The 72,089-nt window shown below is 41.3% G+C and overlaps 1 protein-coding gene across 1 annotated transcript; it reads right to left on the reverse strand.

Annotated features, from left to right (window-relative positions):
- Positions 1 to 1,712: 1,712 nt before the first annotated feature.
- On the reverse strand, positions 1,713 to 35,536 carry LOC140719081 (guanylate-binding protein 1-like). Its single transcript, XM_073033457.1, has 10 exons — positions 35,473 to 35,536; positions 24,910 to 25,121; positions 24,278 to 24,405; positions 23,577 to 23,686; positions 21,628 to 21,815; positions 13,069 to 13,314; positions 11,081 to 11,361; positions 10,485 to 10,697; positions 9,161 to 9,263; positions 1,713 to 4,922 (listed from the first exon to the last, which is right to left on the reverse strand). Exons 2-10 carry the CDS (start codon positions 25,079 to 25,081, stop codon positions 4,552 to 4,554), a joined length of 1,812 nt encoding a protein of 603 aa, XP_072889558.1. The 5' UTR covers positions 25,082 to 25,121; positions 35,473 to 35,536; the 3' UTR covers positions 1,713 to 4,551.
- Between the last annotated feature and the right edge of the window lie 36,553 nt (positions 35,537 to 72,089).

Consider the following 72,089-nt stretch of genomic DNA (forward strand, 5'->3'; position numbering starts at 1 on the left):
ACAGTATTAATGGATTTGTGGTTAAATATGCTGATATACAAAGGTAGGTGGAGGAACGGGTAGTGTTGAGGAAACAAAGAGCCTGTAGTAAGACTTCGGTAGTTTAGGGTAGTTTACAATGTTGGAAAGTGTATGGTCAAGCACTTTGGTGGAAGAAATAAACGGGCAGACTATTATTTGGATGGAGAGAGAATACAAAATGCAGAGATGCAAAGGGACTTGGGAGTCCTTCTGCAAGATACCCGAAAGGTTAACCTCCATATTGAGCTGGTGGTGATGAAGGCGAATGCAATGTTGGCATTCATTTCTAGAGGTACAGAATATAATAGCAGTGATGTGATGTTGTGGCTTTATAAGGCACTTGTGAGACAGCACTTGGAATGTTATGTGCAGTTTTGGACTCTGTATTTTAGAAAGGATATATTGACATTGGAGAGGGTTCAGAGAAGATTCACGAGAATGATTCCTGGAGTGAAAGGTTTACCGTGTGAGGAATGTTTGTAAGCTCTTGAGCTATATTTCATGGAGATCAGGAGAATGAGGGTGGATCTCATAGAATCATTCATATAGGTGGAGGAACGGGTAGTGTTGAGGAAACAAAGAGCCTGTAGTGAGACTTGGGTAGTTTAGGGGAATGGGCAAAGAAGTTGCAATATGAACATTCTGAATATTAAATGGCCTGAACTGATTAGATATGGCAAAGTTATTTCCCATGGTAGGGGATTCTAGGACAAGAGGGCACAACTTCAGGATTGAATGATTTCCTTTTAGAATTGAGATGAAGAGAAATTACTAAAACTGGAATTTGTTGCCACGAGCGGCTCTGGAGGTCAAGTCACTGGGTGTATTTAAGGCCGAGATAGATAGGCTCTTGATTAGCCAGGGCATCAAATGGTATGGGATAAAAGCAGGGGAGTGGGGATGACTGGAAGAATTGGATCAGCCCCTGATTAAATGGCGGAACAGACTCGATTGGCCGAATAACCTACTCTGTTCCTATATCTTATGGCCTAATGAAAACTTGGTTAACGGCAAGTACGCCGTTAAATGACTGGAAAATGACACTGACGATGTAATAATGGGGGTCAAAGAAATGACGGAGAAAAATGCAAATTACTTTGTGTCAGTCTTCACTGTTGCAGAAATTTGAGAGTGTCAGGGGACAGAAATAAGTGTCATTGCTATTACTAAAGAGAAGTTGCTTGAGAAGCTAAAAGGTGCATCAGTCAACTGGACCAGGTGGACGAAGCCCCAGTGTTCTGAAAGAGGTAGCTGAAGAGATTGTGGAGATATTAGTAATGATCTGATGACTAGTGGTGTTCTGCAGGGATTGATGTAAGGCCTGCTTCTTTTCAAGTTGTACTTCAATAATTTGGATGACAGAATTGATGGTTTTGTGGCCAGGTTTGCAGATGCTACAAAGAAAGGTGGAGAGCCAGTTGAAATGAGGAAGCAGGGAGTTTGCAGAAAGACTTAGGTGAGAGAAATGGGCAACGTAATGGCAGGTGGAATGTAGTGTCGGGAAGAGTATGCATCATACATTTTGGTTTGTTTCATGGTTATCTGGAGAATAAGAATCTCAGAGTTCCATACTTCATACATACTTTGATAATCAATGAGCCTTTGAATTAATAATCTCTATTCTTGCCTACAAAGATATGGCCATCATATTTTTCTACTCCTGGAATGCCCTAAATGCAATAGACAACCACTTTATGCTTCACACAAGATCTTTATTGAAGTTTCACAAATTTACCAGCATATACAAACAGCTGGTATTTAAATCAAAACTTTTATATGGTGGGATGAGGATCCATTATCTAAGTTCGTCCACACATACTGTATATATCTTGATTCTTATATTGGTTTGACTAATTGGAAAGATTGCTTATGTGTTTATAAAGAACAGTTACATTGTGGTTAAATGTAGCATCTATGTTACTTAACGAATCTATTAGCTAAAACTATTCACTCAACTTATATAAAGCAATAACCTGCTGGAGGAATTCTGTGGATCAAGCAGTATTTGTGGTAGGAAAGGAATTGTCTCATTTTGGATCAAGTCCTTGTGCTAAGGAGACATCTATCAGTTCTAATATATGATTTTGACCCAATGTCAACAATTCCTTCATCCCCACCCCCACCAACAGATGCTGCTCGACCCACTGAAGATTCCTCCGTCTCCACGTTTGTTGTTCCAGATTCCAACACTTGCAGTCTCGCGTATCTCTGCTGAATGTACATTTGTTCTCGCATTTCAGCTTCCAATTGTTCATTGCTGGTGGTCAGATTTATTGCTTGGATAATTAATGTGATCCAGTAATTACACTGATCATGGATTGATGGTGGGAATGTAATAGCCAGAGGGAGATGACATTCCCCATCAGGCTCTGAGAGGGAACTCTGCTGGTGAGAGAGAGATCCACAGAACACAGAGCAGAGTGGAGGAAGGCCACATTATCAACACAGGGTCAGTATTGAATAGAGCTGACTGCTCATTGAACCTGTAGATAAAGAGGATATGGGAGCTGGCACTCTGTGCCAGGGAGAATTTGATGATTTGTCCAAGGATAAACAGACCCGCTTATAAAAGAACCAATAATTTAGATAATTGTGGTACAGTGTGGACAGGTATATGAGAAGATTAATGTCCCTCTATAATTAGCTACCAAAAACTAAAAGTCTGGAACCTCGATGCGGGAATGCAGAAAATGGACCTCAGGATATATTTTGGCAGCGATAATTCCGGAGTCCAACAACTGCTGAAGAAATGCCCATGACCCTACTTGGTGGGAGAGAATGTCCAGGAGGAGATATAGTGTGTGAGGTGGGGGTGGGGGAGAGGTTGGTAATTGAACAGGGTGTCCATGAGCTGTGGGAGTGTGTTAAATGGATGGTGGGAGTGTGCCAGTGGGCTGTGGGTGGGGATAGTGAGTGAAGGAGTGAGTGTCCATGGACCGTGGTAAGGGATTTGATGGGTGGGGAATGTTGGTGATGGGGGAGAGTGTCTGTGGGCTGTGGGAGGGGATTTAGTGAGTAGGACCTATTACACTAAGTCATAGGGAAATGATCTCATTCACATCTCTAGGGTTCTGAGATTCACCAGATGGAATCCATACAGAGCCTGAGGTGAAATTCCCAACTATGCTTTAAACATTCCAGCGTGTGCAACTCAATATCAGGCTGGGGATTGGATGTAGAATGTGTGGGGTGGGATCCAGTTCATTGATCAGACTGGGGCAGGGCACGCGGCAGGTGATGGGGCTTAGAAGCTGTTAGGGATGTCACAGGAGAGGTGTTGTGGACACATTTCTAAACGTATACATCATTTTTATACTACTTTCTTGCTAAGTATAGACAAAGAAGAATTGGTTGATGTCATTTCTTTGGATTTTCAGAAGGCCTTTGACAAGGTGGCACACATGAGGCTGCAGAACAATCTATGAGCCCATGGTAGTACAGGAAAGATTCTAGCATGAATACAGCAGTAGCTGATTGGCTGTAGGGAAAGAGTGGAAATAAAGGGAACCTTTTCTGGTTGGTTGCCAGTACTTAGTGGTGTTCAACCAGGATCTATGTTGGGACAAATTCTTTTAACATTATGTGATTTGCATGATAGAATTGATGGCTTTGTTGCAACATTCGCAGATGATACGAGCAGTGGTGGAGGGGCAGCTAATGTTGAGTTCGTAGAGAGGCTACAGAAGAACTTAGACAGATTAGGAGAATTGGCAAAGAAGTGGCAGATGGAATATAGTGCGGGGAAGTGTATTGCTTCCACTTTAGTAGAAGAAATGAAAGGATTGTCTAGTTTCTAAATGAGAGAAAATACAACTAACTGAGGCACAAAAGGACTTGGCAGTGCTTGTACAGGATTCCTGAAAGGTTAATTTGCAGGTTGAGTCTGTGGTGAGGAAGGCAAGGGTGATGTCAGCATTCGTTTCAAGAGGACTAGAATATAAAGGCAAGGATGTAATGTTGAGGCTTTATAAAGCACTGGTGAGGCCTCACTTGGAGTATTGTGAGCAGTTTTAGGCCCCTTATCTTAGAAGTGATATACTGAAACTGGACAGGATTTAAAGGAAGTTCACAAAAATGATTCCATGTTTGATCAGCTTGTCATATGAAGAGCATTTGATGGCTCTGAGCCTGTATTCACTGGATTTAAGAAGAATGAGGGGTGACCTCATTGAAATCTATTCAGCCTTGATAGAGTGGATGTGGACAGGATGTTCTTAACGGTGGGAGAGTCTAAGTCAAGAGGAACCAGCATTGAAACAGATGTGCATCCTTTTAGAATGAAGATGAGGAGGAGTTTCTTCAACCAAACAAATGGTGAGTCGATGGAATTCATTGCCGCAGGCTACTGTGGAGCCAAAACTGTATGTACATTTAAGGCAGAGGTTGATTTGTCTGGACATAAGGGGATATGGGGAGAAGCCAGGAGAATGGGCCTGAGAGGAAAAAAATGATCAGCCATGATGAAGTGGTGGAGCAAAATCAATGGGCCAAATAGCCTAATTCTCCTCCCATTTCTTATGGCCCTAAGGTCTAATGATGACGAAACAATTGATACAAGCCTTTCAGGAGTGGAAACGCATCCAGAAACACAGTAGCATTCTCTATTATGAATTTCGAGAAACTCCATTCTGTTGTCTCTGTATATTTCTTCTTCAGGTACTCATACCTCTGCTGAGCCCTTTGTGCATCCTCCATCCTGCCCTCACCTTTGTATTTCTCCTTCTCACTCCTCATATGCTCCATGGCTTCTTTCAGCTCTTCCACATTGTACGTTTTACCCTCCTCAAACTTTTTCCTGATCTGCTCCATGATCTCGTTATTCCTGCATTCCTCATATGCCTTCCTCTTCTGTTCCAGCTTCTCCATCTCCTGTTTCAGCCTTGAGAGCTCCCCTTCCAAAGCTGACAAAAGTAGAAGAGGATGAATTGGTTAGTCCATGCAGAGAGTTGTGAAGGGTTCATTTCTCAAGATGCGTGTGACAGGACATTGAGAGGGAGATTCATTCACTGTTCAGCCTAAGACAACACACAAAATGCTGGAGGAACTCAGCAGGTTAGGCAGCATCTATGGAAATGAATAGACAGTCAACATTTCACCTGTGTTCCTATTTCAGGACTGAGGAGGAAGGGGGAAGATGCCAGAATAAAAAGGTAGGGTGAGAGGATAGATACTAGCTGGAAGGTAATAGGTGAATCCAGGTCGGTGACAAAGGTTAAGGGCTGGAGAGGAAGCAATCTGATAGGAGAGGAGAGCCGACTATAGGAGAAGGGGAAGGAGGAGGGAACTCAGGGTAGTAATAGGCAGGTGAGAAGGAGTAAAAGGTCAGAGTGGGGAATAGAGGAAGGACTGATGGGAATTTGTTTACCAGAAGGAGAAATTGATACTCATGCCATCAGATGAGAGGATTCTAAGACAGAATATAAGGTGTTCTTCCTCCACTCTATGGGTGGTCTTTTCTTTACACAAGAGGAGGGCATGGACCAACATGTCGGAATGGGAATCGGAATTAAAATTTTTGGCTACCGTTAAGTCCTGCTTGTGGCAGATGGTGAGGAGGTGCTTGACAAAATGGTCCCCCAGTTTACAATGGGACTCTTCAATGTAGAGGAGGCTGCATTGGGAACAACGGTGACAATAGACAACCCCAGCAGATTTGCAGGCGAAGTGTCTCACCTGGAGGGGCTGATTGGGGCCTGAATAGAGATGATGGAGGAGGCGTATGGGCAGGTGAACACTTAGGCTGCTTGCAGGGATAAGTGCCAGGAGGGTGATTATTTGGGAGGGGGTGGGGATGTAGGAATAAGAGCAATCCCCACAGAAAGCAGAGTATAGGAGATAAAGATACTTAGTGGTACGACCCCTTTGAAGATGATGGGAGTTGTGGAGGATGATGTGCTTGTGTATCATGGGGTGGGAGGTAAGGACAAGAGGAATTGATCACTGTTAAGGCTGTGGGAAGATTGGGTAAGTGTAGATGTTTGGCAAATGGAAGAGATAAGAATGAGGCCAGCATCAATATTGGATGGTGGGAACTCCCATTCTTTAAAGGAGGACATCCCTGTTTAACCTGTTTCTTTTTTCCAGAAAGTAATATTTTAGATATTTCTCAGATTATTCTTTATAAATATATATGCAATCAACAACACCATATTTAAGTTCTCATCTTTGTCCTCCTTCTCATCTCTCCTTCGCTCCTTGTGTCAGCCCCCAAATATACTCCTGACAGAAGAGAGAAATGTGAGCTTTGTCCATGACCTTTAGGGAGGGGAAACTCCCGTGTTCCCCACCACATCTCTCACAAGTCAGGGCAAATCTTGGAAATGGGCTGTCCTCTAACTTATTAGTGCTAGTTTTTAAACTGCCAGTACGTGGACCCTGCCCACATGTGTAATGGAATGAGCTCTGCCCACAATAGGTGGTGGTCTGAGCACAGCACCAGGTGTATTGGAGAATGGTACAGACACACCTTCATGAGCTGTGCCATTTCTAAGCCTACAAGTCAGTAGTCAGTGGTCACTTTTTGCAGGAACTAGGATGAGAGAAATCATCGTACAGGTCACATGGCAGTTCATCTTCTCACTGTCAATAGAAACCAACACCCCCAAATACCACAAGTACCTGTCCCGACCAGCCAGACACCACTCATAGCTGACACATGCATTCCTCTCTTTGCAGTGGGTCTCCCAGCCCCAAAAGCTTGTTCCATCTCCAACACAATCCTAACCCCATGATCAGTGGTGGAGGAATCCTTAGACATGTCAGTGGAATCTGGGCCTGTTGGTGACCACATGGGAGGGACCCTTTCCACATCAGGTATCAGATTGAAGGATGGCCTCATTGTTCCTGGCTCTGGAAGTCCAGCCATGTCCTCAGGTAGACAGGATCAAGTCTCCTCATCACAACTGTTACATATCCCATGAGGGTGATGTAATTATCTTCTGAGCATTATGTCATCATCTTGTGATGGGCATAATGTAATTGTCTCATGATAGCAGGGTGATGTGATGTCACGTGATGGCATGGTATTAAAAGAAAAGCCCGCCAATGTGATGAAGTTCTGATTTTTATTTTACTGTGCAACTTTGTGGTTGCCGGTAGGCTGTTTCGCAAGTCACCACCAGTTTAGTTGTTGCCCGTTTGTTTTTGTCCCTTACAGTCTAGTATCGAAGAGTGAAGATATTACCAGCTTGGTCTAATCCCAGGGGTTTGGGTAAAGTTAATTTCTTTCATCATCTTGGGAGTGTTTGTCCTTCTAAGTCTTTGCACTGGAATTTTGGCATGTATGTTTAAGTTAAGCCCCTGCAAGGTAGGGATTTGCGCAGTGACCACCCTCCTAAGGTCAGTTACTTTAAAACACTTTGTCTTCTTCGCGATTTCCTCCAGCAAGGCATCTCTCGGTTGTGATCGGCAGAATCGTCATTAATTCAAAAGAGTAGCTGTTTTGGGAAACGTCTTTCTTTTAATGACTGTATAAGTTATTGGGACTTTTGAATTTATCACTGTAAGACAGTGTTTGAATGAGAACTCGAATGATCTAAGTACGACTATTTGTTAGATATAGCCGCATATCTGATAACTTACGGTTAAATTAGTCGTATGTTTACTTTCCAATATTTTTGAGCAGAGTTTAATAAATGTCTTTTGTTTTATAAAAAAAACTCACTCAAATTCCTCTCTGTTGCTGTTGATTTATAATGCAACCCTTTGTACAGTCTCTGAACCCTGGTAAACAAATCCAGGGAAATTATTCCTCATTAAGAAATGGACAGCACTTGGCCTACCCTGGGATCTGAACATAAAACACAACCTTTATGATCTGCGTCCTCCTCATTATCAGTTTGTTGTCCCAGCAACACTGGGAGGTCCCCCAACCACTGGAGCACTCTTACTCTGCCCCATCAGAGGGGGTGGTGTCCCACAGCTTTTATCCATTCCCATCACCTACAGCCACAATCTGGGTAAATGCTGGGGTCCCATTCCTGCAGCCACTGATCCACCATGCAGCCTGTGTTTCTAATCTACACTATCCAAATACTCTGTCATCCCATTGTATTCTCCCTTGTTTTGAGATAATACACAGGGTTTTGGATAAAACTATTGCACCCTCCATTTCTATGAGAAATTCAATTTTACTCTGATTATCCTTTCCAAGATGACTTCTGACCTCAAGATTGGTACCCTCCCTCATTACCCAGGACGAGAAAAAGATAGTACATTTCCTTGTAGGTTCGGTAACACACTGTTTTAGAAAGATATCACAGTTGCATTCTATGAAGTCCTTCTCAAGATTGCCTTCCCCATCACACCTGCCAATCTATTCTGTCATGCATCAGATATTACTGCCTCTGCCACTGTAACATTATTATTTCATGTTACCACTGGGTCCTACTGCCTCTAGTCTTCTACAATCTTTCCCCACTCACTCCTGATATCCTATACTTCCCAGTATCCCACAACCCCTTCAACCCTCTGAGCCCTCTGTTCATTTGCCTCCCAACTTCCTACAATCCTTCTGACCCTCTACCCACTTCTGACCCTAACTCCACCTCCTGCCATGTCTTCAATAGGCTGTCTGATCTTCCTCTCTCTGAAGCGGAGCATTCTGATCTCAGCCAGGGCATTTCCTTCTCTTCCGCTGCTTACACCTCAAAGAGTTCAGAATTCAGAATCAGGTTTATTGTCACCGACATATGATGTGAATTTGTTATTGTGTATACTGTATATACATTTCAAACATAAATGACCAATGCACAATAAAGGGTTAATGAGTTTGTATTTATGCTCAAGTTGCAGTTACATGATATGTCAAGCTCTTGTGTTGTTTCTGCACCTAGATCTCTTTGACAAGGATTACCCACTCCTCAATGATGGCCCTTACTCCTGTCTCAAATCTACCTCCTCCTCTTCGGCACCACACTCTGGCCTCCCATTTATGTTCTTCGAGAGACCCAACACCAACCTCTTCTTCATATGAACATGTCCAAGAAGATAAACACACCTCTCCCTGATCTCACTTTGTTTCTGATGAACACTAAGGTGAATACCCAGCAAAAATGTCTTACATTTTCAGTTTTCTGACTTGGAGAGTTAAGTTTAAATCTACAGATGCGTATTTTGAGCATTTTGTTCATTTTCTCACCAGAGGCATGCTTTTGTTCCTCCATCAGCCGGCAGTCCATTTCCTGTACATGGTCCAGACGAGGTCTTTCGTCTTCCAGGAAACGTGCAAGGACAGCACATCCCTACAGAGAAGAGAAGATACAATCATTCACGTCCAACTCTTTCCCATCACACCAGTCCACAAGAGATCAGAGATCACTCTCGCCATCCAACATCTAGTGCTGGGGATTGATACACAATTAGGGAATTCCTCTTACCAATCTACAGGAAACTGGTAAAACCACAGCTGAAAACTATGTGCAATTTATATTGTGGCCTGGATGAAGGCAGAGTTTTTCCCCTAAATGACGCAAGGGTAAGTTGCATGAATGACACACAGAGATGATGCACAGTAGGGAAATATTTTCTGTGAATGGACAAGGATCAAGCAAATTGAGCACAATGTGGGATAATGCAAAATATCCATTATGGCAGAAAGATAATAGAAGCATATTATCCAAATAGGAGAATTTGTGAAGTTCTGAGATGTAGAGGGATTTAGGTGCCCTAGTGCAAGATTTGCTAAATGTTTGCAAGAAAAAGGGAGAGGTCGAGTGTGTAACAAAAATAGAAGAGCAATACTACAGCTATATCAGGTTTTGGTGAGATTACATCTAGAATATGGACAGCATAGGTCTCCTTTAACACTACACACTGGACGCAGTTCAGAGATGGGTTCCTGGACTGATACATGGAAGGACAGATTATCTCACTACAGAAGGTAGGACAGGCTGGGACTAGACTAGACATGTCTTTGGGAAAACACAGAATCAGCAAATGTACTGGATGGTTAGTCTATGAAAGATGATCGTGAAACGCAAATCTGACTTAGATAAACAGGTAGCTTGATCAACAGAGATACGAGACCAACATTTTTCCCTCAATGCAGGATTGTTTTTTTGAACTCTCCATTGAAGCACAGTTAAATTTTTTTAAGGGATCTTTTGGAAGGCTTTGAAAACCAATGTTGAAAGATAATTCTCAAGTCCATGAGTACTTTGCTCCATTACTGACTCTCATCTCATTGAATCTCCTCCCACAGCCCTAAAGACACTAACTCCATCATTAATAAATCCTACCCATTGAAATTCCTCCCATAACCCACCATAACTGGTTTTCCAATCACAGACTCAATCTACCCAGTTAATCCCATTCCAGATGTTAGAGAGTGGAAATCAAATACACTTTTGTTAGGTGAATGGAAGGAGGCAGATGTGGGAGTTTTCTGAATCCATGTAAGGCAGAGGAAAGAAAAGCTATGAGAATTGAAAAGTAAATGTCTTGCTGTAAAATATTGACCCTACCTCCATCTCGTTCTTAGTCCTTTCTTCGTACTCCTTGATAGCCTTTTCAAGATCTGTCTTCAGCTCCTGGAAACCGCCAGGTCTCAGGTAATGCTTAGATGTCAGGTTTTCCTTAACTGATGCCATTTCTTTTTCAAGATGTGCTTTACATTGGTCTTGTGACTTTTCCTTGATCTTGGCCATGAGAGACTTGTAAGTGGAACTCATCGTCTCCTGGTAGTGAGGAAAAGAAGTACAATAACCCAGGAGGCCAAGTATTTTACACTGACCAGTGTCTCTCAGTGAGAGATTTATACACTAACTATATCTCTGAGTCGTTCTGTTTCACGGAGCGGTCTGTATACTGATTGTATCTTCGATTTGCTCTCTCTCAGGGAGAGATCTGTACACTGACAAGGAGTGATCTGTATACAAACAAGAGTGTCTCTGCCACTCTAACTCAGGGAGTGATCTGCACTATCCAGTGTTTCTCAGTCCCTCACTTTCAGGATGATACCTATGCTCTCTGTCTCTCACTCTATGTCTGTATGGGTTGGGTCCAAGGACTGGAGTTCAGAGATGAGAGAGTTGGTAATCACTGAACATTAGAAGCTCACCTCCAGCTGTTTGATGTGTTTGCCACTGTTGTTGTTCATACATCTTTTGTGGAAGATATTGAATGCCTCTCCCTTCTTCTTAGTGTAATACTCTTCAAGATTGCTCATAGTAAAATTGTCCGATTCTGAGAATTTTTTCATTTCATTATCATAGAATTTCAGGGCTTCATCTACTGCTGATTGGTTTTCCACCTCCATTAATTTGGCAATACTGCTCTCCACACACGGTAGGACCCCATCCGCCATCATGCCCACGTACATCTTGACCAATTCAGCAAATCCTGTGTGGAATGTTTCTGGAGGTCAGTGCCTAGGGATCTGATCACACTTTCAATTCCCACTATCCATATCCCAATGTAACCAACACATTCTCATTCATTTTCAATGGGATCACACCCCCTCCAATTCTCTCCCATCATTCAGACTCTCAATGGGACTCCACCCCTTTCCCATTCAATCCCACAGTCCATGCTCCCACAGTTGATATTCCCAAAGAGTACACACATAATCCCATTCATTAGCAGTGGGCTTTACCTCTTCCCATTCATTTCTACCCTAAACACTCATGCTGGTGTCGCACACCATCCCACTCATTCCCATCATCTGTATTCTCAATGGGATTTCTACTTATTCAAATTCATTTCCATTGTATTCACTTCCAATGAGATCCCAACTTCTTCTCATAAATGTTCATTGTATTCGCTTCCAATGGGATCTCAGCCTGTTTCTATTCTTTCCATTTTGCACACTTCCAACGGCATCCCAACCCCTTCTCTTTCACTTCCATTTAACACGATTACAATGGTCTCTACTCCTTTGCATTCAATTCCAGTATACACAATTCCAACTGGATCCCACCACAAACAAGAGAAAATCTGCAGATGCTGAAACTTGAGCAATGCTGGAGGAATGTAGCAGGCCAGGCAGCATCTATGGAAAAGAGTACATTTGACATTTTGGGCCGAAGCACTTTGGCAGGTCTTAGAGAAGAAGCTGCGGAGTAGATTTAAAGAGTGGGGGGAGGAGAGAGAAATACAAGGTGAGCACGTCTGGGTAAGCACATGGTCAAAGTGTTGGAGAGCAGCAGGGATCACAGAAGGGGACAGTGAGAGAGGGTTTCACTAAACTCCCATCAAAGGGAAGGTTTAAACTTCTTCAGAGTAGACAACCCTGAAGAGACTTCGCAGGGTAATAATCAAATCATAAACAAGAGAAAACCTGTAGTTGCTGGAAATCTTGCTTTGTTTGTATTGCTCCAACTGGATTCAACCTGCTTTCCATTCACGCCTGTAGTACACACATCCAATCCATGTTCATGCCATCAGGTTGCAGGCTACCCAGACAGAACATAAGGTGTTGCTCATCCAACCTGAATGTGGCCTCATCGTGGGAGTAGACAAAGCCATGAACTGATATGTTGGAATGGCATTGGAAAATAGAATAGAAATGGATGGCCACCAGGAAATACTGCATTTTGTGGTGGACAGAGTGAAGGTCCTTAGCCTATTGGCATAAACATCCGATCACTTACCAACGTCATCTTCTTCACCATTCCCTTGTCTTCTTACCTGCCCAACACCTCCCTCTGGTGCTCCTCCTCCTTTACCTTCTTCCATTCTCTTCTGTCTTCTACTATCAAATTCCCCCTTCTCCAGCCCTTTATCTCTTTCACCAATCAACTTCCCAGCTCCTTTCTTCACCACCTCTCCCTCTCCCAGTTGCACCTATCACCTGATACCTTGTACTTATTCCTCTCCCCCACCCCCCCATATTCTCATTCTGATTTATCTCCTTCTTTTCCAGTCTTGATTAAGATCTTGGCATGAAACGTCGACTGTTTACTCCTTCCATACATGTTGCCTGGCCTGCTGAGCTTCTCCAACATTTTTGTATGTGTTGCTTTGGAGTTCCAGAAACAGCAGATTTTCTCATGCCAGGTTAGTGTGTTATACTGAAGAAAGGCGGTGAGATTTTGCCCAATTACTCACTCCTGCCTGTGACCAGCTGACCCCCAAGAACTCTCTTGACTTTCTTATGGCCATGGATGTAACTGATGAAGGCATTCTGCTCCTTGATGAAATCACTATCCAGAATCGTGTCCTTCATTTTCTGGAGCTGGTTGACTTTATTCGGGTGTGTGGGAAAGGGAAGTGCAAAGCAGCAACGTGAGGGAAAAAGATTGCGGATACACTTGCGGAGTTCATTATATTTCTTGTCCTGCTCACTGATTTCACCTGTAAAAAAAGAACCAGGAATTAGGCAGGAATCACCCTTACTGAGTCTGTTCTCCTATTCCCAACATGGTGACTGTTACCCACATGGCTGTGGGGAGGAATAGCGGAAGGACAGGAAGGAAAAAGACGGGATGCAGTTTGTAAGATATGATCGTGAGGGACATGATGTGTGGGAAGGCATCAAGTGCATTGCTGTTGGGAGCTGGGTGACTTGTCATGGAGGAGAAAGATGTGGCATTGGTGTCATGCAGGGCAGTTGAGGGTCATATTAATTGAGAGATGTGTGTGTGGCAGAGTGGCACCCTGCCAAACAGATGAAACTCTGATGGGAAGGAGTTGTCAGCTGGGTGGGAGTGGTGCATTATGCCATGAAAGCAGAGGATACTGTACGTTTCCATCAGGTTATTGCAAGGAATTGTGTGGTAATATGAATGTGAACAGGGTAGTGGAATACAGAGTAAGTAGGGAATGATAGTTGTGAAAAGATCGGGAGACCCTGGAGTGTGTATGCACAGATTCTCAAAGGTAACCCCCTCAAACATTGAATTCAACCCTGCTCCTTCCCTTATCTGGCCCCTTTACAAGTTCACCCTATCCCCTCGGACAGCAGAGTGAGAGGGCTTTGGCTCAATGGGCTTAAGTGGTAATGGGACGAGGCGAGGTAGGTTTAACTGTGTAATTGTGGAAAGGAGGATGTATGTGTGAAGCCAGTTTTCTGTGCTCGGTGTCAGAAGTGGGCGGTCCTGGAGTCTTCCAGCCTCTTGGACAGCCATATCTGCACCAGGTATCTCGAGCTGCAGCTCCTAGGGGACCGAGTTAGGGAACTGGAGATGCAGTTCAATGGCCTTCGCCTGGTCAGGGAGAGCGAGGAGGTGATAGAGAGGAGTTATAGGCAGGTGGTCACACCGGGGCCTGGGAGACAGCCAAGTGGGTTACATTCAGGAGAAGGAAGGGAAAGAGTCAGGTACTAGAGAATACCCCTGTGGCTGTACCCCTTGACAATAAGTACTCCTGTTTGAGTACTGTTGGAGGAGACAGCCTACCTGGAGGAAGCAACACTGGCCGTGCCTCTGGCACAGAGTCTGACCCCGTGGCTCAGAAGGGTAGGGAAAGGAAGAGTAAGGCAGTAGTGATAGGGGATTCTATAGTTAGGGGGGGGTCAGTCAGGCGATTTTGTGGATGCAGGAAAGAAACTTGGATTTCCTTTGAAATTAAGGAAAAATTTCAAATTAAGGCATGGCACTGTTGATCAGAGATAGTGTCACGGCTGCTGAAAAGGTCGACGCCATAGAAGGATTGTCTATGCAGTCTCTGTGGGTGGAAGTTAGGAACAGGAAAGGGTCAATATCTTTATTAGGTGTTTTCATTGGCCGCCCAATAGTAACAGGGATATTGAGGTGCACATAGGGAAACAGATCCTGGAAAGGTGTAATCATAACAGAGTTCTCGTGATGGGAGATTTTAATTTACCAAATATTGATTGGCATCTCACTAGAGCAAGGGGTCTAGATGGGATGGAGTTTGTTTGGTGTGTTCAGGAAGGTTTCTTGACACAATATGTAAATAATCCTACAAGAGGAGAGCCTGTACTTGATTTAGTATTGGGAAATGAACCTGGTCAGATGTCAGATCTCACAGTGGGAGACCATTTTGGAGATAGTGATCATAATTCTATCTCCTTTACAGTAGCATTGGAGAGAGATAGGAACAGACAAGTTAGAAAAGCGTTAAATTGGAGTAAGGGGAATTATGAGGCTATCGGGCAGGAATTTGGAGGCTTAAATTGGAAACAGGTGTTCTTAGGGAAATGTACGGAAGGAATGTGGCAAATATTCAGGGGATATTTGTCTGGAGTTCTGCATAAGTACGTTCCAATGAGACGGAATTTATGGTATGGTACAGGAACCATGGTGTACAAAGGTTTACATAATAAATCTAGTCAAGAAGAAAAGGAAAGCTTACAAAAGGTTCAGAGAGCATGGTAATGTTAGAGATCTAGAAGATTATAAGGCTGATAGGAAGGAGCTTAAGAAGGAAATTAGGAGAGACAGAAGGTGCCATGAGGCATTGGCGGGCAGAATTAAGGAAAACCCTCAGTCATTCTACAAGTATGTAAAGAGCGAGAGTATAAGACATGAAAGAATAGGACTTATCAAGTGTGACAGTGGAAAAGTGTGTATGGAACCGGAGGAAATAGCAGAGGTACTTAATGAATACTTCAGTATTTAGTATGGAAAAGGATCTTGGTGATTGTAGTGATAACTTGCAGCAGACTGAAAAGCTTGAGTGCATAGATATTAAGAAAGAGGGTGTGCTGGAGCTTTTGGAAAGCATCAAGTTGGAGACTACGCCTGTCTGTGAATGGAGTAACAGCAGTTTCTGTGCTGCTCCTATCTTTTTTCCTCCACCCTTCCCAGTTTAACCTTTGAATTTAAAGCTTTTAGTTGCTGATTTTTGAAGGGGAACAATATGTCTTTGAGGAATGGGAAGAACTTGTCTGAACCTAGCGATAAAGGCAACGGAAAAGGAAAGATGCAAAAGGAAAAAATCTGATGAAATGCTGTTGTGGGCTGAAGATATGGTTCGAACACTGAACTCAATTAAAGATCAACTGGAAAAGAATAGTTATGAATTGTCATTTCTGAGAAAACTTAAAGATCTGGAAACTCAAGTTATTGCACATGAAGAAGAATTGAAGGCAACTATGCAAAAATTGCTTGAAACTACAACTTGTTTGGAAAGATATCAAAATAAGACTATAGACCTGGAAGCTAGGTCTCACCGAAGGAATATACGAATAGTTTTGCTGCACTTCTCACTTTTGAGACTTTTTCATCTCTCTTAGAAGGTTAGTGGATTTCATCTCTTTTTTTTTAACTAGAGGCCGGGGTAGAGAACCTTATAAAATTTTCTTTGACAGACAGAGCAGTCTAGGCTTCGTTTTCTATCATAGGGTGCTTGCTTTTTTCTGAGCTGTGGAGGGGAGGGGGGAGTTGGAGAGAGGTGGTGTTAGAGTTAGGGGTTTTTTCCCATTGAGTGGTTCCAGACCATGCGTGTTTCTTAAGAGGTTGTATTCTTCATTGCTGCCATTTCTGATTATCCCGTCTTAGTATGTGTTCTGCGCATGTATAAAGAAGAATAAAATTATAGTATGGTATTTAAACAGATAAATGTAATAAATTGGAATGTACGTGGTTGGAACCATCCTATCAAATGAAAAAAGACTTTTAAAATCATTAATCGATTTCAGCCTAATATAATTTTTGCCCAAGAGATGCATATAGAGATGCGGGAGATAAAGACAGATTTTTTGGATTGTGGAATGGTTTGCAATTTCACTTTACCTCTCAAAGTAAAACTAAAGGGGTGTCTATTTTTATTAAATCCAATATTTTGTTCCTTCAAGAAGCTATTAAGTCAAGTTTTAATGGTAGATTTTTAATTGGTAAAGGAGTAATTTGTAATAGAAATGTTGTTTTGGTCAATTTGTATGGTCCTAACTTAGATGATCCTTGTTTTTCTTTTTTAAATGTATTTGCTCTATTGCCTGATTTAAATGAATATATATTGATAATGGGTGGGGATTTTAATTGTTGTTTAAATCCCTTGATTGACAAGAGCTCAACCAATCAGCGACTTGCAAATTACTTGCGTCATTTATTAATTCCTTTTTGACCGATTTTGGATTGCCTGAACTATGGAGATATTTACACCCTGATTTCAGAAAATATTCTTTTTACTCATATGTTTATAGAAAATATTCGAGGATCGATTATATTATAGTCAAACTTCGCCTCTTGCCTAGCGTTAAGAATTGTGAATATGATGCTATTGCTATATCTGATCATATGCCTTGGAGTTTGTCTTTCAAATTCGATTATGTCATTGTTGCCCGCCCACCTTGGCGCCTATCCCAAACATTATTGTAAAATTCTGACTTTGTTAATTTTATTGAAACCCAGATAAAAGAATGTTTTCTTTTTAATTACATAGGAGGTATGCTTAAATTAATTATATGGGATACATTTAATGCATTTTATGTGGTCAGATCATTTCTTATTCAGCTAAACTTAAAAAACAGACTGAAGTAGAATTAGATAAAATTTCAAAACAAATTAAAGATTTAAATATTTGTGCGATTTCCCCTAATATTGACTTATTTAAACAAAGGGGTGGAACTTCAATCACAATATAATATATTAATAACTCATCCTATTGAAGGTGACTTGCTTAAGCTAAAAAGTCAATTTTATGTGTTTGGATATAAAAATAACAAAATACTTGCATCTCAATTAAAAATGGCCAGAGCTAAAAGGCAAATTTTGAAAATCCGTAGGAAAGATGGCACCCTGGATTGGGAATATGAAGAAATTAATAAGAATTTTCAAGATTTTTATACTGAAATTTATAAATCTCAATTTCCAGTGGATTTTTCTAAAATGAATGCTTTTTTATGAAAAATTGTTTTTCCTCAAATTTCTGTTGAGGATCAAAAATCTCTTGATACACAAATTACTGAAGATGAAATTTATAAAGCTATTTTTTCAATGCAATCTGGTAAGGCTCCTGGACTTGATGACTATACTGTAGAATTATATAAAAAAAATCTGGAAAATTGCTTTCTCCGTATATGTTGGAAATGTTTAAGGACTCTATTGTGAAAGGTGATCTACCCACTACTTTTTATGAGGCTTCTATTTCTTTATTCCTAAAAAGGATAAAGATCCTACTGATTGTGCTCTACCTATTTTATTATTGATGTTGATGCTAAGATCCTGTAAAAGATAATGGCCAATTGGTTGGAGAATCATTTGGGTAAAATTATTTTTAAACATCAAACAGGATTTATAAAGGTCGTTATTCCTTTTCAAATGTTTGGAGATTATTTAATATTATATATTCATCTTCTTTTGAAACTCCACAATGCGTCATCTCTTTGGATGCTGAAAAAGCGTTTGATCGAGTCGAATGGAAATACTTATTTAATCTGTTAGAGAAATTTGGCCTTGGTGTTAATTTTAATAATTGGATTAGAATGATAAATAAAACTCCTATTGCTACTGTTGTTACTAATAATTGTAGATCCTTTTTTTTTAGCTTTCATGGGGAACAAGACAGGGTTGTCCATTAAGTTCATTGCAAGTTAGAAACCCTTGCTATTGCCCTTCATGAAGCTAAAGATTTTCATGGGATTCTTGTGCATGATACCATTCATAAGATTTTTCTTTATGCTGACGATTTATTGGTTTACATATCTAATATTGAGGAATCTATTCCTGCCTTGCTAAATTTATTCAATGGATTTGGAGTGTTATGAGTGATGAACAGATCTGATAGACAATGGGATGCAGAGTTACCCATCCCCCCCCTCCCTGAGAACCATGAACCATTACTGTTGCTATGCTGCTCGTGAGAGAGAGAGATGGAAAACATGCAAGAACATCTGCTACAGATAAGAGAGGGGAGATAAACTGTTGATATACTATATTATGACTTCTACAAGGATTATTTACCTTTTACTATTTTGCTTGTTAACATTCCTCAGGAGACAGCAGGAGTGGCCTGATTTGATGGACACAGTCATTCAGAGTTGATGGATAGCTGAGTAGGGATAAAAGACAGGTCTGGGGAGACACCCTTCAGACACACCAGGAGACACACCATTGGACACTAGTTGAGTGTTGGAACCCACAGGAAAGTTGGGGGCTTCGGAGACCGAACCAGGAGATCGGTCAGTAAAACTCAATGTTGCAGCAGGGCCGGTGGGGACTTGTGTGTGTGTCCACTCATGCCAGAGTGATGAGTCCGCCACAGAGGAAAGGTCTAGCTGAATGACAGAGGGGTCATAACTGAATGGCCACAACGACATGACGGATTAAGAAAGGAATAAAAGGTCTGCCTGCCGCAGCTGTTGCTGTTACATCTTGCCCTCCCCCTCCCCCTCTATTATTTGACAGAGGAGGGATTGTCTAAAATCTTCCCTAATGTTGATGGTTATTGTGATAGATGTAAAACTGCGACATCTACACTGACACACATGATTTGGTCTTCTATATTGGAACAGTTTTGGAAGCCAGTTTTTCCTACAATTTCTAAAGCACTTAGAATTAATTTACAACCTAACAAATTAACTGTGCTCTTTGGAATAATACCTCTAAATATTCGTGGTATTTCTTTGTCTGACCATGTTATTGCGTTTGTTACATTAATAGCTAGGAGGATCATTTTGTTGAAGTGGAAGGATACGTTGGCTCTCACTCTGTCATAATGGTTCTGTCAAGTGATGCTATGTCTTAGTTTGGAGAAAATTAGAAGTCGAACCTTCGAACCTATGTTTGATTTTGAGAAAAGATGGGGTTCATTTGCTCGATATTACCATTTGAGTTAATTGATAGATATTCTTTATGATCTAATTGTAAATTTTGGTATAATTTTTTTTTGCTGGTGGTTTGATGTTTATCTTTAGAAGCTTTTTGTATGACTCATGGTTCCGGGGTTGAACACCTAATGGATCTTTTTTTTTCTTCACCTTTTTCTTGCTTTAGTAGGGTTTTCTTTACTTTTTTTTGTCACCATATTTTTCAATCCTTAATATTTTTTTCTCTTTTGAGACATTGTAGGTGTTACTTACTTTGATGTACTCTTGTATTTTGGATGATGATGATGATAATAATAATAATAATAATAAATTTGAAAAGAAAGGAAAGCATCAAGTTGGATAAGTCATGGGGACCGGATAAGATGTACTCCAGGTTACTGTGGGAGGCAAGGGAGGAGATTGCTGAGCCTCTGGCAATGATCTTTGCAACATCAATAGGGTCGGTGGAGGTTGCAGAGGATTGGAGGGTTGCAGATGTTGTTCCTTTATTCAAGAAAGGGAGTAGAGATAGCCCAGGGAAGTATAGACCAGTGAGTCTTAACTCAGTGGTTGGTAAGTTGATGGAGAAGATGCTGAGAGGCAGGATTTATGAACATTTGGAGAGGTATAATATGATTAGGAGTATTCAACATGGCTTTGTCGAGGGCAAGTAATTCCTTACGAGACTGATTGATTTTTTTGAGAATGTGACTAAACAATTAATGAAGGAAGAGCAGTAGATGTAGTGTATATGTATTTCAGCAAGGCATTTGATAAGGTACCCTTTGCAAGGCTTATTGAAAAAGTAAGGAGGCATAAGATCCAAGGAGACATTGCTTTGTGGATCCAGACCCGGCTTGCCCACAGAAGGCAAAGAATGGTTGTAGATGAGTTATATTCTGCATGGAGGTCAGTCACCAGTGGAGTGCCTCAGGGTTCTGTTCTGGGACCCTTACTCTTCGTAATTTTTATAAATGACCTGGATGAGGAAGTGGAGGGATGGGTTAGTAAGTATGCTGATGACACAAAGGTTAGAGGTGTTGTGGATAGTGTGGATGGCTGTCAGAGGTTACAGTGGGACATTACATAGGATGCAAAACTGGGCTGAGAAGTGGCAGGTGGAGTTCAACCCAGATAAGTGTGAAGAGGTTCATTTTGGTACGTCAAATATGATGGCAGAATATTGTATTAATGGTAAGACTCTTGGCAGTGTGGAGGATCAGAGGGATCTTGGGGTCCGAGTCCATAGGATGCTCAAAGCAGCTGTGCAGGTTGACACTGTGGTTAAGAAGGTGTACGCTGTATTGGCCTTCATCAATTGTGGAATTGAATTTAGGAGCCGAGAGGTAATGTTGCAGCTATATAGCAACCTGGTCAGATTCCACTTGGACCACTGTGCTCAGTTCTGGGCGCCTAACTACAGGAAAGATGTGGAAGCCATAGAAAGGGTGTAAAGGATATTTACAAGGATGTTGCCTGGATTGGAGAGCATGCCTTATGACAATAGGTTGAGTGAACTCGGCCTTTTCTCCTTGTAGCGACAGAGGATGAGAGATGACCTGATAGAGGTGTATAAGTTGATGAGAGTCATTGATCGTGTGGATAGTCAGAGGCTTTTTCCCAGGGCTGAAATGGTTGCCACAAGAAGACACAGGTTTAAGATGCTGGGGTGTAGGTACAGAGGGGATGTCAGGGGTAAGTTTTTTTACTCAGAGTGGTGAGTGTGTGGAATGGGCTGCCAGCAAACGGTGGTGGAGGCAGATATGATAGGGTCTTTTAAGAGACTTTTAGATAGGTACATGAAGCTTAGTAAAATAGAGGGCTATAGGTAAGGCTAGTAATTTCTAAGGTCGGAACATGTTTGGCACAACATTGTGGGCCGAAGGGCCTGTATTGCGCTATAAATTTTCTATGTTTCAATGTTTCCTCAGAGACTGGCACTACCACATACTCACTGTTCTTCAATTTCAGACTGAACTCCAGGTACTCATTCGGAGTCACAGGTTTTCCATTGATTTCGAGATCCAGTGTGAGATCACGGATCACCCAGACAAATTCAGGGAAGAAACGGAGAAAGTTCCAACTGTCACAGCCATCGGACTGGGACTTCATCTCGATCCGCTTCGACAGTTCAGCCACAAAACTGGGAGCAACATCAAGGATAAAGGAATGAAGGGCTGGCAGGAAAATACTGAAGAATGTCAGTCACTGTACAGATCTGTCCCTTAGACAGAGTTACTGACAGACATTGATTAGTGTACAGATCTCCCCTTGAGAGAGACAGTCAGAGAGAAGTTGCACCAGTCAGAGTACAGATTTCCCCTTAAAAGATGTACTGAGAAACACTGGTCAGTGTACAGATCTCCCTCTCAGAGAGAGTGTGTCTAAGAGACACCTGTCATTGTGGAGGTGTTTACCCCAGAGCGAGGGACTTGATAAGTAAACGGCAAAGCTGCTGGTGTTTGAGAACCTTGGATGTCAAGGATTATTGTAAATCTGCTCATAACAAGAGGAGATGTCTTGATTCAGAAACAGGCAGCTGGGATCAAGTGAATCATTGAATGCATATAGAGGATGCCAGAGTAAACTCAGGGTGGAAATTTGGAGGGCAGAAGGGAGCATGAGGTGGCTTTAGCTAAGAAAATTAAGGAGAATTCTAAGTGACTTAACAAATATATTAATGAAAGAAGAGTAACATGGTGTGAATGGTCCCCTGAAAGACGAAGATGGAAATGTATTTGTGGAACAGCTGGAGATGGGCAGTTCTCAAGCATGATTTCACTGTCACAGTGGACATTGAAGAGGAGTACCAGCAAGTACAGCGAGATCTTGGGCTCAAGAATGTCAAATTCAGATAATATGTAGAATTACATTTCAGAAGGACTCATCATTGTAGGACTTTTACATTGAATATACGGGATCTAGATACTTTTGCGCAACAGAAGGACCTTGGACTATAGGAACAAGGTTCCATTAAAGGGGAGTCACAAGTGGAGAGAACGAGCATGTGAATAAAATTTTTAGCATGCTGGCCTTCAACAGTAAGTGCACTAAGTCTGAAGTGCATGGTTACACTACATTTGTACAAAGAATTAGAGTGGTCACACTTGGAGTACTGTGTACAGTTCCAGTCATGCAGTTATAGCAAAGATGTGATAAAACCAGAAAGAGAGTAAAAAAAAAAACATTTTGAAAGATGTTGCCAGGAGTCATGGAACTGAGAGGTTAGACAGTTTGTCCTTTATTCTTTGGAGCATAGAAGATTGAGGGGAGATCTCACAGCTGTAGTAACAAAATCATGAAGGACATTGCTAGAGTCAGTAGTCTTTGCTTACAAGGTTAGGGAAATGAAAACTATAGGATATATTATGGTTAGAGTGAAATGATTAATAAGAAACTGAGATATCAATTTTTTATACATAAAGGGTGATAATTATATTGAACCAGCCAGCAGAGGAAGTGGATGAGGCATGTAAATTTGACAGATTTCCAAGTGTGTGGACAGCTATGAAGATGATGAAAATTCAGAGGGATATGGAAACGTGCTGGAAAATGGGATCAGCTCGAAATCAACTTCCGTCGGAATGGACAAGCATGGCCAAAGGGTTGCCGTCCTTACTGTATAATACAATAACTCTATGATTGAGAGACAATGATCAGTGTACAGATATGTATAAACCAAAAGAAAGGGACAGAGAAATGCAAGTCTCTGCACAGATATCCCATTGAGAGAGACAGGGACTGAAATAAACTGGTTAGGTGTACAATATCTCCCCAAGAGAGTGGGATTGAAAGACATCAGTCACTGCGTAGATATTCCCAAGAGAGAAGCACTGAGAGACACTGGTCACTGTAGAAATATCACCCTGGAAGAGAATGACTAAGAGATACCAGTGAAGGATACTGTAGGTCTTGCAGGGATTTCTGGTCTATTTGATTTTTCCCATTGTAAATGAAGATGCTGCTCAGAAGGATAGCCAGTGAATAGATGGAATGATCATTGGCAGTGTCTCCCTGCAGATAGGACCGACAACCAGTTAGTGAGCGCTCTTGCTCAGAGATCAGTCTAATAGATAACCATCCCATTTGTGGACACTTATTGTGCAGTGTTTACAGAAGTTGGTGGGTGAGGCTTCCCTCCACAGCATCCTTCCTGTCAATACCACCAGTGGCAGGTGTATGGCCAAGGGAAGTCTTACAGATCGATACTCAGCCAGTGCTCACCCATACAGTGCTGGGGCGTAATGTATACTTATGCTACCTTACCATCCTTTTCATTTGGGAGGATGGGGATGGGAATTGCGTGGATGGGACAGGAAACTTGGAGTGTGTAATGGTTTTGGACCACATGCAGTTCCAATGAAAAAGATGGCAGAATTCCTCCCTGAAGCTCAGTGTGACCCTGTGATAAAATGTTAGATGATTAGTTAACAAATTCTTAAATTTTTACTTTAAATCTAGATTGTAAAGAGAATTTAAACATCCCCATTGCCTGTGGTGGGATTTGAACTCTGGTCTGCAGATCATTCCTTTGTCTGTGGGTTACTTATTTGGTAATGAAACCACTGTCCTGAGGAGGGGGATAGTTGTGAGGGAGGGACTGACCTTCTCAGGATCTCCCAGACCCTCGGTGTCCAACAACAGGAGGGCCTCATTGGGTCTCTGAGGGAGGGTTCGAAACCACATCCAGATTCCTTTGGTGTGAGACTGGACAGTTGAATCCACTGAGAATCCTGCAGAGGGAGAGAGACAGAGAGGTAAACTTTGCAAGGACACAAGTAGATCTATCACCTTTCTTAGCCCAAAGACATGGAGGTTGTGAGTACCCTATCCCTAGTTTGTGAGTGACGGATAGGGTTTGGGAGGAACTGTTGTGAACATGGGAAGTATAAGATGGGTTTGTTGCCAAATTTGTGAATATGGACAATTAATGGTTAACACATAGTTGGTTTTACAGCAAGTAACTCCGGCCATCATTAATGAAACTAGTGTGTTCTGTGCATCTGAGATATGAAGCAAACATGCAGTTTAAATTCCCTAGATATCTACAGATCAATTGACCAAAATACCGATGGGAACACCAAAGTGATACCAATGGATGTCCCCAGTACATCTCCCACTACAATTGACAGTGCAATTGTGCTCTGTGTGTTCCAGGTGTCTCGATAATTTCTGCAACAGAGACAGTAAACAGAGGTGAAAGGTTAGAGGTGGAAGTTTACAGCCACTGCTCTTACCATTCTTGTCTCCTGCAAGACAATTCATGAGGTAGGACTTCCCTGTGCGAGCAGCACCAACCACAGCAACGACAATCATTGGATCCTCGAAGGATTCCAGGACCAGCAGTGCCTCGGGGTTCAGCTTCAGCTTCCCATCTATATTATAAACCAGCTGCAAGGGTTTCTCCATCTTCTGTTTGTTGCCACTTGACTGTCCTTCTGAGATACAGCTACAAGGTCAGAGCAAGGGAATCACACACTGATTAAATCACAGTAATTGTTAATGTATAGTATACATCCCCAATACCATGTATTGTATCCCGGCCTCCAAATAGTTACTGAGGATTTATTAATTTGTTTATACTCCCTATGAAAACCTGAAATAGATTAAGGCCCATGATTCACTCTTGGGAATCTGTATTTCAACATATAAAGGCTGGATAATCTTGGGATGCTTTCTCTGGAGAGGAGGAGGAGACCTGATAGAGTTTTATAAGATTATGAGAGACATATATAAAATTGACAGATAGGTCTGTTCCACAGGGTTAAAAAAAATAGGGCATGCATTGAAGTTGAGAGGGCATAGGTTTAAAGGATATGTGGGGGTTGAGTTTGTTACTGAGTGTGGTAGATGCCTGGAATGCGCTGCTTTATTAGAGTTCCTATGGGGGGAAGGTTTGGCGCAATTCAAAGAAGATATCCATACGCAATGCCTTAGCTATGTTCAGGGTGGACAGACAAATTCCCAAAGAACTGCTACTTAGAGTGCAGAGTTCGGTTAAATTGTTGGAGGAGTCTCTCTTGGGTAGTCAATGGAGTAAGACCCTTTTTGGCACTACTCCTTCCTTTTACAACTTACATCCCACTGCTAGTTTTGTTTATACTTTGAAGATTTATTACTGTTATTATTGGCTTTATGATTTAATCACGATGGCTGGAACCCGCACTGGAATCGAATTAAAACGTGGCAAAATTGTTTCCGAACCTGAACAAACAAAGGAGCCAGAGGAAGTCTCTACTTCAGAAAGAATATTTTTTTTGATGCAAGGTATTAATATCAAGATCTGAATGATGGACACCAAGACTGATAGACTGACGAATGCTAATGAAAAGCTTGATAAAACTGTCTCTGCTGTCCAGGAATCTTTGAAGAATCTGGAATTTCAATATCAGACCATTAAAAAGGACACTAATAGAATCAGAAGAGAACTGGAGACTGTGAATCAAGTGATTAATGAACAAGAATTAAGGATATCTACTATGGAAAAGAAAACTGTTGAGCTTTCTTTGGAAATACTAAGAATTAAGAAGAAAATGACTGATCTGGAAATCAGAAGTCATAGGATGAATTTACGTATACTGGGTTTGCCTGAAACTATGGTAACTGGTGAGCCACTAAAGTTTTTCATGAATATGCTACACTCACTTTTTAGTGAGATACTTGAAACACCTCTGATGATAGACAGAGCTCACTGAATCCTCTGCCTGAAACCTTCTGTTGAATTGAAACCCCGCCCGGTGATTTTTGCATTACTTTACTACTAAAGAAGCAATTCTTCGAGATGCTAGGAAGCAGGGGAAGCTAATTTATAATGGAGTAGAGATTCACGTAGTTGAACACTTTGCCCCAGAGGTCTATGCAGAAAGAATTAAATATTGGGAAGTGATGGCTCAACTTTATAAGAAGAACTGTTGCCCCTCTTTGCGTTATCCAGCTTGTTTGAGCATTTCCACCTTTAATGCTTCTCCAAAACGATTTGACTCCCCAGAAGAGGCTTGTAACTTTATAAAGGAATTTAAGCCTGTCTCGCAAGCAATGTATGCAATCTAAACATTTAACCTTCAGCTGGAGTCGTTTGTAGCTGGATTGCTGAAAGTTTAATCTGTGTTTTATGTCTGCCCAGACATCATTTTGGCTGTTTTATTCATTTCCTTTATTATAAGAGTTTAACACTAGTCGTATCATATTATTTGGTTGGATCTATCTTTTTTGAATATATGATCAATTTTTATTAAATGAATGTATGATTTCTGCTTTTAGCTATGTTTTAACCTCTGTTAGACATAATATCAAAGTATTTGGAATTTGTTTATTTCTTTATGTATGTGTTGTGTATTTAATCAGTGGTGCTAGCGTACAACTTTTTCAAAAAGAGTCTGCCTATTGGAGACAACGGGTTAAGGAATTATAGTTTAGCATGCTGTCCACCTATGAATGTTTTCTGGCTTTGGGGAGAGGGTTTGGGGCTATTAGTTTGGGTTTTTTCGACTGAGCAGTCCTGAGAGGTTTTCCTGTCAATCATGTTATTTTTTTTTCCTCTGTGATCTAATCCATAATTTGTTCTACCCCGAGGGTGTGGTTTATGCCTGCACACCAATTTATTTTATTAAACCTTCAATTAAAGCCTCATTATGGATGTTAATAAAATAAATATAATTTCTTCAAACCTGAATGGCTTGAACCGACCTATTAAGCGTAGAAAGATATTTAAGAAATTAAAAACACTTCAAGCTGATATTATTTTTGTGCAAGAGACCCATATCTGTAGGGAGGATGAAAACAGCCTTTTTAAATTTTTGAGGGGCTCTCAGTTTCACTCTTCATCAATAACAAAAATTAGGGGGTATCTATTTTTATTAATTTTAAATCCCCTTTTGTACATCTTAATACTGTCACTGATTCAGTTGTAAGATACTTAATTGTTACTGGTCTGTTATGTGGTCAAAAGATGGCTTTGGTGTGTGTGTATGCACCTAATATAGATAGCTCTGAATTTTCTGAGAAGTTATTTTCTGTGTTGCCGAATTTAAATGAATATAAGTTAATCGTAGGTGGTGACTTAAACTGTGTCTTAATCCTTCGATTGATAGATCAACAAACAATCTGTGGCTTCCTAACAAGGCTGCAATCTGTATTAATTCTTTTTTGCTAGAATGTGGCCCGGTTGACCTTTGGAGTTTTATTCATGCTAAAGATAAGGATTTTCTTTCTTTTCAAATGTACATCATAAATATTCAAGAATTTATTATTTTTTGTTGGATAGACGACTGGTGCCTTTTGTTGCAGACTGTGCACATGACGCTATTACGTTGTGGAAACATGCACTCAAACTTAATGCTGAAATTCCCTGACAACATACGGAATGCATCTCAGCGATGATTCAATGCTACATTGCTGCCTGATTCGGCATTTGTAAGTTTTATTAAAGAGGAAACTTCTCTATTTTTTTGAATTAAGTACAACTGAGGGCATGTCAAATTTGGTCATTTGGGATGCGATGAAATCTTTTCTTAGGGGACAGTTAATCTCTTATTCAGTAGCTCTAAGAAGGAAAACTAAAGTGGAACTTTTAGTGGTTACTAACAGGATTAAAGAAATAGATAATGTTTACTCAGTAACACATAGTGAAGATCTATATATGGAAAGGGTGGAACTTTAAACACAGTATGATCTGCTTCTGACTTTTCTCATTGAGCAGCAACTTTTGAAATCTAAAAGTCAATTTTATATACATGGGGTTAAATCAGGTAGATTTTTGGTGGTCAACTTAAAGCATCTATGGCTAGAGGACAGATTTTGAAAATGCAAAGAACTGATAGAACTGAAACGTCAGATTGTCAGGAAATTAATAAGGTATTTCTGGATTTTTACTCTAACCTTTATAAATCTGATTTTCCAGGCAATACTACTTTTATGAATAGATTCTTGCAGAGATTGAATATACCTAAAATGTCTATCCAAGATATGAATACATTAGATGTGCCTTTTAAACGAGAGGAAATAGTAAGGGCTATATCCTCTTTTCATTCAGATAAAAGCTCCAGGACCGGATGGATTTACAGTAGAAATTTTTAAGACTTTTACTGAAATACTGGCACCTCATTTATGCCAAAGTTTCACTGATTCTATACCCTCTGGGACCCTTCTGAAAACTTTCTATGAGGCATCAATTTTATTAATTCCCAAAAAAGAAAAAGATTTATCTGAATGTGCCTCTTACAGACCAATCTCCTTATTAAATATGGATTCTAAAATTCTTTCTAAGATATTGGCTAACAGGCTCGAGAATATTCACAGAGATACCCGGCAGGGTTGTCCTCTTAGTACGCAGTTATTCAATTTGGCTTTAGAACCTCTTGCTATTGCCCTTTGAAACTCCAAAAATCTTAAGGGTATTAAGAGAGGAGATAAAGTGCATAAGGTTTCGTTATATGCAGATAACTTGTTAGTTTATAATTCAGATCCTAAGAAATCTATTCCTATGTTATCTATATTTTCTGAATTTAGTAGTTTTTCTGGATATAAATTAAATTTGCACAAAAGTGAGTTATTTCCTATTAATAACTACTTGGATCAAAATGATCAAATTCCTTTTAGTATTGCTAAAATAACTTTACATATCTTGGTATTAAAATTACCAAAATTTTAAGGACCTGTATAAATATAACTTTCTTCCATTGGTTGAATACATGCAACAAATACTTTCTAATTGGTCTTCTATGTCATTATCTTTAATTGGTCGAATTAATGCTATTAAAATTGCAGTGCTACCGAATTCGTATATGTATTTCAAGCAATCCCTTCCTTTGTTCCTAAATGTTTTTTTTAGACAGAATAGATTCTAAACCATTATCTTATATTTGGAATAATAAAAATCCTAGAACGAGTAAACATCGATTGCAGAAATTAAAAAAAAAAGCATGGTGGCATGGCTTTGTCAAATTTTAGAATGTATTACTGGGTAATTAATATTCGATGTATTTCATTTTGGATTCATTATGCAGACATACATGATTGTCCTTTATGGGTAGATTTGGAAAAAAAACTCGGTAAAGCGGTATTCTTTGGCCTCTTTACTGGGAGCTTCTCTTCATTTGTGCTTTCTAAGATTGGTAGTCGAGATCACAATCCTATTATTAAACATACATTAAGAATTTGGTTTCAGTTTCGTAGATTTTTTTGAGTTTAATAACTTTTTTCTTTCTCGTAAAATCCTTCTTAATTATTTGTTTAAACCATCAATTTCCGATCAGAGCTTTTTAATTTGGAAAACTAAAGGAATAATAACTTTTTTGGATTTGTTTATGGAGGATGGTTTAATGTCTTTCACTCAGTGGACAAACATGATTTATCTAATGCATGCGTTTTTAGATATTTACAAATTAGGCATTTTCTTATGTAGATTACTTCCAAATTTTCCTTCTGCTTATTCACCCAATATGACAGATACTCTTTTACAGGTTAAACCATTTCAAAAAGGACTGATAGCTATATTTTATAAATGGTTATTGAATTTGCAAAAGGTATCAAACGATAAAATTAAAGGTGCATGGGAATTGGAATTTCGAGAGTCACTTTCAGATAATCAATGGGGTACAATTTTTCATTTGGTAAGTACCTCATCTATTTATGACTGTCATTCGTTGATGCAGTTCAAGGTAGTACACCGGGCACATATGTCAAAGGATAAATTAGCCCGTATTTTTCCGAATGTTAATCCTAATTATGACAGATGTAATATTAAGGTGGCTACTTTAACTTGTATGTTTTGGTCTTGTATCAAGATAGATAATTTGTGGAAAGATGTCTTTAAAACTTTATCAAAAGTTTTGAATTTGGACTTAAAACTGAATTTATTTACAGAAATTTTTGCGATCATTCCTCCGGAAGTAAGACCGCTCAAAGGATGATAGCATTTACACTTTATTGGCTAGGAGAGCCATTTTGCTTAAATGGAAGGACCATAATCCACCCACTGTTTTCTATTGGCTTTCCTCCATTATGTCCTGTCTAAGTTTAGAGAAAATAAGTAGTCGGACATTTGATACATCCTTTAAATTTGAAGAAACCTGACGACCTTTTATTCTATATTTTCATATGGTTTGATTTATTGCTGTCTCAGTTACTCTCTCAAAACTTTGGATTTGATCAGAAAGTTTTTATTTTTTCTTACTTTACTCTCAATATGGGCTGCCCAGTCCCCCTTGCTTTTTCCTTTTTTTAGTTATTGTTTTGTTTTTGTTTATAGAGAACAGTGTTTTTTTCCTATATATAAAATCATATATGTTTCTTTATATTTTTTCTCTTTTTATGAAATAAGAGTATTTTACTTTTATTATATTCTATTAGATTAATACTATGTATGATATTGATAATGTTTATTTTACCTCTTATATGTATTGTTATCGATATAGATATCTGAGATAATCCTGCTCTTGTTTGTATATATGTACTTTATAAAAAATAGAAAAATTGATAAAGAAAAAATGTTGGGGAAAGTTACACTGATTGAACGGTATTTTGACAAGTCTGCTGGTATGAATGTCGTGATAGTCCAGACTACCAGTGACATGACTAAAGTTATGCTGCCTAATGGGATAGGGGCACCTGTAGAGACAGAGCCACAGTCAGTTCATATCTCTGGAGAAGGGGTAAATGTGGCTGAGGGTGAAAATTTCAACGACAAGTTGCTTTCATTTCTGCAAAGTGAAGGAAAGGAGAAATCTGATGTGAGAAGTTCTCATAGGCTGAGAATGTTCTCTGGAGTTAAGCCTCCACCAAATGGGGAAACAAATATGAGGCTTTGGCTGCACTGCTTGTGTCACAAAGGGGGCATTAAACTGCCTGAGAGATATTGTTAGAGGGTGGACAAAGTTGTGAAGGGCGTGCTGCAACGTGACCGGTTTGCTCTACATTTTAAAATGACCCATAAGATGCACCCTGCTCCATCTTTTACCGAGTTACTCTGAGAAGTTAGAGAGAGGGGAAAAAGTGATTGAGAAGTGGTACATTTGCGAAATCTGTCTTCAGTGATAGCCTCTGCTGCTAAAGTGACCTTTTGATGCCACAGAGATAGAACCTTTGAGGAATGAGGTGAAAACTCTTCCAGCTAATCTGACTCGATAATGTTTCAGCCGTACATGACACGTCTGTTGAGAAACCCAGCCCACCTATTCGACTTGCAATGCTGCTGAAAAGGGTGTTTTGACAAAAGAGCGACCGGTACTTTCAGTTGCAATTGTGGAGAAGATAGATATTTCAAGCGAGACTGTGAGGTAAGGAAAATCTTCGGAAAGTAAGTCAGCCGTTAATCAAACAGAGAAGGAAAGAAGCAAAACTACGGAGGGACCCAGTAAAGGACTAGTCTGACATTTCGGAGAGAACACGTTCCAATCACTGTATTAAAGGCAAAACGCTATTCCTTAAGGATTCTGGAACCAGGCTCTGATGAAGTGATTGAAGGTGTCGATGCTAGAGCTATACTTGACACAGGTTCTCAAGTTTTTATTTTAGCGGTTTTCTGCAAAAGCAGTGTGTCCTGTTAGTAATAGTGTTTTGGCTATCGCTAAAGATGAAGAACCATAGGTATGTTGTGTCGGTCAATCAGGTCTGTCTTGGGACGTGTTGTAACATTCTGCCGAGCGGAAGATTTGGGAGAGCTGGGCTAGATCAAAGGACAGTGGTCAAGGGAAGATGCTACAGATTACCCTTCGAAGGAGAGACCCATTATAAGAAGTGCTTTGTGCAGATCAATGGCTCCAAGGAGGAAGAGCCAATACTCCCAAGACAGCCAGTTCGTTTGTGATGGTCTTCGAGGGAAATTTAAACTGTGGCCAGATTCCTTCACGAAGAGTGAGGGTTCAGCAAGTGAGTAAAGCGATAACTCTGACTTCTCCAGAAATGAGCTTCAACGTTTAACTCTAATGGGTCCTTTTAATTTTATTGTCCTTTCCTGTAATTGTTTGTTAAAGTTGACAGTTTGGTACATGTATTTCCTTTGTAATTTCATGCCGCAATCCAATCTGCTAACTCTACTTGGAGCAGTATATACTCACCATTTGCTACAATCAACGTTCCTCCCCGGAACATCCCAACTTTCCTGTTTGGTTGAACCTCAAATTATACCGACACAAGACGTATATTGCTTACCGAAGGTAACCTTCTCACCGCTGAGTCAGGCGGCTGTTAACAGAGTTAGCTAACGAGCCAAGTTTGTGTACGAGCCTAGGTGAGAGTATTACATACCTTTCCTTCTAACTCAGGTCCTCTTGACCCGGTTAACCGTTAAATAGCCGGTAAACTACATATGTACGGTCGGACTTAGATCAGTGATTTCCAGCGGAAGCGGTTGCGTGTCCTAAGGGGGCGTTCGGAGAAATTGAAGTCGTCAGGGGGCGTTCAGGATTCTTGCGGTGGGCGGTAAGCGGCAGCCAAAGTTGAGGCACTAGACCTGGCCAAACATTAGTAGAGCAGGCACTTACAAAAAAGTACATGGCATCAGAACACAGGAAGAACCACAGCTCTGTAGTCGGTGAGCACTCATCGTCACAACGTGTCTGAAACTTAGTAATTTCACCCGACCTTACCCGACTAATCTCAGCAGACAGACGTTACAGGGGATACATAAATTAGCAGCCATGGTGCCCAACAGTTTCCCTTGACTCAAGACACGGAACGATTTCACGCAATTTAACGGTTGGTAAGTCAAGTACACCCTCTCAACCTTCTCTTCAGATCTATGGAAAGCAGGTCGCGCAATGATACAGCGCTGGCCGGAGCCAAACGGTAAAATAGAGCCACTCAGTGAACCTGCCGTCCCCGAGGATTCCTATTGAGGCGTTCAAAGCGACCTCGACGACATATGTGCGGTTAACAACTATCATTGGGGATTACGAGACCTTACGTGATTGGCCAATCGCGCTAACTGGAATAGTATAAAGGCAGCTTGCCGAACATCAGCTCTATCCCGACTGACATTCAGACTCCAATCTGAATCCTTGTCAGCATAATTTTCGTTGAAGTGATCGTCTTCATCTTCGCCTCGCCGTTCCTTTGCATCATTATATCCGTGACAACGGACAATTTAGCCTCATTAATAACCATATAACAATTACAACACGGAAACAGACCATCTCTGCCCTTCTAGTCCACGCCGAACACTTACTCTCACCTAGTCCTACCGACCTGCACTCAGCCCATAACCCTCCAGTCCTTTCCTGTCCATATACCTATCCATTTTTACTTTAAATGACAATATCGAACCTGCCTCTTCCACTTCTACTGGAAGCTCATTCCAGACAGCTACAACTCTGAGTAAAGAAGTTCCCCCTAAACTTTTGCCCCTTAACTCTCAACTCATGTCCTCTTGTTTGAATCTCCCCTACTCTCAATGGAAAAAGCCTATCCACGTCAACCCTATCTATACCCCTCATAATTTTAAATACCTCTGTCAAGTCCTCCCTCAACCTTCTACGCTCCAAAGAATAAAGACCCAACTTGTTCAACCTTTCTTTGTAACTTAGGTGCTGAAACCCAGGTAACAGTCTGGTAAATCTCCTCTGTACTCTCTCTATTTTGTTGACATCTTTCCTATAATTCGGAGACCAGAACTGTACACAATATTCCAAATATGGCCTCACCAATGCCTTGTACAATTTTAACATTACATTCCAACTCATATACTCAATGCTCTGATTTATAAAGGCCAGCATACCAAAAGCTTTCTTCACCACCCTATCCACATGAGATTCCACCTTCACGGAACTATCATTATTCCTATATCACTCTGTTCTACTACATTCCTCAATGCCCTACCATTTACCATGTATGTCCTACCAAAATGTAGTACCTCACACTTATCAGCATCAAACTTCATCTGCCATCTTTCAGCCCACTCTTCTAACTGGCCTAAATCTCTCTGCAAGCTTTGAAAACCTACTTCATTATCCACAACACCATCTATCTTAGTATCGTCAGCATACTTATTAATCCAATTTACCACCACATCATCCAGATCATTAGTGTATATGACAAACAACATTGGACCCAGTACAGTTCCCTGAGGCACACCACTAGTCACCAGCCTCCAACCTGACAAACGGTTATCCATCATTACTCTCTGGCATCTCCTATCCAGTCACTGTTGAATCCATTTTACTGTTTCAATATTAATACCTAACGATTGAACCTTCCTAACTAACCTTCCATGTGGAACGTTGGATAAAGACGCACCGTCTGAAGGCAGTGAAGCCTTGAATTCTAATCCTGCTAAGAAACAGAAGCTACAGAAAGTGCGTCAATACAATGTTAAATCCATGCAGTATTGTTGTAGTCCGTTCCCGTCAGTTCAGCAACGCCCCATGTGTCTAATTTGTAATACTGTACTTCTAATGAAGCTATAAAACCTTCAGGATTGCAAGTTGTATCAGAAGTATTCTCAAAATAGATACCAGCATTGTATCACTGTTCTCAAAATAGATACCAGCATTTTAAAATCAATTCCTCAGTAATAAATGTAGCTTGTCATATTGATGAACTGAGTGAAGACATTGAGTATCAACTATGCACAGAGCTGCAAAAACAAAGTTTGTGATACAACTGAATGAGCCAACTGTGCGAGACAACGAGACAGATGTATGGTTGATCAAGAATGGAAAAGTTCATGAAGAGGTTCTCTTTTATAAAAGGTACAAATATCGACGGACAATCAATGTATAAAATGTATATTGAGGATAAAAGTATTCTGATTAGGAACATAATTTCTTGAGCAACCATCGGAGAATTGTTCGTGCGTCTCACACCTGGATATATTGGCTAACACCGAGTTAGCTCGCGCTGTTACTCACTGTATCTCTCCGTCGGAACCTAGCGTCGAGAGTCAACTGAAAGGGTGAATTTAGGGCTGATAATTTCTATACCAGCACTTCCATGCTGTGCTGTTATTGGTGTAGCCATACCGCGGGCGCTGATTGGTTGAGTATTAGTTGCTAGAGTGTAAGAAAAAAGTTTGGTTGTAGCGTTCATTTGTTCAATTTTAAATTTTGGACACGACTGATTTAATAACTTGTGAATGATCGCTTTTTATGGGTCGCAAAGATTCTCTTCCACCCCCCCCCCCCGCGTATCCTTTGTTTTGGGCTGCCGGTTTTTTCGCCTTAGCATAAGCAGTTCGCTAGCAATGTAGGAATAATAGTATAAAGAGTAGTTTACTTTTATGAATTTAAATAAATACAACCACTAATCTTCAGTCGTTCTTCCACCCAAAAAAAATAATAATGCAGCCTCTGCAATGTTAGTTTTGCCTTGTGTTCGGACTCACAGACTGCTGCTCCCAGGAGTGTTAATATGCGAGAAATGTCAGCTAATCCAACACCTCGGGAACAAGGTTTGCCTGAACGTGAGAAGGATGTGGCTGACCTGCGATGTTGTAGAGGATCGGCAGATACGCTCCAGATGTCCTTTAGGGAGATAGTGTGCACTTCAAGAGAACCACGGGTCGAGACTCTAGACCAGAAAGAGAGGTAGGTGACTGTGGGAAGGAAGCGCAGGGTACGAGGTGCATACTGTCCGGGGGCATCATCGCCAGACTTGGAAGTGTTCAACTATTTTGAACACCTAGCAATGCTAGACAACCAACATGAAACCTCATAGGTTCCTAATCCTAAAGCAAAGCCTTATAAAAAGGAAGTGGTGGTAGGGGACTCAATTGTCAGCGGGGTCGAGAATCAGATGTGTACTGATAAAGAATCTCGCATAGTGTGTTGCCTACCTGGTGCAGAAGTAAGAGAACTCTCTGGTCGAGGAAATAAGCTCCTGGACAGAGCTGGGCTGGATCCAGTCAGGATTTAATATCAGGGTATGTATACAGTGGACAACCTGAAATTTATCCTCTTCACAGACATCCATAAAACAAAGGCACCCAATAGAAGAACCCTGAAGCTAACCCTCCCCCTTCCATTTGCACAACAGTAGCAAAAGCATCAATATTCCCTAAGCCCCCACCCAGGCCAGCAGAATCACTGACAAACCCCGGAGATCCCTCCATGTGAGCGGCAGCAGAAGCGCCCAAAGTGTCCTTGATCCAGTCCATCAAATTACAGATCACAAACCAGCACTTCGGTATCTCAGACAGACTTTCACTCTCCAGCGAGAAGAGGTCGCTCCTGCAACAACGTGAGCGGTGACCAGCAAATCACTGTTCCAATGTTACAATCTTCCATGTCACTCCTCCAAAAACATCCCCCCGCCCCCCCATCTCGAGGACAACAGGCTCTCTCTCTCCGTCTAGAGTGAGAGGGATAGATCGAAGACAGGGGCCTTCCTCCGTCAGCAGCCGGCATTTAGCAAACACACCGCCTACTGTCTCACTGTATTAGTCTCCCACGATGTTTCAGTCAGCGAAATCAGCGAGGAACTGGGTCTCCCATAGGGCTTCTCCCTGACTTCGAACCTCTCGGCCGTCAATGCTCACGGCTTCCAGGCCGTTCCTAGAGATAGCGTTCACTAGCAGTTCATTCCACACAACTAACACCTTCTAAGAAAAGAAGTTCTTCCTCCGATGCCCCTTAAATATTTTACTTTTCACCGTTGACCTATGATCTCCAGTCTCACTCAACCTCAGCTGAAAAAGCCTGCTTGCATTTACCTTATTTATGCCCCACATCATTTTGTATCTCTCTATCAAATCACCGCTCATTCTCCTGTGCTCCAGGGCAGCAGTCCCAACCTATTTAACCTTTCCCTATAACAGGTCCTCAAATCCCAGCAACATCCTTATCGATTTTCTCTCTACTCTTTCAATCTTACTGATATCTTTTCTGTAGGTAGGCTGCCAGAGGTGCACATAATACTCCAAATTTGGCCTGACCAACATCTTACACAACTTGAACATAACATCTCAATTCATGTACTCAGTACTATGGTTTATGAAGGCCAATCTGCCAAAAACTCTATCTTTACAACTCTATCATCCTGTGATGCCATTTTCAAGGAATTATGGATCTGTATTCCCAAATCCTCTGTTCTACCACACTCCTCAGTTCACTACCATTCACTGTGTAAGTCCTAACCTGTTTGTCCTCCCAAAGTGCCACACCTCACATTTGTATACATAAAATTCCATCTGCTATTTTTCAGCCCATTTTTTCCAGCTGATCCAAATCCTGCTGCATTCTTTGATAGTCTTCCTCGCTGTTCACTATGCCTACAATCTTGTTGTCATCTACATTAGCATCCAGATCATTGATATAGATGACAAACAACAACTAACTCAATATCGATTCTTGCCACACTCCACTAGTCACAGGCCTTGAGTGGGGTGTGTTGAATATTGAATTAGAAGAAGAGGTAAAAACACATCAGTGAGTGTGATGCACTTGGATTTTCAGTTGGTTTTTGATAAGGTCCCATACAGGGAATTGGTCAGCAAGATTAGACCACATAAGACAGATGGGGCTAATGCTGTGACATGGACTGAGAATTGGTTATTGGACAGAGAACAAATCAATGGACAAATGAGAACAAGGAAGTGAGAGCATGCGTAGGTCATATGTCCTTGCAAGTTGATCCCACTGTTTATGGTTGTTCTGCCCCAGATCTCAATTTCAGTGTTGATCCAGTGTTTCCCAGAGGGGGCAGCTCTGGCCCTGAGCTGAGCAAGTATTCAAAGTGGCTGGTTGTGGAGTGGTACAGCACAGAAAATGAGCCCTTCACACTGGAATCTAATCATGAGTTAGGGGTGATGGGATGGAATATACAATACTGTGTAGAGTCTCAGGCACATACACTGTAAAGCTCGGTAGCCTAAGACTTTTGAACAGTACTATAGTCATTTTATGTGTTGTCCTGCACTGCTGCTGCTGCAAAAACAAATCATGACATGTGAGTGTTGATGTCTTGTTGGCAGTTAGCAATGAAAAGATCCAAAGCAGGCAGAAGACCAGAGCGGGGTGTCCAGGAAGAGGAAAAGGGTTGGAGGTGGGAGAAAGGGTCATCGATGCAAGCTGGAGAGTCCTTGCCAAAGAAGTACGATTGTACAAAGTAAAAGGAATGACAGCACAATTGTCTCTGATGACTACATCTGCAAAAGGTGCATCCAGCTGCAGCTCTTGTCAAACTGAGTTAGGGAGCTGGAGCTGGCTGAACTTTGGATCTTTCAGGAGGCAGAGGCAGTAATAGATCAGAGTTTCAGGGAGACAGTCACCCCTAAAAGTCAGGAGACAGGTAACTGGGTGACTGTCAGGAGAGGGGAACGACCAAAACTGAACACAACACAATACTCTAGCTAATATTCACTAATATCTTGTACAATGCTAACATAACCTCCCACATTCTATATTAAATGACCTCACTACTGACTAATAGCCAGCCAGTAGTGTAGTGGCATCTGCACCAAACTCCGAGGCGAGTGGTCCCCATTTTGAATCTGGCCGGCTGCTTGCATGCTTTCACAGTTCACTGTGAAAGTCATACCCTGGTTTACTTCCCAAAATTTAACACTTCACATTTATCCAAGTTGAAAGACATTTGTCATTATTTGACCCACTTACCCAGCTGCTCAAAGTACCATATATATTTTGATAACCTTTCTCACTTGTTATATTACCTCTTCTACTGTCATCCACAAACTTACTGATTGTGCCTTAGACATTCACATCTATATCGTTTATATAAATAATGAACTAAAAAGGTCTCAGCATCAAACTATGAGGAACACCACTACCAATTGGCCTCTAGTAGTCAAAACAACCTTTGACCATTGAGCCAATTACATATTCAATTAGCTATCTTTCCCTGGATTGTATGCAATCGTACATTCCAGACTTGCCTGGCATGTAGGACCTAGTCAAAAGCTGTGCTAAAGTGCATTTAGATAATGGTCACTGCCCTATCCACATCTATTCTCTTGCTTAACTTGAAAAACTCCAAGACATTTGTGAGACCGTACTTCCCATGCATAGGGCTGCACTGACTATCCCTAATTAGACATTGCTTATCCAAATATGTTTTGTCTCTCAGAATCCCCTTTTACTCTTAATGTACTTATTGAATCTCCTGGAATGTTCCTTAACCTTGCCTTCCAGATCTATCTCATGCCCTCTTTTTGACATCCTGATTTCCCTCTCAAGTTCCACAGTTCTTTATCTCACTGAGGGATTCACTTGTTTCCAATTGCCTAAACCCAGTGTCTAACCAGAGCCTCAATACCTTTTGTCATCTGGGGTTCATTCAATTTGTCAGGATTGCCCTGCTACCCCTGGATCTTGACATTGCATTTTTAAACTCTTCCCACTTGCTAGTTGTTACTTTACCAGCGCACAGGCTCACTCAAACAAACTCTGAATCATCCTCCATAACACCTCCAAAACTATCCCTGCCTCTGTTTATTCTTAGCAGCATGAAGGAACAAGGATCTTGGGATCTAAGCCCATAGATTCCTCAAAGTTCCTGCACAACTTTGATTGGGTGATTAAGAAGACCTATGGTCTGTGGCCTTCATTAGTAGGTGGACTGAGTTCAAACTCTACAAAGTAATATTGCAGTTCTATAGAACTGTGGCTGGAACACAATTGGAGTCATAGAATCACAAATCACTTCATTCCATTTAGTCCATGCTGGTCTGGTCTTCTGCATTGTCTCATCTACCTGCACCCAGACCATATCACTCCATACCTCACTCTCTTCCATGTGCCTAACCAAACCTCTCTTAAATCTTACAATTGAACCTGCATATACTGAATGCTTATTGCACACTCACACCACCTTCTGAGTGAAGAAGATCCATTCAGATTCCCCTTCAATATTTCACATTTCACCCTAAACCTGTGCGCTCTAGTTCTAATCTCATCCAACCAAAGAGGAAAATGCCTGCAAGCATTATCCTTATCTGTGCCTCTCATAATTTTGTATATATCAAGATTCAAGATTGTTTAATGTTATTTCCAGTACACAGGTGTAAAGAGATATCATGATATCCCCCTATTCTCCTCTCCTGCAAGTGTAAGAGAATAAAATAAATGTTATTTTGGATCTGATGCATGACAAAAAACACAATGAGGAATCCTATAATAAAAGAAAAAGCACGATAAATATAAATATGTCAGATAGCTTATATCAACAGTGCCCATAAAGCGATACGAGGCACTGGAATGTCTGTACATGAGGTGTCTGAGAGAAAATGATGAACATGGTTGTGGATGAGATGGGGTGGATTAGTGGGTGGATGTTTTGCAAAAAGTAGCTGTTTTTGAATCTACTGGTCCTGGTGAGGATGCTACATCACCTCGTCCCTGATGGGACTGGGACAAACAGTCCATGAGCAGGGTTGGTGGGATCCTTAATGAGGTTATTGTTCCTTTGCCATCACCTTTATGTATATATGCTCTGGTTGGCAGGAAGGCTGGTGCCAATGATGTGTTCAGCAGTTTTGACCACCCATTACACAGGGTTCCGATCCACCTCAGTACAGTTCCTGCACAATGTAGTGATGAAGCATGTTAGGATGCTCTCTACTGCACAATTGTAAAAGTCCATTAGTTTAGATGAGCATACCCCAGCTCTCTTGAGTTTCCTCAGAAAGTAGAGGCATCATTATATGATCTGTCCTCATTCTGCTGCTCCTCAAGGAATAAAACTTTAACCTTTTTAACCTTTCCCTTTAGCTCATGTCCTAAAGTCCCAGCAACATCCAAAGATCCAAAATGCATTAATTATCAAAGTATGTATTCAATATACAACCCTGAGATTCATCTTCCTGTAGACAGACCTGGAACCTGTTCAGAGAAAAACATCAAATCACACTGCTCCACATGAAAAAAAAACCAAATTGTGCAAACGGCAAGAAAACAGAAAAGAAAAATGAGCAATAAACACACAATATAAGACACAAAATCGAAAGTATCCATGCAAATTCCATTCAGCTTTATTCGTTATCTGCAGTCCACCCCGATTTATGTCATCCAAAATAATAACAGAAAAGGGCCGACCAGAAACCAGAAACATATCATAACATGAACTACAGCGTCCAATCCACAATGGTATTCAATTAAAATTTGCACAGGACCGTTGTCTTCAGCACAATCCTTTGGCAGCATTAACTGAGATGGAGAGACAAACCATTCAATTGCAGGGGCCTTCCACTGGTTGCAGTGAGCAAGAAGCTGGAAGTGGGTGCTGAGCATCTGCTTGCCTTATACTCTTGTCCTTGATGTTATCCAGGCTTCTTGCCCTGAAGGCCACACAGCTCACTGACACCAAAGTGCCAGGTCAGTCGATTGGCCCAAAAACATGCAACCAACATGTAGATGACAGGCTGCAACAATAGCTGAACCACCTTTGAAAGGAAAAGAAGGCATTAAAGAAGTTTCATGAACCTTTTGGAAGATGTCATCTTTGGTCACAATGCTCGCTGGCACCATCTTCTTCCTTGTAAATTTTTCCTGTATTTTTTCAATCTTATTGATGTCTTTCATGTAGATAGGTGAAAGAATTGCACAAACTCAACTTCACCAACATTTTATAGATGATAACATCATTGCATTTGGTATTTGTTGCTTCAATATAGGAAGTGTGTGGAAGTTTCAGAGAGGATGCGGAGGAAATTCTGCCTGGATTAGACTAAATGTCATATAAGGAATGGTTGAGTGAGGTAGGGCTTTCTCGTTGGAGCAAAGGAGAATGAGAGGCAATTGATATATGTGGATAATATTATTAGAGGAATAGTAAGAGTGGACAGCCAGTTTCTTTTTCCCAGGGCGGCAATGGCCGATAGCAGAGGACACCTATTTAAGGTGAATAGAGGAATGTTTGGGGAGATGTCAGAGAAAGGAATTTTGCACAGAGTGTGGTACACATTGCTGGGGCAATGGTAGAGTCTGATGCAATACGTATGGATATTTTAGAGGCTCTTAGGCAAATCAATGTAAGAAATTTGGAGATGCCTGCATAAGCATCCGTGTGGCTTCAAGTCAGTGGGGGATTAACATTGATTTTGGATGTCTGGAGTGTGGGTGAAAACTACAACGAGGGTGTTTGAAAACTACATGTAATTCAAAAGAAGCATTGTAGATAAATTGTAACTATAGAATTATCCTGCTGTTACCTTTGATAATTAGTATATAAAATGTCATAAACATTGAATCAAACAGGCCTCTTATTACCAGAGTGTCTAAATGTGATGCTTGTTGCGCGTTTCTGCTGATTTGAACTCTTCTATACCCATTAGCTACTAGCTTCAGTGTCTCTCCAGGAATTGTTCATGCTACAGCGTTTGGGAGCTCATTCAGGATATATTCGTAATCCATTGTGTGGCAACAATTTCAGCAATCTAAGGGGATGAGTATTTTTCAAGTTTGCACTCACACTTGGATCTATTCGGGTCGGTCACTAGGGGCTATTAAGTGGCAGAGAGTTGAATATGTTATGATAGTTGTACGAGTGTTTGCAAGCATTTGTTGGTCAAATAGATGGAACAATTTATGCTTAGAGTCTTCTAGGTAGCCATTAGGGATTACAGTGAAGATGTAGATCCACCATAGGGAAATAATAGGTAATTGTGGAAAATGTTCCAATCTACAGGGCATTTTTGCTGCCCTATTTGATTAGATCCTCTTTAAATTTGGCCTTTTCTGGAACAAATTTATTTTTGTTCCAGAGGGACAAAAAGAGACTGTAAGGACCTTTTCTGGATGTTACCTTTGATCATTAGCACATAAAAACTTAATGTAATATTGGATTGAGCGGTACTCTTCTACCAAGAGTGTTTCAATATGAAGCTTGCTGCTCATTTTTGTTGAATAAAACAATTCTATATCCACTAGTTCAGTGTCTCTCTGGTGATGTTGGTCACAATACCTCACCTTTATTTTGAGGCTATGCCCTCTGGCCCTAGACACTCCCACCAAGGGAAATGCACTCTAACTAGGCTTTCCAACGTTGGATATGTTTCAATGAGATTCCCTCTTCATTCTTCTAAATTCCAGTGAGTACAGCCCAGAGGTTTCAATCACTGCTCATATGTTAACATTTTCAATTCTGAAATCATTTTCATGAACCTCTCTGAAGCCACTACAATGTCAGTGCATCCTTTCTTAAACAAGGCACTTAAAACTGCTCACAATATTCCAAGTGAGGCCTCACCAGTGCCTTATACAGCCTCAGCATTACATCTTTGCTTTTATATTCTAATCCTCTTAAAATGGATGCTATCATTGCATTCCCCTTCCTCACCAAGGTCTCAGACTGCAAATTAACCTTAAGGGAATCTTAACTATGACCATCTTAATCTTAACCATCCTATCTTTCTCCATATCTATTCAAAAAAAAAATCTGAGTAATGGTCCTCATCCCAAGATGTTCCCAAATGACACTCCAGTTACTTGTCCAATCTCATTCCCTAAGAGAGGTCAGTATTTCATACTCTCTGTATATTGATGAATATTTCTGAGATACATTTCACAAAATCCAAGCTCTTTGCATTTTAAGTGTTCTATTCCATGTGGCACCTGCCCTCTTAATTCTTTCCAATATCAAACTCACTTTTTTTTAATGAATCATCCAATGCTTGCTTGCCTTTCCCCAGACCTCTGCAATTGAAAACTCAGTCAATCTCAACATTAGAAGAATTGACTTAGGTTTCAGAGCTCTGAAAGCTGTAACATGTGTAGGGTGTTTTATATCTTTGAGCCTGTGAATAGCAGTGTGGGGCATCATAAAAACATACAGAATACTGAAAGGCCCGAAGAGAGTGCACACAAAGAGAATTTTTTCTTCAGCAGGAGTATTTAAGATCTGAGAATATAAAGGAACATCCATTTAGATCTGAGATGAAGAGGAATTTGATCCCACATATGGCAATGGAGGCCAAAATATTGGGTGTATTTAATGCATAAATTGCAGATTTTTGATTAGTTAGGGGTTGCAGGTTGTACCAGAAGAATGGGGATGAGAAAATGATAGAATTGTCATGGTCTAGATCGGGTTTCCTTTAAATTTACCTAGTTTGTGTTATGATCCAGACCATTGTCTCCTTGTTTCCCTTTAATTCCCTGTTTTCCCATGTCCCTCGAGCTCGGTGATTAAAGGCAATTTAGTCTCGACCGAACAGGCAGTTTATAAGTCTCCAGCTTCAGCTGTTTGGGGCGAGGGCATTATGAATGTTAACAAAGTCACCGAAGCTAGTGCGAGCTGAAGTCATCTAGCCAGAGCCAACTAAGTTTCTTGCTGGAGCAAGCCAAGTCTCCTCCCAAAGCAAGTGCGAGCAAGCCGTCTTCCCTTGCTAGAGCGGATCCATTAAAGTTAAACCGCCGGGGTGAGTCAAGAGCTCACCGCTGCTTGGAGTGAACTAGAGCCCAGTTATAGCACTGTCTATCATTGTGTGGTCTCTGTATCCATGTCCTGTGTCTGAGTCTGTCCCATGAAGAAGAAGAGTCCTGGCTCCGTCCTGTGTCTAAGGAGGAGTCCCAGCTCAGTGTTCTATATCCTGTGTTTGCGTATCAAGTCCTGGCTCTGGTGTTGCAAGTATCAAGTCCTGGCTCTGGTGTTGCAAGTATCAAGTCCTGGCTCTGGTGTTCCAAGTATCAAATCCTGGCTCTGGTGTTCCAAGTATCAAGTCCATGTTCCAGGGTTCCAGTCTCAAGTCCACATTCCGGTGTTCAAGTATCAAGTCTTGGCTCCGAGGTCTGGGTTCCAAGTGCTGGCTCCAAGGTTCATGTTCCAAGTCCAGGCTCTGATCCTGAGCTCCAGGTCCTAGCCCCAGACCCTGAGTCCCAGCCTAGTCCCGGGCCTGAGTCCTTGTCCATTACGCTTATTCCCGCTTCCTCTTTACTCTCCTTGATTTCTCTCTGTTCTGTCTTTGCGTCACAGCTCTCCTTGTAAATAGTAATAAACTCTATTTGGTTAACCTTACAAAACGTGTTTGTGTCCTGCATTTGGGTCCCCCCCCAGCACCCTTGCCCCCACTTTGTGACAAGAATGGTGAAGACATGATATCCTCTACTTGTTTCTATATCTCATTGTCCCTTTCAATGCAAGTCCCTAAGACCCACAAGAAGAAATTCTTACTTGTCTCTCTCTGAAGTGAGCTGACCCTTATTTAAAGATGATACCCACAGTTCTGGATCTCCCTACTACTATGGAAACCATCCTCTCAGGACTGAAGAAATCATTGTGGTTTGAAAAGCTTTGTTCCTTCCAATGTTGACTCTCTGCGAGCTACAGGAAATTACACCAGTTTTCCTCTTAAATATATTCCTTTTGAACTACTTTCGTTACAATCTGCAGCATGTAAAGTCAAATCAAGTCAAGTCACTTTTTATTGTCATTTTGACCATAACTGCTGGTACAGTACACAGTGAAAATGAGACGTTTTTCAGGTGCTGCATGAACAATACAAAACCTACACTGAACTATGTAAGACAACATAAAACTGCTCTAGACTACAGACCTACCCAGGACTGCATAAAGTGCACAAAACAGTGCCGGCATTACAATAAATAATAAACAAGACAATATACACAGTAGAGGGCAGTAGGTTGGTATCAATCCAAGCTATGGGTATTGAGAAGTATGATGACTTGTGGAATAAACTGTTACATAGTCTGGTCGTGAGAGCCCGAATACTTCGGTTCCTTTTGTCAGATGGCAGGAGGGAGAAGAGTTTGTATGAGGGGTGCATGGGGTCCTTCATAATGCTGTTTGCTTTACGGATGCAGCGAGTGGTGCAAATGTCTCTAATGGTGGGAAGAGAGACCCCGATGATCTTCTCAGCTGACCTCACTATCCGCTGCAGGGTCTTGCAATCTGAGATGGTGCAGTTTCTGAACCAGGCAGTGATGCAGCTGCTCAGGATGCTCTCAATACAACCCCTGTAGAATGTGGTGAGGATGGGGGGGGGGGGGGCGGGGTTGGGAGATAGACATTCTTCAGCCTTCGCAGAAAGTAGAGACGCTGCTGGGCTTTATTTGTTATGGAGCTGGTGTTGAGGGACCAGGTGAGATTCTCCGCCAGGTGAACACCAAGAAATTTGGTGCTCTTAACGATCTCTACGGAGGAGTCATCGACGTTCAGTGGAGAGTGGTCGTTCCATGCCCTCCTGAAGTCAACAGCCATCTCTTTTGTTTTGTTCACATTAAGAGACAGGTTGTTGGCTCTGCACCAGTCCATTAGCTGCTACACCTCCTCTGTGTATGCTGACTCATCGTTCTTACTGATGAGACCCACCACGGTCGTGTCATTGGCGAACCTGATGATGTGGTTCGAGCTGTGTTTTGCAGCACAGTCATGAGTCAGCAGAGTGAACAGCAGTGGACTGAGCACACAGACCTGGGCCCCCCCCCCCCCCCCCATGCTCAGTGTGTTGGTGATGTTGGAGACATTGGATGGTGTTGGAGATGCTGCTTCCAATCCGGACTGACTGAGGTCTCCAGGTCAGGAAATCTAGGATCCAGTTGCAGAGGGAGGTGTTCAGGCCCAGTAGGCTCAGCTTTCCAATCAGTTTCTGAGGGATGATTGTGTTGAATGCTGAACTGAAGTCTATGAACAACATTCGAATGTATGTGTCTTTTTTGTCCAGGTGGGTTAGGGCTAGGTGGAGGGTGATGGCAATAGTGTCGCCTGTTGAACAGTTGGGACAGTAAGTGAACTGCAGGGGGTCCAGTGAGGGGGGGGGAGCAAGTTTTTGATGTGCCTCATGACGAGCCTCCAGAAACACTTCATGATGATGGATGTGAGTGCGACGGGACAGTAGTCATTGAGACAGGACACTGAAGACTTCTTTGGCATGGGGACGATGGTGGCGGCCTTGAAGCACGTAGGAACGACAGCACTGCTCAGAGAGATGTTGAAGATGACAGTGAGAATTTCAGCTAGCTGGTCTGCACATCCTCTGAGCACTCTAGCAGGGATGTTGTCTGGTCCAGTAGCCTTCCGTGGGTTGACCCTATACAGGGTTCTCCTTACATCAGCCACGGTAAGACACAGCACCTGTTCCTGCCAACAACGGACTACTAAACTATATCACTGATTTTCAGATCTCACATTTGATGGTTAAATGCAGAGCAGTTAAGTGCGGCACTTTTAATGGGCAATGCCATGGCCATGGCCAAAAAGGTAGCATGAGAGGCGGGATTCAAACCAGGCTGAAGCGCAGGGGGTGAGGGCTCCTCTTCCGAGCATCTTGCTGGTGAATGTAGAGTCACTTGAAAATAAGATTGATGATTTCAGAGCCAGACTGCTGTGTCAGAGGCAGATCTCAGTTGTTTCTTGCATTGAGACTTGGTTAACAGCAAACACGCCGGACGCAGCAACCGATCAGAAGATTTTACCATTTTCAGAATGGATCTAACCTTGAGTTCTGGTAAGGAAATAAATGGCAGGAATGCTTTATTGTCAATTCTAGTTGGTGCACGGACATTGGGGTTATGTCAGCTTCTTGTTCCTTTGATTAAATGTACACCATTCTATTTGCCTGGGTTGTTCTCAAACTAGTGGTCCATGAGCCAGTAATTTTCGGAGGATCAGAGGTGGAGAGAGTCACAAACTTGAAATTATTGGGTGTCATTATTTGGGAGAACCTGTCCTGGACCCATCTTGTTAATACTATTGTGAAGAAAACAGGGCCAAACCTCTACTTCCTCAGGAGTCTGAGGAGTATTAGCATGTCATTGAAAATCTTTGCAAACTTGTATGGATGTCTAGTGGAAAGTGTGCTGTCTGGATGCATTTCAGCCTGGTATGGGAACACCAATGGCTTTGAGCAGAAAATCCAACAAAAGCTAGTTGATTCAGCCCAGTAAATCATGGGTAAAACCCTCACAACCATTGAGCACATCTACATGAAACGTTGCTGTACAAAAGCAGCATCTTTCATCAAACATCCTCACCACCCAGGATATGCAGTTTCTCACTGCTGCCATCAGGCAGAAGGTACAGGTGCCTCAGGACTCACACCACCATGTTCAATAACAGTTACTATCACTGAACCATCAAGCTCTTGACCAAAAGGGGTAACAACACTCATTTAAGCACTCTGTTTTATTGTTATTTCATGCTCATTGTTTATTGCTATTTATTTATATCTGCATTTGCACAGTTTATTTACAGTTACTGAATTTTTTGATAACAATAGTGGTTGATATATTCATTTTGACTTTCAGAAGTCTTTTGACAAGGTACCCCATGAGAGGTTAATAATCAAATTACAGGAGATGGGGCTTCAGGGTAAGGTGTGTGAATGGGTGCAGAATTGGCTCAAAAATCCAGAAGACAACGATATGGTGAGAGGATCATTTTCAAACCTAGAAGATGTTAAAAGTAGGGTTCTGCAGGGATCAGTTTTGAGAGGGGGGTCACTGCTGTTATTAATTTACAGTATGATTTGGATAAGCACATAAATAAACTAGTAAAGTTTGCCATGACACAAAATTATGGGCAGACAAATGGCAGGTGAAATTTAATGTATTACATATATGAAGTAGAAATATTGGATATAAATATACAATGGGTGGTCTTGAATTAGAAAGAGCATGGTATGAGAAGGATTTGGGCATTCTGGTAGACTCTTCACTATCAACATCTAGACAATGCACAGAAGTGATTAGGAAGGCTAATAGAATGTTGGGCTATATAATGCACTCAGTGAAATTCAAGTCTGCAGATGTTCTCCTTAAGCTGCATAATGTGCTTGTGAGGCAACTCCTTCAATACAGTGTACAATTTTAGTCTCCATATTGTGTGAGGGATTTGAAGGCACTGGACTCATTCCAGGTCTGAAGGGTATGACCTATGAAGAAAAATTGGGAGAATTAAATCTTTTGAGCCTAAGTAGATGCAGAATGGGAGGAGAGGTGACAGAAGTTTTCAAAATCATTAAGGATATAGTTAAGGTGGTTACCAGCTACTACTTCAAAATCAATCCATCATCAAGGTCACAGGGCCAGAGGTGGAGACTGGTTAAAGGAAGATTTCAGTCAACATCACGAAGCATTTCTTTACATAGTGCGTAGTAGCTTAGAGACTTTCAAATCTAAACTTGAAAGTTATTTCAACACACTATGTGGCAAACTTTGGGTCAAATTGCCTGACCTTGTCAAATACTTTCTAACATTCTAATGTTTCCTTCTTAGTTCCTCATGGTATTCAGTTACGCTTCGAATTCAGACCTCACACCGACTTCTGACACAATGTTATGTTTGTTCTTTAACAAAGACAAACCTTGCATGGGTTTAAATGCTAACACATTTACTAACAGGAGACCAGGATGATCTCCTGTTCCACACTTTGGCCCACTCTCCCAGTTTACCAACATCACCTCTGGTTCTGGGTGAACCACCTGCATTGCATACTGTGAACTTAAGTACACACTTAATAACCTGCTGCTCCACCAGAGTTCTCAGTACGACTGGTGCTGATAAAGGCCTTAATTAAATGAGAGAATCTCCCTCTAGAAGAAGTATGATTGGGTTCTGATGAGGAAAATATTTTTACAATTATCACAAAAGCCCTGGTCTCTGCTCCTGCATTTGCATTAACAAATATGATTCACCCCTTTCACCTCCACTGCAGCAATGAGGGAGGGAATTACAATGCCTTAATGGTGTAGGACCATGGGGACACAAGAAGGCCAGCAACATATTATTCGATGAACCAGACTGGCATTGTAACAGAACTTCCCCACTGCGTACCAGCTTTAGATAAAACAGTGTGGGCATTATGAGTAAGCGAACCTATTGTGATGATAACACAACACATACGACACATTCCCCATACCATTGCAGAGCTCCTGAACACAGGGAGGTTGAAAACAGTCACTGCCTGCAAAAGGGCAGCTTGGGAGGCAATTCTCACCCCCACAGACAAGTCAGTGAGAATAGAAATAGTCAACAGAATGAAGACAGCTAGAACCATCCAAACAGAATGGAAAGCACATGAATGGAAATAGAACAGGAGGAAGGTAGTGGTGAAAGAGAAATGTCCGTGGAAGGGGAAGCAGGATTTTTTATAGGTGCATCTCAGATGTACGTACGGTGGATGGGAGGTCACAGACCTTATGGGCTGTGGTGAAGGAAAAATGAGGATTTAGTTGTAGGAGAATTGCCAGGAGATTTCTCAGCTCATGTGATGGAACTGGTGTCCCTGATAGAATCACTGCACTACTGTAAGGGCAGACAAGTAAATATATATACAGACAGCAGGTATTCCTTCAGGGTGGTGCATGATTATCTGATGGTGTGGGTACAACAAGGACTTGTAACATCAACAAGGGCAGGAATTCAGTACAGGCACCTAATACAAGAGTTGCTGGAAGCAGTGAGGCTGCCAACAGAGTTTGAACTGATTAAAGTAAAGGGCCGCCAGAAAGGGGAGAGTAAGGAGCAGAAATGAAATGAGTGGTGTTACGATCCAGCAACAATGAATATAGAATTGAGACAGGTTTTTATAAACAAATAAAACTTTTATTAAACACTGCTCAAAAAAACCAAAAGTAAACAAATGACTAACTTAACTGGAAGTCAACTGCTATACGGCAGCTCGAACAGTTCTTGAAGCAATAATGCAAAAACAGTTCTTAGAGTGATAATATAAAAATTCCAAGTGATTTACACAGTCAGTTAGGAGAGACTTTCCTTGAAGTAATAAATTCTCTTACGACGTGACGTTACTGCTGATCCCAGCCAAGTATGCCTTGCCCGAAGGATTTACGATGAAGGAAATAAAAACGGCTTAAAGGCACTGACCTTTCCTTGGCGAAACCCTGCTCCAGTCCTTTCTGCACTTTAGCAGGGACTATCTTGGATTGCAGTTTACTGTTTCCTTCTGAATGAAGATTAAATAAGGTCGAACCTGTTTTACCGCTGACAACAACAACTTTTCTCGATTCTTCAGCTTCCCGAACTTCAATAATTCTTCACTTTCCGACTGGACTTTAACTGGCAGCGATTTTCAAACTGCCAGCACAATGATTCTTACAGTAGAAATTAAAACTCCACTTTTAAAATGAAAATAAAATCAAATACGGAGCAGTACGGAGTCACTGATGAACTAAGCCACAAACTGACCTACGTCACAGGGATGCGTGCTCCTTTTATACCTGTTGAAAGAGGCCATCACATGACCTCTCTCTGGCAGGAAAATTACATCACTCCACCATCACAAGACCACTACATCATGCCCAGCAGAGCCTCAGTTACATCATGATCATGTGACAGTCACAAGATACCCACGGGTATGTAACAGTGGGCAGACAGCAGTGTGAAGGGGGTAGCAGATGAACAAGAGGCAGGCGGAATTGCAAGTGTGCAGGAAGAAATTACTGAGAAGTGGAGGAAAGGAGAAAGAAATGGAGCAAAGGTGTGAATTGGACCCATGGGGAAGCAGGAGTCACCATGGACCAACCATGTATTCAGCAGATACTGCTGAAGTTATATCATGGGGTGATGCATCAGAGAAGGCAGAGCTGGATCATGACCCTCTGGAAGGACTGGTGTTGGCCAGGGATAGGTGACCATGTTGAGAAATTCTGTCACTGTTGTATACTTGTGCCCAGCTTAACCCTGGGAAGGGCATAAAAGTGAGGCTGGCAAACCAGCTACTGCTGAGAGAACACTGACAAAACATCCAGATGAACTTCATGGGACTCTTGTCAAAAAGCAGGGAGGGAAAAACTACTGTTTCATGATCTTGGATCACTTCCCCTGGCGGGTAGATGCTTTTTCAACAAGGGAATGCACCGCCAGCATGGCTTCCTCTAACCCATGTGTATTATAATACTTATAAAAGGTGACATGAAGGCTGCAGTTACTGTACTCGGGTATTTTACCAGAAACGGCTAACCTGCAGAGAGGCGAGAATGAGAGAGTTCTTGCTATTGAGGGAGTGCAGCGTAGGTTCACAAGGTTAATTCCTGGAATGGCAGGACTGTCATATGTTGAAAGATTGGAGTGACTGGGCTTGTATACACTGGAATTTAGAAGGATGAGTGGGGATCTGATTGAAACATCAGAATCAGAATCAGAATCAGACTTTAATCGCCAAGTACCTATGCACATACAAGGAATTTACTTCCAGCAGATGTTGTCTCGCTGCTCATAACAATAATAATGATAAATATAAATGAAAATATATATTATACATACAGGTAGTGCAATCCAAGTAATAGTTAGCCGACAGTTAGCTGGCAGTTAACTGTTCAGCAAAGTGACCGCAGTAGGGAAAAAACTTCTCCAATGCCTATTAGTCTTAGTCTGGAGGGATCTGAGGTGCCTACCAGATGGAAGCAGATCAAACAGTCCGTGCGCAGGATGGGAGGAGTCCTTTATGATGTTCCCCACCCTCTTCTTCAACCTGGAAGAGTACAGGTCCACAATAGAGGGCAGGGAGGCTCCAATGATGCACTCGGCAGTCCTCACTGTGCGCTGTAGTCTGGTTCTATCCTGCTTGGTGGCGGCTCCAAACCACACAATGATGGAGGTGCACAGGACAGATTCAATGACTGCAGTGTTGAACTGCAGCAGCAATTCCTCAAGAGCCGCAGGAAATACATCAGCTGCTGGGCCTTCTTCAGGATGGAGCTGATGTTCTGCTCCCACTTCAGATCCTGAGAGATGGTGGTATAACATATAAGATTATTAAGGGATTGGACACACTGGGGGCAGGAAGCATGTTCCCGCTGATGGGTGAGTCCAGAACTAGAGGCCACAGTTTAAGAATAAGGGGAAGGCCATTTAGAACTGAGATGCGGAAAAACTTTTTCACCCAGAGAGTAGTGGATATGTGGAATGTTCTGCCCCAGAAGGCAGTGGAGGCCAAATCTCTGGATGCATTCAAGAGAGAGTTAGATAGAGCTCTTATAGATAGCAGGGTCAAGGGATATGGGGAGAGGGCAGGAACGGGGTACTGATTGTGTATGATCAGCCATGATCACAGTGAATGGTGGTGCTGGCTAGTAGGGCCGAATGGCCTACTCCTGCATCTATTGTCTACTGTCTATTAATGCATGAAGTCTAACATTGCATCACTATCTACCACTACAACTTCCATTAAACCCCTGATACTTACCATATTTTGAAAGGAAGTTCAATGCACTGTTCTTTATTCCCAACAATAATGTCCATATATAATAGCATTTTTAAAAATGTATCTAAGAATTGACAAAAAAGCTAGGTTAATTCTGCATGTATATTCAATACTGTTGTTTTTATACCTTTTATAATATATTAGTTGAATTAATACAAGACTAAAATCACAGTACATGGTGATTCATTCCCTCTCCCCCTCTATTATTATTTTAAAATGTTTTGACATCAGATGACCAATGGCTGTTGGAGAAAAAAAAACATCAGCAATATTGCATTGATTTTCAATCAAGGCAGACCAGTAAAGCAAACATTTAATGACAAAAGGTTTACTTGCATCCTATGAGATTTCAAACTTAATTGCAAAAGACTTCAATCCCCCTGTGCTTCAGACTGATTTGAATCCCACCTGTCTTGCTGCCTTTTCGGCTGTGGCCATGGCTTTGGCTCTTAAAGGCGCCACTCCTAACGGCTCTGCATTTAACTGTTGGACGTGAGATCTGAATGTCATTGATATAGTTTAGTAGTGCATTGTGAAGAGTAGATATACATGCTGCAGGTTACAGTGAAAGTAATTCAAAAGGAGTATGTTTACGAGGAAAACTGGTGCAATTTCCTGCAGTTCGCAGAGAGTCGCCGCTGTACTCTGATGCCATTTTAAGCAGCAAAGCTTTTCAAACCCCAATGATTTCTTCAGTCTTGAGAGGATGTTTTCTTTTTTTCTTGTAATTTATTTTTTAATGAAATTCATCAACAAACAAACATTTCCATAAGATGTATTTCAGACATTGTACATATATATCATATATATCACAAATCTCCACAAAGTATTTAGCTGAGGTATACACCTATAGAAAAGAGTGGAAAGAAAAAACAAGCAAAAGGAAAAAAACTATGTCCAAGTAGGGAGTGATCTTTTTTTACAACATATTCATTAATTTGTGAGAATAAAATCAGGCCTATGAGGCATTATGTAGTTAAACCATTTTTCCCAGTATGAATCAAATTGTTCCAGCTTATGATTAACAGATGCTGTTATCTTCTCATTTTGTAAATGTCCACTGTAATTTCCATCCATGCATTTAAGGTTGGGCTCTCCTGTGTTAACCATTTCCTAGTAAGAGTCTTTTTACCAGCCACCAACAGTATATTCATTAAATATTTATCTCTTTTCAACCATTCTTGAGGTATATATCCAAAATGTATGGTCTTTCTCTCTAAGGGTATTTCACATTTAAAGATGTCTTGTAGGGCATTGTGTATCCCCATCCAATAGTTCTTGATAACAGGGCAGTCCCAAAAGATATGATAATGATTTGCATTTTGATTTCCACAATTTCTCCAGCAAACAGGGAGGTTACTATCATAATGGGATTTCTGAGAAGGTGTAACAAAATATCTTATCAAGTTTTTCCATCCAAATTCCCTCCATTTCTGTGAACTGGTACACTTCCATTGATACCTCCATATTATTGTCCGTTCTTCCTCAGATATAATTATCCCTCCTTCCTTCTCCCATTTTGTTTTAATGTATGAAGTCAAATGTGTTTTAAGATTTGACAACCCCTTATACATGCTTGAAATGGTTCTGCCTTGGTTACATTTTAAGCATCTTATTAACATATCATCGCATCAGTAAATATCGATAAAAATCTTGTTTATCTAATAAATGTTTCTCTTTAAGTATTTCAAAACTGAACAGTGTTCTTTCTTTCATGATGTTGCAAAAAATGGTTATTCCTTTAGCTGTCCAGTCCTTAAATCTAGCATCTAATTTATTTGGTGTAAAATCCCAGTCATATGCACACCATTTAAGAATTGCAATATCTCCCTCTAGATTAAATTCTTTTATAGTAGTTTTCCATATTTTAGGAGTCAATTTCACCCATGGGTTATCAATAGTATTTATGTACCTTTGCAGGTTGTTATCAGCCAAAGTTGCTTGTATAGGGATGGGAAGTACCCTCTCCTCAATGTTTTTCCATTGAGCATCATATGATGGGTTGCACCAACATGTCACAGCTCTCAACTGTGCTGCAAAATAATAATCTCTGAGAGACGGTAGGCCCCATCCCCCCTTTTCCTTTGCTAATTGCAAAGTTTTGAGATTAACTCTAGGCCTTTTACCCTGCCAAATATACCTTGATAACATCTTGTTCCATTCATTGAATTGATTTTGATTAATCTCTATTGGTAGGGTCTGAAAGAGATATAACAGTCTGGGCAGTATATTCATTTTAATAGACTCAATCCTTGAACTGAGACTGAAAAAAGGAATCAGGTTCCATCTTGCCATATCTTCCTTAATTTTTTATATATAGGCTGATAATTACATTCTGATATTTTTGCCAAATCTTTTGGTATAATGATGCCCAAATATTTGAAAGCCTCTGTGTGCAATGCCCAGGGATGTCTACTTTCAATTTCCCTTGGTGGACTATAGTAATATGAAAGTAATTTGGTTTTATCTATGTTGATCTTGTATCCTGATAATTGACCATATTGTTCAAAGGATTGCATCAATTTAGGTAAAGAGTATGTTGGTTGCCCTAGATAGATCAAAATGTCATCCGCGTAATAAGCCAATTTATGCTCTGTCCCTTTAATAGTAATTCCCCTGGTATCTTCATTTTGTCTGATGTATTGAGCTAATGGTTCCAGAAATAATGCAAAGAGTAGCGGTGACCATGCACAACCCTGTCTCATGCCCCTTTCTAGAGTAAGACTATTTGATAAATATCCATTGATTTTAATCCTAGCAGGAGGATTGTCATATATATACAATCTCTGGATATATTGTCTGATTGTCTGTATAGTTTTAATAATTGTGTCTTGGAAACCAAATCTATGTAAAACTCTATAAAGAAAATTCCAATTAACCGAATCAAATGCCTTTTCAGCATCTACGCTTATCGCTATTGCTTTGATTTTATTTTTTTGGTATATGATCCATAATGTGAAGTGTCCTTCGTATATTGTCTTGTGTCTGGCGTTGTCGTATAAAACCTGTCTGAACGTTACGTATCAGAATGGGTAGAAACTCCTCTAATCATTTGGCCATAATGGAGGTAAATAATCTATAATCTACATTAAGAATGGATATTGGTCTAAATGACTCGCATTCCATTTTATCCTTGCCTTCTTTCGGTATAGCTGAGATTATCGCTTGCTTCCAACTGGGTGGCATTTGTGCCTTTTTTGGAGACCAGTTCAGAGTGGGGAGTAAAACAGGAATTAACTCATTTTTAAATTCTTTGTACCATTCTGCCATATACCCATCTGATCCTGGTGACTTGCTTAATTTAAGACTACTAATTGCAGCTTATAATTCAACATCAGTTGTGTCAGCTGTCGTTGTTCTATTTTGTTCTTCACTTAAAGTGGGTAACTCTAGAGAATTCAAGAAGGTGTCAATTTGGGTTATGCTTCCCCCTGGAACTTTGGAATATAGAGTTTCGTAAAATGCTTCAAACGCTTCTTGAATTTCGCTTAGCTTATTTTTTTAATCATTTTTGTTCCTGAGTCCCTAATCTGATGAATTATATTTTCTGCTATTTTCTTTCAGTTTCCATGCCAGTATTTTTATAGATTTTGATCCACTTTCATAATGTCTCTGTTTCAGAAATATTAAGTTTTTCCTGATTTCTTGCGTAGCCAAATTATTTATTTCATTCCTAATTCTTTTAATTTCCCCTAATTTATCCTGTGCCAAATTCAATTTGTGATTTTTCTGTAGTTCCTTCAGCCTATTTTGTAATGCCTCTAATGTTTTATTCCTGATTTTTTTCTTATATGAAGATATCGCTATAATTTTCCGTCTTAAGACGGCCTTCAGTGTATCCCATAAAATGGGAGGTGAAACCTTTCCATTATCATTAAATTCTAAGTAGAGACCAATTTCTTTTAAAATTTGTTCCTTAAAGTATGGATCATTGAGTAGACTTGAATTTAGTTTCCAAATAGTATTCTTTTGTTGTAGGTCAAAATCAACAGATAAATATATAGGTGCATGGTCATTTACATCTATTTCCCCAATTCCACAGGTGTTTATTTTGTCTTTGTCTTTTCCAAATGTTGTGAAATAGTCTAGTTTTGTACATACAGAATGGGGAGCAGAATAATAAGTGTAATCCGTTCTGTCGGGGAAAAGGTCCCTCCATATATCAATTAAACCAACATCCTCAAAAAGTGTATTAACTTTCTTACGTAAGGATTTTGTTTCATAGGTTTTTCTATTGGAAGAGTCTAAGTTTGGTTGTAATTGTAAATTTAAGTCTCCCCCACATATCAGGAGACCTTCTGTTTCTGCTACCATATTATCAGTAATTTTCTGAAAGAAACCAATATCACTTCCCGGGGGTGCGTATATATTCAATAGAGTAACTGAATTTCCATCTATATTCCCCCTTACTAGAATATATCTGCCCTCTTTATCTCCCATTTCGAATACTTTTTCAAAATTTAGTTACTTGAGATAAGAATAGCAACTCCTCTCCTATGTCCTGATTTATATCAGGAGAAAAACAAATTAGTGAAGCCCATTCTCTTCAGTTTTCAATGCTCATTATCACTGAAATGAGTTTCCTGTAAATATACCACATGGGCTTGTTCTGTTTTTCATTTTGGATAAAATTCTATTACATTTGATTGGATTTAATAGCCCATTGATATTAAAAGAAATGAATTTTATTTTGTCCTTAGCCATCTATATTTATCTGTCAATGTATCATTGAAATTAGCAGAATAAAACTTAATCAATCTACTCCCTGAACAAGTAAGAACCAAGAAACGCAAATAATAACAAAAATGGCAACAAACGTGTGATTCCAAGGCTGAGGTATCTAGTAGATGACCCTGCGTTGAGCTAGAGGAAATGTCCAGCTGTGAGGGATAACCCCTCCTACTTGTCAGTTGAGGGTCCCCATTGCAGTATTCATAAAAGTCAGTGAACAAACCCATTACACAGAAAAGATTTCCCTGTGTACTCCTCCTATATATACATACACATATACACATATATATATATATATATATATATATATATATATATATATATATATACATATATATATATATATATATATATATGCACACACACCCACACACACACACACACATATATATATATGCACACATATACATATATATGTACACCCACACACACACAGACACACACACACACACACACATACATGCACACACACACATATATATATATATATATATATATATATTCTCATTTTGGTGGGGAAAAAGGAGTAAATGAACGAATAAAGAATAACAACTAAGTAATATAAAATCCACATTATAATAAATATTAATCGAGATAGGTACTTTTGCTTCTGTTTAGCTTCTCAACATTTTTAAAGTTAGCCAAACCTTATGGCTCTTCTGGAGGGGGTGAGGACTGTCTTTGGAAAACTTCCGGTCTCTTCCTGATATACTTCTCTCGGCCTCCTCCCGTCTCCTGCCTTCTCGATTCTCGCACTATTTCCCAAGCGGAGTGGGATAATTCCTCTGCCAGGCTTTCCCTCGGTTTGATCACGCTGATGGGCAACCTTCTGGCCTTCATGTCTGTAGTCACCTCTTCCTCTGTCTGGTAAAACCGCATCCTGTGTTCATAAAAACACTCGAAGTTTAGCAGGGTACGGTGTTTGAAATCTAATCCTTTTTTGCTTTAGTACTCGCTTTACTTCAGAGTATTCTTTACGTTTCTGCAGGACCGTGGGGGGGGGGGTAACCTTGGTTGAAATATATTAATTTATTGCCTAAAAACACCCTCTTCTTACCCTAGGCCCTTCGTAGAATCTCCGCCTTGGTACTGTACCAAAGGAATTTAATTATTATTGAGCGTGGCTTATCTTGGGTAGACTTCGGGACTAGTGCGCAGTGCATTCTCTCGATTTCCAGCTCCATAGTCGAGGGAAGCTCCAGCGCGTCCCGCAGCAACTTTCTGACAAACTCTGTCATAGACGAGCCCTCTGCTCCTTCGGGAACATTGTATATTCTGATATTTTTCCGCCGTGATCTTCCCTCCAGGTCAAGCAGTTTACCTTCTTGGTGATTTAATATTTTTATTGCCTTACTCAGTATCCGTTCCACGTTTTGAACGCGATCTTCCACCTTCTCAATTTGAGTCTCTGCCACTGCTATTTTTTGATTGACGTTGGCGAGCTCTGACTTAATATCATGTAGCTGCTGCTTTATATCTTTCTGGAATTCCCTTATCTCTTTCAGAATTTCGATCATATTCGCCACTTCGCCTGAGCGAGGCCCAGCATCTGCCTCATTAGCACGCGGTCGGGTAGGAGAGCTGCTCGCTGCACTCCTCTCAGCTGCAGGCTCCGCCGTGTCTCTTTTTTAATTTCCATTCTTTTTCCCCATTCTTGCCCCTCTTTTCAGGTCAAATATTTTTCGAAAAATACTATATTTGATAGATTAACGGGACTTAATACACGTTTTTCCAGAGGAGCTAGTGACTTAAGCTGCCATTCTCGACGATGACGTCACTGGAACCCCCTTGAGAGGATGTTTTCCATGTTAGGAGGAAGATCCAGAACCACGGGTATCATCTTGGAATAAGGGTCAGATCACTTCGGAGAGAGACAAGTAAGAATTTCTACTTGTGGATCTTAGGGATTCTCATTAGAAGGGACAATGAGATATAGAAATAGGTAGAGGATATCATGTTTTCTCCACCATTCTACTATGGCTGATTTTTTTCTCTCATCCCCATTCTTCTGCTACTCCCTGCAACCCTAAACCAATCAATGACCTATAAATTTATGTATTAATTACACCCAATAATTTGGCTTCCATGGCCATCTTTGATATCAGATTCCTTCTCATCTTAGATCTAAGTGGATGTTCCTTTAAATTCTCAGATCCTAACCACTCCTGCTGAAGAAAAAAAAAACCTCTTGGTGTCCAGCCTATCCAGCCTTTCAGTATCTCGTATGTTTTACTGACACCCCACCACTCTTTAGCCTCAACATTCCCATTCATTACAGGCTCAAAGACATCAAACACTCCTCATATGTTACCCCTTTCAGAGCTCTGAGACCCAGGTGATTTTTTTTCTAATGTTGAGACTGATTGATTTTCAATTCCAGGTGCCTTAAAGGTTTGGGGAAAGACAGGCAGACATTGGATGATTCATTAAAAAAAGTGAGGTTTGTATCAGAAAGAATTAAGAGGGCAGGCACCACATGGAATAGAACACTAAAGTGCAAAGAGCTTGGGTGGGGTGGAGTTTGTGAAACATATCTCAGAAATCTTAATCGTTATACAAAGAGTGTGCAATACTGGTCCCCTCTTATGGAATGAGATGGGTCAAGTAACTGAAGTGTCATTTGGGAACATTTTGGGATGGGGACCTTTACTCAACCAGTTTTTATTTTTGAATAGATATGAAGTAAATAGGATGGGTCCACAGGTTAAGATCCTCCAAACGTTAATTTACAGATTGATACGTTAGTGAGGAAGTTAAGGTTAGCATTCATTTTAAGGGGACTAGAATACAAAAGCAAAAATGTAATGCTGAGGCTGTACAAGGCATTGGTGAGGCCTCACTTGGAATATTGTGTGCAGTTTTGGGGCCCTTGTTTAAGAAAAGCTGTGCTGACATTGGAGTCGGTTCGGGGATGTTCATGACAGATAGACAGGCATACTTTATCGATCCCGAGGGATATTGGGTAAATGTGACCATACTGCTGCTCCGCTAATGAGACGATAATGAAAACGATTTCAGAAATGAATAGGTGAACATATGAGCAGTGATTGAAAGCTCTGGGCTGTACTCGCTGGAATGTAGAAGGAGGAAGGGGAAATCTCATTGAAACATCTTCAATGTTGAAAGGCCTAGTTAGAGTGCATGCCCCTTGGTGGGAGAATCTAGGACCAGAGACATAGCCTCAGAATGGAGGTGAGATATTGTCAACCAAGTCACCAGAGAGACACTGAACTAGTGCATATAGAAGTGTTTTATTCAATCAAAATTAGCAGCAGGGATCATACTGAAACACTCTTGGAAGAAGGGGACTGCTTGATCCAATAATGCATCACATTTTTATATGCTAAAGATCAAAGGTAATTGTAGGACAATTCTCCAGAAAAGGTCCTTACAGTCCCTTCTTGTCCCTTCAGGACAAAAAGAAATTTGTTCCAGGAAAGGCCAAACCTTAAGGAGGATCTAATCAAATTGTGCAGCAAAATTACCCTGTAGTTTGGAACCCTTTTCCCATTTTCCTATCATTTCCCTATTCCAGATCTACATCTTCACTATCATCCCTAATGGCTACCTAGAAAACTATAAGCAGTGATTGTTCCGGATATTTGAACAACAAACACTCACACTACAATTAGAACCGGTTCAGTTCTCCGGCATGTTTGTGATACTTTGCGACCGACTCAAACAGAACCAAGTGAGTGCGAACTTTAAAAATACTCACTCACTTGGACTGCTCAAATTGCTGGTCACATGATGAGTTATGGACGTATCCTGAACAAACCTCCAAATGCTGTAGTGTGAACAGTTCCTCGAGAGACACTGAAGCTCGTGGCTAGTGGGTATAGAAGAGATTCATTCAGTAAAAACAAGCAATAGGCTTCATATTCAGACACGCTTCTAAGAAGAGTTCTGCTCGATCCAATATAGAACATTGAAAGCCTACAGCACAATACAGGCCCTTCAGCCCACAAAGCTGTGAAAAACATGCCCTAACTTTAGAAATTACCTAGGGTTCCCCATAGCCCCCTATTTTTCTAATCTCCATGTACCTATCCAGGAGACTTTTAAAGGCCCAATCGTATCTGCCTCCACCACAGTCACCCGCAGCCCATTCCACACTCTCTGCATAAATAACTTACCCCTGCCATCTCCTCCTTACCTACTTCCAAGCACCTTAGAACTGTGTCCTTTCGTGGTAGCCATTTCAGCCCTGGGAAAAAGCCTCTAACTATCCACATGATTGATGCCTCTCCTCATCATATACACCTCTATCAGGTCACCTCTCATCCTTCATCACGCCAAGGCGAAAAGGCTGAGTTGAGTCAACCAATTCTCAGAACGCACACTCCCCAATTCAGGCAAAATCCTTGTAAATCCCTTCTGCACCCTTTCTATGGTTTCCACATCCTTCCTGTAGTGAGGCAACCAGAACTGAGCACAGTACTCCAAGTGGGGTCTGACCAGGGTCCTATACTGTATAGCTGCAACATTACCTCTCAGCTCCTAAATTCAATCCCACAGTTGATGAAGGCCAATGCACCGTATGCCTTCTTAACCACAGAATCAACCTGCGTGGCAGCTTTGAGTGTCCAATATACATGGACCCCAAGATCCCCCTGATCCTCCACACTGCCAAGAGTCTTGCCATTAATGCTATATTCTGCCAACATATTTGACCAACCAAAATGAACCACGTCACACTTATCTAGGTTGAACTCCATCTGCCACTTCTCAGCCCAGTTTTGCACCCTATTAATGTCCCGCTGTAACCTCTGACAGCCATCCACACTATCCACAACACCTCCAACCTTTGTGTCATCAGCAAACTTACTAACTCATCCCTCTACTTCCTCATCCAGGTCATTTATAAAAATCACAAAAGGAAGGGGTCCCAGAACGATCCCTGAGGCACATCACTGGTCACCGACCTCCATGCAGAATATGACCTGTCTACAACCGCACTTTGCTTTCCGTGGGCAAGCCAATTCTGGATCCACAAAGCAATGTCCCCTTGGATCCCATGCCCCTTTACTTTCTCAATAAGCTTTGCATGAGGTACCTTGTCAAATGCCTTGCTGAAATCCATATACACCACCTCTACAGCTCTACTTTCATCAGTGTGCTTAGTCACGTGCTCAAAAAATTCAATCAGGCTCGTAATGTCAAACGTTCCTTCTAATTATTCCTGTTACCTGATGCAAGAACACATAGTAGTACGGAGAATAAGCAGCAGTTTTTTATTTAGTAGCTCGCTACTGGACAGAATTCTATCTAGGCCCACAGCAGCCCGTTCTAAGGGTCTCTCTCCCTGCACACAGATACAGAGTCTTTTATACCCTTTCTGTCATGTAGCAGGAAACAATTTTCTAGCTACCCCCACAGTCACAAGCCCAGCAACAGTGGTATTTAAGATAAAGACCCTTTCATTGCCTTAATAAGCCAAAGGATATCAACCACAGACAATGTGCAGGATAATATAATAGAGACCTTTTAACCATCATTTCTTGTCTTTAGCCTTAGTTCAGCATTTTCATTAGCAATGTTAAACCACATCCTGGATTTTACCGCTAAGACGGGTCACACCAGGGTCACAGGCTCCTGTGAACTGGTGTCTCATTTGCTCATGGTACTATCTTACGAGACAGGAGTGCTCAGTCTAATTCTTGGAAACCGTGCGAGGAACAAGTGTGAGACCACAACTGTCAGTTTGAAAGCAGTAGAAGTAAATTGCAGAACAGAACAACAATTTTAACCCCTTATTCACAAGAATCCAAAAATCATTTCCCAACCCTATAATCTTATAACATGTCAGTAAGGCACAACCTGCCTTGGACAAAGCAATGTTGACTATTCCTAATCATATTATGCCTCTCCAATTGTTCATAAATTCTGCCTCTCAGGATCTTCTCCATAACTTACCAACCACTGAAGTCAGACTCACTGGTCCATAATTTCCTGGGCTATCTCTACACCCTTTCTTGAATAAGGAAACAACATCTGCAACCCTCCAATCCTCTGGAAATTATTCCGTCCCCATTGATGATGCGAAGATCATCGCCAAAGGCAGCACTCTTCTTCTTCACCTCCCACAGTAGCCTGTGGTACATCTCATCTGGTCCTGGTGACTTATCCTACTTGATGCTTTCCAAAACCTCCAGCACATCCTCTTTCTTAATATCTATATGCTCAAGCTTTTCAGTCTGCTGTAAGTCATTCCTACAATCGCCAGGATCCTTTTCCATAGTGAATACTGAAGCAAAGTATTTATTAAGTACCTCTGCTATCTCCTCCAGTTCCATACACACTTTTCCACTGTCACATTTGATTGGTCCTATTCTCTCACATGCTCTTCACATATTTGTAGACTGCCTTGGGGTTTTCCTTAATCCTGTCTGCCAAAGCCTTCTCATGGCCCCTTCTGGCTCTCATAATTTCACTCATAAGCTCCTTCCTGCTAGCCTTATAATCTTCCAGATCGCTATCATTCCCTAGTTTTTTGAACCTTTCGTAAAATCTTTTCTTCTTAACTAGCTTTACAGTAGCCTTTGTACACCATGGTTCCTGTACCCTACCATCCTTTCCCTGTCTCATCGGAACGTACCTATGCAGAACTCCTTGAAAATATCCCCTGAATATTTGCCACATTTCTGCCATACATTTCCCTGAGAATATCTGTTCCCAAAATATGCTTCCAAGTTCCTGCTTGATAGCCTCAAATTTCCCCTTACTCCAAGTAAATGCTTTCCTAACTTGTCTGTTCCTATCCCTCTCCAATGCTGTGGTAAAGGAGATAGCGTTGTGAGTACTATCTCTAAAAAGGTCTCCCACTAAACTGACCAGGTTCATTTTGCAATACCGGATCAAGTACAGCCTCTCCACTTGTACGCTTATCTACATATTGTGTCAAGAAACCTTCCTGAACACACATAACAAACTCTACCCCATCTAAACCTCTTGCTCTAGAGAGATGCCAATCGATATATTGGAAATTAAAATCTCCCACCACGACAACCCTGTTATTATTACACCTTTCCTGAAAATGTCTCCCTATCTGCTCCATGATGTTCCTATTACTGTTGGGTGCTCTATTAAAAACACCTGGTAGAATTATTGACCCCGTTCCTGTTCCTAAATTCTACCCACAGAGACTCCATAGACAATCCCTCAATGACTTCCTCCTTTTCTGCAGCTGTGACACTATCTCTTGTCAACAGTGCCATGCCCCCAACTCTTTTGCCTCCCTCCCTCTCCTTTCTGAAACATCTAAAGCCTGGCACTCTAAGTAAACATTCCTGCCCTTGAACCATCCATGTCTCTCTAATGGCCTCAACATCACAGCTCCAAGTACTGATCCATGCTCTAAGCTCATCCTCTTTGTGGAATGCTCTGCCACAGACTGTGGTGGAGGCCAAGTCCGTGGGTATATCTAAGGTAGAAGTTGATCTTTTCCTGATTGGTCAGTGCATCAAAAGATATGACAAGAATGCGGGTGTATAGGATTGAGTGGGATATAGGATTAGCCATGCTGGAATGGCGGAGAAGACTTGATGGACTGAATGGCCTAATACTGCTCCATATGGTAATATGATATCACAGAATTGCACATTTACTGTTCCCAGAGCAAAACATATATTGCCACTTTCCTCAAAGCTGCTATGTGATATCTTGTTATAAACAACCATGATTATTCCACAACTATGGATTTGATAGTGTCACTCACATCTGCGAAGGTATATGTAGTTGCATAACAAAAAGTGCACATAATGTAACATATTGTGCTCATAGCAAATAAGCATATATTTCCAATGTCCTGAGAACACTAAGTGGTAATTTGTTTTAATTAGTTTTAATTTATGTGTCACATGCTGTAGAGTGTTTTAGAATCAGTTACATATTTGAATGTGCATCTTAAATCCTTGCAGTTCCATGCAGTTGTATAACATAACTGCTCATTCTGTAAACTAAATGAGTGTATTGTACCAGACCAAAGCATACATTTCCACTTTCCTCAAAAATGCTATGTGATAACTTGTTGTAAGTAACTTTCTTTTCCATATTCTATGGTCCTGACTACTATACGATATATTTGATAGTGACACTTATGCCTGAGGTGTTTTAATCCAGTTGCAAAAGAAAAATTGTATAGAATTTAAAGTAGTTTTTCCAGAAGTAAATAGCTTATATTTACAATTTCCGCAAAACCTTTGTGCGCTAGTAGCGAAAGATGTGTGCACGTGTGCACCTTAGAGGGAACACTTCCTCGGGGCAGGGTGGTTGTTAAATTTTTGTGCTCTTTACCCAACAGAGAACTCAGTTACTGAGTTGGTACAAGAGAGAAATACATTGATTTTTTTTAAAATATAAAAACAATTGCTATGAGAGTGGAGCTGAGGTTAGTCAGTTGCGATCATATTGAATATCAGTACAGGCTTGAGAGGCTGAATTGCCTTGTGCTACTTTTGCTAGGTCAGTGCTGTTTGTGGGATCTTGCTGGGTCTCTGTATTGTAGCACCAACCATGTTTCCAATGTGGTGTGTTATAGACTGAGGGTGCAATTATAAACAATCCTGTGAATGGATGGGGGAAGAACCGGTATTGAGCCTGGAGTCTAATTTTGCAAAGGGTGTTGTTTCACCTGGATGTGGCCACTTGTAGACTCTCCTCTGGGTAAAAACATATTAATGCCTCTTTGGGTACTAATCAATTTGTTTTTCCCCGATTTTCTTTTGCTCTGCATTCTTTCTTCATTCTTCAGCTATCTGGTGATGGGGACTTGGATGCAAGGCCTGGACTTTCAAAAGGCCCGGTTGCATCATTCTAACTGACAGCCCTGTGCACCCAAAACTTCCCAAAATACTGCAAGTTTACTGCCACCGATTTGACAATGTCCTGCAGCAGGGTTTCCTAAATGGGTGGTGGAAATTGCTGATGTCTGCAGAAGTTGCAACCGTGCACACTGGCGTTGCCTTTGACCAGGGAGGTTCTTGGAGCTGTGCTTGGATTGTTCCTTGCATATGTGTGGGGTTGGCAATGAAGAGGACGTAGAATCCTTCATCTTCCTGTTCACTTTCCAACATGGCTGCCTGTTTTAGGGCTGAAATGGCTACCATGAGAGGGCATAGTTTTGAGTTGCCTGGAAGCATGTACAGAGGAGAAGTCAGGGATAAGTTTTTTACACAGAGAATGGTGAGTGTGTGGAATGGGCTTCCGATGACGGTGGTGGAGGCGGAAACAATAGGGTCTTTTAAGAGACTCCTGGATAGGTACATGGAGCTTAGAACAATAGAGCACTATGGGTAAAGCCTAGGTAGTTCTAGAGTAGGGACATGTTTGGCACAGCGTTGTGGACCGAAGGGCCTGTATTGTGCTGTAGGTTTTCTATGTTTCTATGTTCTATGTTTCCAAAAACACTAGGAGGTAAATTGATTTATGCAGTTTTATTTTCTGTATTAGAAGCCTGATGGTTGTAGGGTAATACATTTTCCTGAACCTAATGGCGTGGGACCTAAGGCATCTTTGCCTCCTGTCCAATGGTAATAGTTCAGGAGGGATCTTTGAAGATGCATGCTGCTTTCTTATGGCAACACATGATGTAAATTTGTCAGTGATGGACTGGGCTGTATCAATCAATTCCTATATATTTTTGTCCATTCCTGGGCATTACTGATTACATACCATGCCCTGATGCAACTTATAAGAATACTCAACTCTGTGCATCTATAGAGGTGTGTCAATATTCTTGGTGACATTTTAAATCTGAGCAAATTTCTTTGTGCTTATGCATTGGGCCCAGGACAAATCTCTGATATGTTAACAGCTGTAATGGGCTGTGTTGATCAGATGCAAACAATCTGGGCTTTAGTAATCAGCATACAAACACAAGGTAACTTCAGCCGAATTTATAACAAGAGAACATCTGCAGATGCAACACAGACAAAATGCTGGAGGAACTCAGCAAGCCAGGCAGCATTTATGCAAAAGAGTAAGTAGTCGAGTCAGTGGGCCGAGACCTTCATCAAGGCTGGAGAGAAAATGACAAGAAGTCAGAGTAAGAAAATGGGAGAAGGGAAGGAAGAAATTCAAGGTGACAGGTTAAATCGGGAGAGGGGGAGAGCTGAAGTAAAGAGCTTAAAAGTTGATTGGTGAAAAAGATAAAAGGCTGGAGAAGTGGGAAATCTGATAGGAGAGGAAAAGAAGGCCACGGAAGAAAGGGAAGTGCGGGGGTGTGATGGACATGTAGGGGATAACATGAGAGAAGGAAATGGGAATGCGGAAGGGGGGGGCAGTACAGGCAGTTCGAGAAATCAATGTGTATTCCATCAGATCCGAGGCGACCCAGATGGAATTTAAGGCATTGCTCCTTCAACTTGAGTGAGGCTTCATCGCGGTAGTAGATTGACATGTCGGAATGGGAATGGGTAGTGGAATTGAAATGGCTGACCATCGGGAGATCCCGCTTTTTTTGGTACTCGATGGATCGGAAGATCGTCTGTCTGCAGATTGTAGGACTTGCAGTCTCCAACGCCGCAGCCACGGATATCCTCAGACCGCGATCCCAGCTGCCAACCTCAATGGTTTTAACAATCCCGAGCTGATGCAGAACCAGGACTCCACCGCCATCAATCAATGCCGGTTCCAACGACTCCGGACACCGAAGTGCTGATTGTACTTCAACCTCCACCCCCAACCCCAGCCCTGGACCTTGACCAATGGCGCTTCCAGGCCGGGTCTTTGCGCGTTGCCGCTGGAACCCCAGTCTCCCCTTTCTACACCACTCTGCAGCCCCTTGCCTTTCAGGTCCCACTGCCTTCTCTTGGGTCCTCAGAAATCCATCTTCCTCTCACCCGACCATCCCTGAACACCCCAACCCTCCCCTGATAGATAGATAGATAGATAGATAGATAGATAGATACTTTATTCATCCCCATGGGGAAATTCAACATTTTTTTCCAATGTCCCATACACTTGTTGTAGCAAAAAAACTCATTACATACAATACTTAACTCAGTAATAATATGATATGCATCTAAATCACTAACTCAAAAAGCATTAATAATAGCTTTAAAAAAAAAAGTTCTTAAGTCCTGGCAGTTGAATTGTAAAGCCTAATGGCATTGGGGAGTATTGACCTCTTCATCCTGTCTGAGGAGCATTGCATCGACAGTAACCTGTCACTGAAGCTGCTTCTCTGTCTCTGGATGGTGCTATGTAGAGGATGTTCAGGGTTTTCCATAATTGACCGTAGCCTACTCAGCGCCCTTCGCTCAGCTACCGATGTTAAACTCTCCAGTACTTTGCCCACGACAGAGCCCGCCCTCCTTACCAGCTTATTAAGACGTGAGGCGTCCTTCTTCTTAATGCTTCCTCCCCAACACGCCACCACAAAGAAGAGGGCGCTCTCAACAACTGACCTATAGAACATCTTCAGCATCTCACTGCAGACATTGAATGACGCCAACCTTCTAAGGAAGTACAGTCGACTCTGTGCCTTCCTGCACAAGGCATCTGTGTTGGCAGTCCAGTCTAGCTTCTCGTCTAACTGTACTCCCAGATACTTGTAGGTCTTAACCTGCTCCACACATTCTCCATTAATGATCACTGGCTCCATATGAGGCCTAGATCTCCTAAAGTCCACCATCATCTCCTTGGTCTTGGTGATATTGAGACGCAGGTAGTTTGAGTTGCACCATATCACAAAGTCCTGTATCAGTTTCCTATACTCCTCCTCCTGTCCATTCCTGACACACCCCACTATGGCTGTGTCATCAGCGAACTTCTGCACATGGCAGGACTCCGAGTTATATTGGAAGTCTGATGTGTACAGGGTGAACAGGACCGGAGAGAGTACGGTTCCCTGTGGCGCTCCTGTGTTGCTGACCACCGTGTCAGACCTACAGTCTCCCAACCGCACATACTGAGGTCTATCTGTCAAGTAGTCCACTATCCAATCCACCATGTGAGAGTCTACTCCGATCTCCGTTAGTTTGTGCTTTAAGATCCTGTCCTCAGACACGACCAACCCTCTTTCCATCTCTGATACCAGCTCTCATCCAACCTCGTCTTCACCATCCTCTCTGACTTTCCCCTCTCTGAGGCAGGATGTTATATCATCAGTAAATGCCTCGCTTTTGTCCTCCTGCGCCCACTCCTCAGTGAATCTGTGCTCGCCATGACGCTGAGCTCTTCTTCCGTCACCTTGGTCTCCATGCGTATTTCTTTGCAAGAATTCTCCAGCCCGCACCGAAAACCCTTTCCCCCATCTCCAAACCTTTTCCTCTTCCTGGACACCCCGCTCTGGTCTTCTGCCTGCTCTGGATCATTTCATAGCTAACTGCCGACGAGACATCAACACTCACATGTCATAATTTGTTTTTACAGCAGCAGCAGTGCAGTGCAATAGATAAAATTACTACAGTACTGTGCAAAAGTCCTAGGCTCCTGAGCTTTATACTACATGTGCCTAAGACTCTACACAGTAATGTATATTACAACCCATCAGCCCTAACTCGTGATTAGATTCCAGCCTGAAGGGCTCGTTTTCTGTGCTGTACCACTCCGTAACCAGCTGCTTTGGAAACTTGCTCAGTTCAGGGCCAGAGCTGCCCCCACTGGGAAACACTGGATCAACACTGGAATTGAGATCTGGGGCAGAGCTGCCATGAACAGTGAGATCAGCTTCAGAGGATGTGTGGCCTACACCTGCTCCGATTTCCTGGTTCTCATTTGCTTTTTGATTTGCTTTGTATCCAATAACCAATTGTCAGTCCATGTCACAACATCAGCCCCACCTACCCTATGTGGTCTAATCTTGCTGATCAGCTTCCTGTATGGGACTTTATCAAAAACCAATGTGTCACATCGACTGGCTTTTTTAAAATCTTTTCTACTGGTTCAATATTCCATACACTCCAGCCAAGGCCTGTGACTAGTGGAGTGTCACAGGGACTGGTGTAGGGTCAGTTGTTGTTCGTCATCTATATCAATGATCTGGCTGATACTGTGGATCAGTAACTTTGCAGATGGCAACAAGATTGGGGGCATAGTGGACAGTGAGGAGGACGACCAAATCTTGCAGCAGAACCTGCACCAGCTGGAAAAATGGGCTGGAAAATGGCAGATGGAATTTCATGTGTACAAGTGCGAGGTTTTGCACTTTGGGAGGACAAACCAGGGTAGGACTTACACAGTGAATGGTCTGGAACTGAGGACTGTGGTACAACAGGGGGTTTGGGAATACAGATCCATAATTCCTTGAAAGTGGAATCACAGGAAGATAGGATCGCAAAGATGGAGTTTTTGTCACATTGGCTTTCCTAAGCCAAAATACTGAGTCCAGGAATAGGATGTTATGTAGAAGTTTTGTAAGATGTTGCTGAGGATACATTTGGAGTATTGTGTGTACCTCTGGTAGCCTACCTAGAGAAAAGATATCAATGACATTGAAAGAGTACAAAGAAAATCCATAAGGTTGTTGCTGGGACTTAAGGACCTGTTGTAGGGAAAGGTTAAATAGGTTAGGACACCGGCCCTGGCACACAGGAGAATGAGCAGTGATTTGATAGAGGTATACAAAATGATGAGGGGCATAAATAAGGTAAATTCAAGCAGGCTTTTTCATCTG

The sequence above is a fragment of the Hemitrygon akajei genome, chromosome 31 (genome assembly GCF_048418815.1).
Source record: "Hemitrygon akajei chromosome 31, sHemAka1.3, whole genome shotgun sequence".
Lineage (NCBI taxonomy): Eukaryota > Metazoa > Chordata > Chondrichthyes > Myliobatiformes > Dasyatidae > Hemitrygon > Hemitrygon akajei.

Bases quoted from the DNA above. Each gene is read 5' to 3' on its own strand.
- LOC140719081 (XM_073033457.1), bottom strand. From the start codon at position 25,081: ATGGAGAAACCCTTGCAGCTGGTTTATAATATAGATGGGAAGCTGAAG. The intron at 24,406-24,909 runs GTAAGAGCAGTG...CTCCCTCTGCAG, and splicing joins TCTTGCAGGAGACAAGAATG to GATTCTCAGTGGATTCAACT. The intron at 4,923-9,160 runs GTGAGAAAATGA...TACTTTTGTCAG, and splicing joins GGAACAAAAGCATGCCTCTG to CTTTGGAAGGGGAGCTCTCA.